We start from the raw sequence: 70,216 nt of genomic DNA on the forward strand, positions 1-70,216 counted from the left end.
AATGCATGGGTAGAAATTTTCTCAAGCCAAAATAACCAATCTTTACCAAGTTGCTTCAGTTGTTGCCCGGCATAAACCTGTAATCAAGCAAAAATTTACCCAATTTTGCTTATGCAAGTAGCTTTTTTTGCAAGAGTCTGGAAGCATGGTGCCTTTTCAGCTCATGCGCAGACCTAGCTCCTACCAATTACAACTTACAGCCAACATTCAACATGAAAATAAACATTCCAGCATGGTCCACGGCAACCTCTTGATGGCTCAGCACTGCTTCTATCTACCATGAATTCTCTCAGGATGTCTGCATCATACAACTCTTTCTTCTGTTACCAAAATTAATAACTAGTACAATATGAGCTGGGGAAAATTGAATTTGAAGCTTTGATGTGATACTCGTACTGATCTGCAGGCCCACACCATGTCATGTATTAATACTCGTAAATGATTGATGTTTTATCAATATACCGATCCACACAAGTTAGAAGATGGTATCATTTTTTTAACTCCATCCATGGACGAAGGAAAGGACTTCGTCTGCAAAATTTTATTCTTTATTAATTTTTCAAGTAAAAATAGTACTCATGGATTTTTTCCCCTCTCAATGTTTTTTTTTTTTTTGGGTTAATTTTGCACAATTATATATTATTCTTCGTTGTTTAACGAGTTGCAAATATGTTTATTGGAATAATTACATTCTCCGAACTGCAGCTGTGAACTCTATGTCACTTTGTGCTGGCTATGCAAAAATCAAACAGAGGCATCGCAACTAGTTTTAGGCTCCAAAACATGGAGAGAAAAATACGTCTCCATTTGAATATGGTAAAAAAGACTCGGAATAGAGCGGGTTTCACTACATCCAGTAGTTTCAGCAAATACGAAAACGATCTGCCACCACGCTACTTGCAAGATAAAACAGCAACATTTAAAATCACTGTTCTTAAGAACACCAGGGGAAGGGACGATACATTAGCATCATGTTATACAGGAGTCAGTCAGTTATAAACAATGATATCAAACCATCGAGATAATAACAGTGGATGTCAATGTGTTATTGATATTTAAATCCAATTAATTCTCAGAGTCTAAAGTACATACAGAGCTTACTGCAGCTCTTACACAAGGAGCTTTTTTACCTTTCACGACAATACACAACAGTATCCCTTCAAAACTCTTTTAGTTTTCCTCCACATTGGCTGAGAATTACAGGAAATGCTTGAGATCTGTAGAGACGGTACATACAGCCAAGATCAATGCTAAAGATACAACAGGGCAACCAATCATGGGCACTCTATTTGAAGGCACCCCTTGTTTGGTTGCATTTAAATAATTTCCCGACTAGCCATGCTCTGTAGCAGGCAAATACAGCATTCCAATGCTCATGCCCACGATTCTTTTGCAAAGGCCAGAGAACCAACTGGGAGAAATCTGTTTATCCTGGCAGTAAGAACAGAACTGAGTGCGTCAATCATCTCCAACAATGGTTGTCCACACCTTTGCACCAGAACACACCAAACCAACCATGGCTTGGAATAAGCAGACCTTCATATGGAGGTTTCATTCCTCAAATGCTTGCATACAAATTTTCTCCAGCAGCAATGGCCAATCCTCCCCAAGTTGCTGAGGATTCAGCTCCATAGCAACTTTGAAATCAAGCAAAGATATCGAGCACTGGTGTCCTTGCTCCTGCATCGCGTCCATGGGCCCACCGGCACTCTGCATGTGTAAGTGATTACTTGCCCACATGCCATTGATAATTTTGCCTTGAATCTGCTGCTTGTGAGCAAGGTGCTTTCTTGGCTCATGTGTGCACCTTGCTCCCACCAACTCAACACAAGACCTGATTAACTGCTTCAAGTACACATCCAGCATATTATTTAACATATTAGCACATTCCATAGAAACGCCTCCAAGGCCCTGTGCTGCTGCAATCTGCTCCATACGTTTTCTCAGTGTCTCTGTATCAGTCAATCCACCACTATCATAATTGCTAACAAAATCACCACTGCTAGCCGATGGAATAACTTTGCGGGCCCCACCGACACTAGCTGGGCAAAACGGAATCCCTAGGGGGGCAAGCAGAGGACTTCTAAAGAAATTTGACCGTGTTGACTGCACCTCTTCCCCATCGTCAATAACAGCTCCTGCAGCCTGATCTTTACTGTGTATCCTTGGCTTCTCTGCAGGTCGCCGAACAGCACTATCCCTTTCATTCTCATGTGCCTCAGCAACAGTCTGAAGATGCTGCCCTGGTCTCTGATAATCGCACGGAGTCAAATCCCCATTTTCGACATTAAGCTTACTATTGCTATCTTCCGGTCCCATGGATTGATGTGAGATACACTCGACCTTCCCATTCAGTCCAAGAGGGCTTGGTCTATCCCTGAGCTTCCGATCACGTATCCCGGACCTACCCTTTCGTGGGGACACTGGAAGAACCCCATTCGACCAAACAGGCACATTTTGATTCTGATTGGAGAGAATGGCCCCACTTTGTTCATGCCCATCTTCCCCACCAGGAGAACTGTTTGCAGCTTGTATCCCCGATTTGTGGGGACCCGCTAAATGAACTGGTGGCGGGGTCTTGGCTTGGCATGCATTCTTAAGGATTGAAATAAGGAGTTGATTGTGCAGTGGAAGATTCTCCCTCCCAAAAGCCCGAATGCAAAAACTTTCAAACTGAATCTTGCCCAATTTGTCACTCAAGAAACTATTTAAGTGATAAAAGTACAGTTTTGACTTATTCACCCCAAGCTTCTTCACTATCTGAGCTTTCAAGTCAACCAAATCGACTCTGGAGCTCTTCTGAGGTTGCATGTCTCGAAACAAAGATTCATACACCGACCGCAGAATCACTAACCCACCAGTAACCCCAGTTTATCCCAACTTACACTTTTTTCCGTTTACAAACGATCCAAAAATTTCCCTCCCACATATCATTCGATGCAAATCCACACTCGGAATCCGACGAATCACTAAAACGCCCGAAAACCCCCAATCCTAACCGATTTCCAAAATCCTTATTTCCAAAAAACCCCGAATTCACCAACCCACAAACGATATAATGCGAACCCAAATCTCATCTTATCGGAACCAAAACCCTAGAGATCAAACCCACTACGGAACTCACTAAATCCCCCCCAGAAACAAGCTCAATTTTTCGGAAACAATGCCTAAATAAAACCCTAAGCTTGAATCACCAAACTTGGGCCCACAGGACCACGCCTTCTCACGCACTGTACGAACCACAAATTGCACCACTGCACCAATCAAAACCCCGCGTTCCTTTCATGAAATTCAAAATCTTTCAAACTTCAGAGTCCCAAATTCCAAGTCGAATAAAAGAGATCGGGGAGTTGGCCGAATGGAGTTTGGGAAACATAGCAGGGAAATCGAATTGAAGAGGAATGAAGCACAATGAAGAGGGAAAACTAGAGCCGAGAGTATGGGAAAGAGGGTTAGAGATTGATTGAGCTCTGACCTTTCAAGGAAGTCGAAGAATTGCAGAGAAATCGAACCTGAGTGACTGGGCTTCGAATCGTCGAAGCTTCGGCTCTCGCTCTCTTTATATATTTCCTCCTCCAATTTTATCTTTTTCCACTTTGGTACATTCTCACTGGTTTTATCTTTGAGCTTTTGCTCTTTGAAGGAGTTCGATCGCTGCTCTCTATCTCTCTCTCTCTCTGTCTCCGCTCTCTTCTTTCTCGGTAGCTCTCTCAAGGTCTCGCCTCGCCTCGCCTTGTGCCTTTTTCTTTTTCTTCTCTCTTTTTTTTTTTTCCCCCTCCCCCCGCTTGCCAACGTGTTAATTAAAACATTATTATTAATGAACCTCGTAATTATAATCTGATATTTTTTTACAAGCAGCAAAGGTAGACCTTGGTACTGATTCTGTTGTTAAAAATTAGTTTAATTCCATCATGCTGCCAATATCTTTGATTGAATTGGCAACATTTTGATTTTTTATTAAGAAAACTAATGATCTAATTCTCTCTTCTTTATTTATAAAAATTTAAAAAAAAATCCATCATGCTATATCTCGACAAAATATTTAAAATTATTATAATCATAATTATATAAACATATATTTATTTTATAACATACTAAGAAAGGCTCAATCTATGTCTGAATTTATACTTCAAAATGATTAATTAATGATATAATTATCGTTTTATTATAAATTTAAAACCATTATAAAAAACAATTTTCTTTAAAAAAATAATATTAATCTCGTATACTGCCTAACTTTATTAGTCAAATGATTTATAACATATATCCTATTCAAATTATTAAAATATCGTAGATGATTTATAATTTCCACTTTTTGGTGTGTATATATATATATATATACATATTTATAGAATGTCATTTAGGAATTGTAACTTCGATTTAAGCCTTCTTCTCCAATTTGTGGTATGTAATTTGCAGCACACATATTATCTGTTGCTGATTCAATGACTCGTTTACTCTTTATAAACATCATACATTCGAGTCTAGTCCAAATTGCCAATGCTGTGCTTGTGGCCGTAGCTTTTATGGGTTGACATTCAGAGATCTATGACCATAATGATTTGTAATCGAAATTGACAATTTTCGTCCCCGAATACCACTAGACTTTATAAATGCCATTAAGCTATCATTTGTTTTTATAGATGAGATGAAATAAGATAAAAATTTAAATTTAAATAAAATATTGCTAGAAAAAAAATTTTTAATATTATTTTTATTTTAAAATTTGAAAAAGTTAAATTGTATATTTTATTTTGTGTGAAAATTTAAAAAAATCGTAATGATTAGATGAGATGAGAATGCTTATTTATTTTATTTTGTGTAAAAATTTAAAAAAATTATAATGATTAGATGAGATGAAATGATATTAATTTATTTGACTGTCAAGAGTTTTATGGAATTGTTTTTACTTTTATAGTTTATTCCACTCTTTTTCCCATGAATAATTATTATTATTATTTTTGTAATCAAACACCAAGGTTATTGGTACGGATGGGCTGACCTCAGTAGGCCTCGCCCCTGGTCTCACCCTTCTATATTTAATATAAAAAATTATAATTTTTAATATTTATATAAATATATTATATATAAATACATACAATTTGTTAAAAATCTAAAGTTGAATTCAAATTAATGAATTGTCTTGACTTCCTAAACTAACCATTATATAGGATGCAAAGGCAATATGATATCCGTACTTAAATAATGTGGGACTTAAGTATGATTATTTTATTATCTTGGTCTCCTATATAAAAAGTTGACCTAAAAGACTTTTATAGTTCATTCCATTTTTTTTCCCATTAATTATTATTATTATTATTATTTTAATCAAACACCGAGATCATTGGTAGGGGTGGGCAGTGGAACCTCGCCCCACCTTGCATAGAACACCCATAGTGGGGCGGGGGCGAGGTGACCCTAGCGGGGCCCGCCCTTGCTCCACTCCCTTCCTTATTTAATATAAAAAATTATAATTTTTAATATTTATATAAATATATTGTATATAAATACATACAATTTATTAAAAATTTGAAAAACTTGAAGTTGAATTAAAGTGAAAGGATTGTCTTAACCTCTTAGGTCAACCATTGTATAAGAGGCCAAGACAATACAATGTCTATACTCAATGCTTAAGTATGAATATTGTATTACCTTAGTCTCTAATATAAAGGTTGGTCTAAGAGGTCAAGACAATATAAAATACAATTTCAATGAGTTTATATTTTTCTTGAATGTATAAATTTCAATTTATAGGAGGCCAATGTGTCATTGGATTGAGCGAGATGCAGGTTGGGGTGTGGTTTCAATCTCACCCCCCAATATCGGAGTGGGGGCGGGGTAGGAAACCCTCCCCCGCATGGTGCAGGGGGCAGTGTGCGAGTAGCACCCCTAGTCGCAATCGTGATATGTCTAGGAGCATGAATATGGTCATAATTCATATAATTTCTCCCACCCAAAATTAAATATTATAAAAAATCCTAACCCCTGAAACACCATGATAAGATACCATGTATACATTTTTAGTACCAAAATATTCATTGGATCAAAGTTAGATTAGGCCGTTGAAGAGTTAAATGTTATTATATCGTAATAAAAAAAAGTACCGAGTAAATACTAGGTATTATACTTTTATTCTTCTTAGATTTCATTTAATTGATCTATATAATATTATTGATAAATATTTAAATTAATTATTTAAAGAAATAAAAATTAACCTAATAATTAAAAAAATAATATCACATTAATACGGTACTATGAGAATGAGATGGGCTAATAGTAGGATCAAGACACTCGAGATATATTTTTCAGTATAGTTAAGTAAACCGAGCTTATATAATGGGCCAGGGTTTCCTTTGTGAACCGAAGGTCCATTTCAAAGTTTTAAATGAGTAAACCGAGCTCATATATATTTGGGCCAGAGCCTCGTTTGTGAACCGAAGGCCCGTTATAAAGTTTTAAATGGCCCGACTTTTCCGGCCCCAAATACCATCATGGCAAGATTTGCAAGCCAGCCCTAATTTTATATTTGGGGCAGAATCCACAGATTGCGGCGTCTCCGGTCTCTCTGTGAAACGCAGAAGAGGGAATGGATAGCGACACTGAAGAGTCGCCTAGGAAGAGACAGAGAAAGAATCCCTTTTCTGGGGATTCATCTTCTCGCAAGGTAGGTTATTTTTCACTATTACTACGTACTATTTGCAACCATAATTGTGCCCCCTATATTTATAGGGGCTTCAAACACCAATTACTAGTGTCAACTATGGTTGTGTATGAACTAGATAATTGGTGTTTTTCACAGCTCCACAAAACCTAACGTCTTTGTTTGAAGAAAAATATTTAATGGTGCTTAGAAGATCGCATATTGATCCTCTAATATATTGCAGTTGATGTAACAATATCTCCTGGAAGAATGTCAAGTTTTACAGAATATGTTGTTTGTGATTGCTTGTCATCTATCATCCTTATGAGAATGTTGTCTTCAACTCTATCTGTTACAATTTTTAATTCTGAGTTCTCTTTTTTCCCGTGATTGGCATTGTGCATTTCCTGTTGTTAGTACTATTCATTGGTGATGAACGTTGGTATCTTTCATCTATTCTCTCTCTCTCTCCCCCCCCCCCCCCCCCCCCCAAGTGAAAAATCTTCTCCGGAAATTATAATCATACCTTATCTTGTAACAGAATCTTATGCAAGAGGAAGATATTCGATTGGAGACAACACGAGCTAGATGTACACAATCTCACTTTTTCTTATTGGTTTCTAAGTTAGTCTATATGTCTGATGCTTATGGTATCAAGAAGAAATTGAGGTTTATTCACACGTGACAGTTTCAAATGTTCTCAAGAGGCATGGAGAATTAACAGAGCGTCTTTCTAGGTAAGGTTTTCTCAGGAATTTTTAAGGCTTCACCTTATACTAGTACATGCATTCTAGCCGTAGTTTTAAGTTGCTAATTGATTGTGATGGAATTATGTAAGGCTATGGCTGCTGAAGCATACATGTTCTCATAATATGATTTAGGAGCTTATATTTTAAAAGTTCTGGTGATCTTACTGATTTTTGTAGGGATTCTGACAAGATGATATTCGAGCGTCTACAAAAGGAATTTGAAGCTGCTCGTGCTTCTCAAACTGAAGGTAGCTTTTAATTTAATGTTTCATATTTCTTTTTGGTTAATGCTTTTGGAAAAGTTGCTTTGGTTGAACGATAATACGCAGGAGCTATCTTTTCTCTATCTTTGGGGCATTTTTTTTCCTTTTATTACATCTAATCATGCCTTGATGTTTTCTATGTGGCGCTACCTGATATGTAGTTTTGTGTCGGTTACTGGTTTGATGGTCCACCTTAGACTTTTTAATTCTTGTGTTTTCTATGGGTCTTACAACACTGGACAAAGAACCAACGGGGACTTGGCAATTGTGCACATTTTTGTTGGCTTTAGTGCTATAACTTTAAAATCTAAATTGTTCTTTATCCCTATTTTTCCCATGAATGTTCTCTGCTCTAACTAAGAATTCATTTTTTTTTTTTTCATTTTGGGTAGAGATTTCCTTAGATGGTGAAGAATGGAATGATGGGCTATTGGCAACAATAAGGGAGCGGGTATGGCTATGTTTTGAATATCTTTAGTTTTTTTATATTATTCTCTGTTATTGATTAATGGTTTGAATATCTTAATCGATTAATTGATATCTAATCTTCTATGTTATGCAGTTCTATGTTTCTGCTGGGCCTAATAAAATTCTTAATACGAGTGATCTGGTTTTATCAGGTTCACATGGAAGCAGACAGAAAGGCAATGCCAGGGGACATAAACATAATGCCAGGTCCACATTTTCAGGAAAAAATTACATATAAAATTGGCAGCAAGGTAATATTCCATTTTACTAGCATAATTATTCCCTGTATGGCTGTATGTAATCTGCTAGGATGGCTTCCAAAATGGGAAGATTCTTTTATCACTTCTAGCATCATATGGTTATGCCATGTGTGTTACCCATTCTGGTTGCTTTCCCACAAAGTGGTTAAGTTTTTATCTTGAAAAGCTTAAGTTTGAAAATGTCACCAATCAAGTTTTGGAACAACATTGAAGATGGCATGAAAATGTAACTGTCTTGTAGCAGATTGTGAGTAGGTTTAAACTTGGGGCATGTGTGTTTGTAGGTGGGGAGGAATATTGTTCTGATTATGCTGGAGAGTTGGAAACAACCCAGGAAAATTCATGAAAAGGAGTGGAATAGCTAAACATTGGCCCAGGAGTTCATAATGTTCAATTATTTTGCCACTTTGCCCCCATTGTTGGGAAAATATCAAAGAAAAAGAAATGCAAATTTGTTGGATTTTGGAAGAAAATGTATTATGGCTTCAAAAGTTGGGAGCACCAAAAAGGTGGGGGTTTATTTAGTCTAATATTAAATATTTGAAAAATGAACTATTTGGGCTAAGTAGTTGCTAGTTGCAGCTTGCTCAACTTTTTTTTCGTCTGTTAATAGAAAATGCCTGAATCCAGATTAGGTATATAGGTGAGACTGATACAGGCTACAAATAGGGTCATTAATTATTGCTCTTGATACCACATTATTCATTTATTAAGTTTGGATTTACAATGTTATGAACTATTGCTGTGTAATTGAGTCATTTATTAAATATCAAGTTGTATTGTCATATGAGCAGGTGATTTGTTGTTTGGAAGGGGCAAGAATCGGCATTCAATATGAGACGTCTTTTGCTGGTACTTTGTAGTGATTTAGTTATATAATCTTTTTACCTATATAAATGGTTTCACCATTATAACATGAATGACAACAATTAATAATTTAAGTGCACGAATGAGGCTGCTGTCAACATGAGTTGAATGTAGGGTAAACCATTTATCAAGAGCTTATTTGATCCCTTGGTTGTGCTTGTTTCATCATAGGGGTCTGTCAGTTTGAATGCAGCAATTGCACAATAAGACACAAAAATTAGTAACAAAAGGAAAAGAAAAAGAAGTTTTTCTTCTACAATATTGGGTTGTTGGAAGTTGTTTCCACCTCATTTGTTCATTGTGAAGAGAAACATGTGCAACTTTTTCTTTCTTTTTTTTCCTTTCTTTTTTTTTTTTTTTTTTTTTTTTGTAAGAAAGAAAAACATGTGCAACTTATACCTATAAAAAAAACCTAGAAAAAAACATTGTGCACTAGTTGTTCCCTTTTCTATAGTAGTCTTTTCCAAGAAATACCATCCATCGAATAGATTGAGAACATAGAATATATGTTACATGTTACGAATGCTATGGTTTATTCATTTTGGGCTAACCATCAGCTTAAGTTCTTGGAAAATCAACTCCTATATTTCCATAATTTTGCAGGTGAAACTTGTGAGCTATACCACTGTGTGCTTGAAAGTAAATCATTTCTTGAAAAGATGACTGTCCTTGAACACACAATTCCATTTTTTCTACCGATACGAGAAGCAGAAAATGATCTTCTCTCTTCCAACGCCATGGTAGGGTCGGTTGCCTGCATTTCCTTTGCTGACTTGATACTCCGCAATACTGTAATTTGTTGTAATTGCTGTTTTCAATTTTTTGTTTTCAGCAATTTATAGATTACGTTGGAGAACTTTTGCAGGCTTATGTGGATAGGCGCGAACAGGTATACTCTTCGTACATGTAAAAAAACATTATAAAAATTATTTTATGGTATTCATATCTTGTGTTGGGCCAGAGCCAATTATTATCCACATACATGTATATAACTTAAGCTGAAAAACTTTTCAAAAATCCTCTCCGTACACTTCTTCGATGGGTTGTCTGTTCCGTTGACTCCTTGCTGGAATCAGTCCCCTTTTAGATTAGGCAAGCATGGGGTTCCTTAAGCATCTTTTATTAGAGACAAAAGTTTTTGTTTTGTCATTGGACGGAGGAAACTTATGTCGAATCACGGAGAGGGGGAGGAAGGTTACTAAGGAGATTATGCTCAATCTTGCTAGTGCTCGGTGGTTGGCAAACACCGTAGAAGATTGTTTATTTTCAGGGGGAATGAAGGTTTTTTATAAGACCTATAGGGATGGAGCCAAAGCTCTCTTTGCTCATAGGCGCTCTAATGCGTATGGGCGATTCTTGGAAGTTACAGATTATGGTGGTGGCACCGGTGGTCGTGGGTTGTTAGAAATCCCAAAAGGGGTAGAAGGCAAGGGATGGAAGTTGCTGGCCATGGAGTTGAAGTCTGCTTTGTCAATGGGGGCTGCCTCTAAGCAGGCTCCTTTTTTGACTCCACGGCTGGATAGAGAGGAAGGCAAGGGTAAGGAGAAGGAGAGGCCATCATTCATAGAGGCGGTCTTGGGTGGTGCGGGTAGCAGAAAGGAAGTGGTTGGAAAAAACAAAAAGGGATGCTTGAGAAGGGAACACTCAGACGAAAATACAAAAGATGACATAAATGTTGTACCTAAAATGGAGAGAGGGTCACTATCATACGCCGGTGCAGTGGAAAGCAGAATGCAAGAGGCTCTGTTTTATTTGAAAGAGGAAGTTATCAGGGTGAAGGAGGATTTGAAAATACTTAGGAAGGAATTGGGAGTTCTGACGTTCAGTTTAGAGAAAGGCTGGGGTATGGGCCAGTGCCTTGGCAAGGGCCTGGGCCAAGGCTTTGGGTCTCAAAAAGGGAAGAAGCCCTTCAGGCCTGTGATAGGAAAGACCAAAGTGGGGATGGGCTGGAAAGGCCCAAATCCGATGAGCTGGAAGGTGAAACATGTTGGGCCCATTTTTGAATTGGGCTCAACCTTTGGGCTCGTTACGAGTGAAATGAGGCCTAAGGCCCCTCTCCCGGGTGTGAGGCCAGAGAGCCCACTCGTGACCGTGCCTGGACCCGAGACCGTGACTGTGCCTACGGACCTGCACCCGATACCCCGGCCGGAGGAGATACTCTCCTCGGCGACAACAACCCACCCACACACCGGCAACGCCTTTGATGCCAACTGGGCTCCGCATACGCATATCTACCCTATGGATCTCGGGGTGCAAATGGTTGGGCTGTCGGCCCTCGTGGTGGCACAGACTTCGCCGCCGGCCTCTTCTGGCCTGCCTCCTGCCTCCCTGACGGAGACAAGGTTCCCGGCGTCGACACAGCCTATCACGTTGGCGTCGCAGATCTACCCCATGGATCACGAGGAGCAAACGGTTGGGCCATAGGCCCTCGCAGTGGCAGACTTTGCCGTCGGTCTCTTCTGGCCTGCCAGAGCAGGCTGTGGATCTGGTTTCAGAGGTCTTTAGTGTTTTCGAACATGCTGGGTATGCGTAGCAAACAGTGAGGGGCGCTGGAGCAGGTGAAATGGATGGATCTTTGATATTGTTAACAGATAACAGGGATGGGGAGGATTATCCTACTCCTCTAAACTCTTTTCATCCCAATGCGTCAGATTGGGTAATCAAGAAAGCGATGGATATTAAGCATTTGGTATGGATTTCTTATGGGGGTTTCGAAGCTGAATTTATGGTTTTACTTACAGCCATGGAGACTGTGAACGCCCAATCCAACTCTGATCAAGCCTTGAGTCAGGCCAAAAAAAAGGAAAGAGAACTCAAAAGCCTATCTTGGGCAATGAAGGAGGATTGGGGCGAGAAGAGCTCCAACCGGGAGTGTTGTAAGGGGAGGGGTAAAATGGTGGTCCCATGAAGCCAAAAATATTATTTTGGAATGTGAGGGGGCTGCATGATCTTAATAAGTGGCTCCAAGTCAGAAATTTACTTCGCCAATGGAAGGGGGATATCATATGTTTACAAGAGACTAAGTTGGAAGTTATTATTAGACAAATCGTTCGCAGCCTATGGAGAGGGCAACATGTTGAGTGGTATTACCTACCATCAAAAGGAGCATCTGGGGGAGTTCTAATTATATTTGACAAAAAGGTGGTGGAAAGGGTGGAGGAGTTTGTGTGATCTTACTGTTGCATGCTCTTTTGTTAATCTAGAAAATGGCCTCAAATGGGCATTTGTTGGTGTTTATGGCCCAAACATTGATTCGAAGAGAAGGTTTTTATGGGAAGAATTGGCGTGAGTTCTTAGTTGGTGGGAGCTTCCAAGTTGCATTGGGTTGGGGGGGGGGGGACTTTAATACATTGCGTTTCCTAGGTGAAAGGTCGGGTGTATCCCGTATCTCTCCAGCCATGAGAGATTTTTCTGATTTCATCGCACAACAGGAGCTTGTGGACATTCCACTATCATGAGGCATGTTTACCTGGTCCAATAGCCGATAATTTCCATCTTGGTCGAGGATTGATAGATTTTTTATAACTCCTAATTGGGAGTCTCACTTCTCGGATGTAGTTCAAAGAAGGTTACCCCGGCTATGCTCTGAACACTTTCCCATCATTTTAGACTGTGGAGGCATCCAAGGGGGCAAAAGGTATTTTAAATTTGAGCATATGTGGCTTGAAACTGACGGTTTTGTAGATAGGGTCCGACTTTGGTGGACTTCTTACAGTTTCTACGGCTCCCTAAGCTTTATTATGGCTAAGAAGTTGAAAGCGCTGAAACAAGATCTTAAGCAATGGAATGAACAAGTTTTTGGCAATGTGTTTCAATAGAGGCGTGCTCTTGTAGAGGAGATACAAAGCCTGGAAGGTGAGGAGGAGACCAGCATTTTGTCTGAACCTGAAAAAGCCCGCAAGAGTCAGGTAATGGCAGAACTTGAAAGAGTTACTTTGATGGAGGAGATTTCATGGAGACAGAAGTCAAGAACGCTTTGGCTTAAGGAGGAGGATAAGTGCACGAAATTTTTTTCATAGGATGGCTAATTCCCACAGGAGGAATAATGCTATTGATACATTGATGGTAGATGGGGCAGTTTCTTTGGATCGATTGGTAATCAACAACCACATTGAATGATATTATCAACAACTCCTATTGGAAGAACACAATTGGCGACCGAAAGTGGATGGTTTGTCTTTTCCTACATTAGACCAGCAGAGTGCAGGGTGGCTAGAGAGGCCATTTGAAGAAGAGGAAGTGTATAGTGTAATCAAAGGTATGACAAGTGACAAGGCTCCTGGTCCGGACGGGTTTACTTTGGGTTTCTTTCAAGCTTGTTGGGAGGTGGTCAAAGAGGATCTCATGCAATTTTTTCATGAATTTCATGTTGACGCTAGATTTGAAAAGAGTATTAATGCCACCTTTCTAGCCCTCATTCCCAAAAAGGTGGGGTCTAGGGATGTGAAAGACTATCGCCCCATTGGTCTTGTGAATGGGGTGTATAAGATTCTCTTCAAAGTGCTAGCAAATAGATTGAGCTCGGTGGTGGAAAAACTAATCTCAAAGCTGCAAAATGCGTTTCTCAAAGGTAAGACAAATTCTAGATTCAGTACTTATTGCAAATGAGGTTTTGAACGGTCGATTGAAGTCTAGAGAACCAAGGTTACTTTGTAAGCTAGACATGGAGAAAGCTTATGACCATGTCAACTGGCAGTTCTTACTTACTTGACAGATGTGGTTTTGGGGGGCAATGGCTGAAATGGATAGAATTTTGCATCTCTTCAGTTCATTTCTCCATCTTGGTAAATGGTTCACCAGTGGGTTTCTTCAACTCTTCTTGTGGCTTGAGGCAGGGAGACCCGCTTTGTCCTCTACTTTTTTATTTGTCATGAAGGCCCTTAGTAAGATGATTGAGGGCCTGGTGGACGGGGGGGTACTTTATGGATTTCCAGTAGGGAATGATGAGCTCAACATTTCGCACCTGTTATTTACCGATGACAGTCTCATCTTTTGTGTTGCACACCTAGGTCAGGTTCAAGCCTTGAGGGCGCTACTTCTTTGTTTTGCTGTCGCGTCAGGGTTGAGCATCAATCTTGCAAAATCGGAAATAGTGCCAGTGGGGGCTGTCCCCGATGTGGAGATTTCAGCTTCTACCTTGGGATTCAAGATATGTTCGCTTCCTATGAAGTATCTTGGCTTACCTTTGGGTGCCTCCTTTAAATTTGTAAGGATTTGGAATAATGTGATCGAAAGGGTGGAGCGCAGATTGGCAGCTTGGAAAAGGCTATACTTGTCGAAAGGCGATAGGCTGACTTTGATTAAAAGCACTCTTTCAAACTTACCCACCTACTTTTTGTCTTTGTTCCCGTTTCCCACAAATGTGGCTAACTGCATTGAGAAGTTACAAAGAGATTTCTTATGGAATGGTTTGGGAGAAGAGTTCAAATTCCACCTGGTTAGCTGGTCGATAATTTGTACCCCAATTTCTAGGGGAGGGTTGGGGATTCGTCACTTGATGAAATTTAATCAAGCTCTTTTGGGTAAGTGGTTGTGGAGGTACCAAAACGAGAGGGAGGCCTTATGGAAGTCGGTTATTGATTTACAGTTTGGGGAAGCTTGGGGAGGATGGTGCTCGAATGAGGTATGAGGCACTCATGGAGTGGGGTTGTGGAAATACATTAGGAGCCTTTGGGGTACCTTTCGAGGACATGAACATTTTGTTGTGGGTGATGGTTCGCGTGTCCCTTTTTGGTTTGATAAATGGTGTGGTAACTATTGTCTACGAGATACTTTCCCCGCCATTGTTGCACTCGCTAAAGAAAAGGAGGCATCGATTGCCGACCTTCTGATTGTTTCAAACAACACCCCTCAATGGAATATTGATTTTATTAGGGCAGCCCAAGATTGGGAGTTGGAGTCTATTATGGAGTTCTTTGTGGCTTTACACTCCGCAAGTATTTCAGGGGGCACCGGAGACAAGATGCAGTGGAATCATTCTAAGAAAGGTATTTTCTCTGTCAGTTCTTTCTACCAAAAGCTTACGAACTCCGGAATGTCTATGTTCCCGTGGAAGAGTATTTGGTAGGCGAAAGCTCATTCAAAAGCAGTTTTTTTTGTTTGGACAACATCTTTGGACAAGATTCTCACTACAGATAACTTGAGGAAATGACGGTTTATTGTCCTAGAGTGGTGTTGTATGTGTAAGAAGCATGGGGAGTCAGTTGATCATCTGCTTTTACATTGCGAGGTGGCCAAGGTTATGTGGGATGATTTTTTCTCAAGAGTTGGTTTGTCTTGGGTTATGCCTGGTAGATTGGTGGATTTCCTTGCAAGTTGGCGAGGACTACACGGCGATTCGCAGGTAGCGGCAATTTAGAGATTGGTACCAATATGCATGTGTTGGTTTATTTGGAGGGAGAGAAATGCTAGAAGTTTCGAAGATCAAGAGAGAACAATGGATGAGCTAAAACTTTTCTTTTTTAAGTCATTGTTCTTATGGGTGGGGGCCATAGTTTGTAACGGACTTAGTGTCCATGATCTTCTTCTTTCTATTGTAACCTCTAAGCTAGGTGATCTTCATGTATACTTCCTGTGTACCTTGGCTTTGCCTTTTTCTATGAATATAATATCTTTGACTACCTATCAAAAAAAAAAAAACTTAAGCTGAAAATAAGTTTTCAGTTAGGATTAAATTTTGAGCACGACATGCTAATGCTGTTGTTCACAAAGATTGTATGATTGAAATTTTGTTTCTTGATATAATTATTTTGTTTTCTTGGTGCTTACGTTGAAACAATTGCATCACATCAATACTCCACATCTTCCCTTTATATACATTCTTCTGCCAGTAGCAAGTTTTATTTCTCAAGCTTACTTTCAAAATCTGATGCTGATGCAGGTTCGGCTTATCAAGGAGTTGTATGGAAATCAAATTAGAGAATTGTATCATAGCCTTCCATACCACATGGTTGAATTTGTACTGGATGATTCTGATTGGTTGGTACATTTTATTCTTGTATCTGTTTCTCACTTAATGTGTTCTACTGTGTATCTTTTCCTTTTCCTTATCGCTTTTGGTTTTTTTTTATTTATTGTACCCAGCTGATATTCCATTTGTACAACTAACATGATTTAACTAATTTCTTTGAAAATGGGTCTTTATGGCATTATGATTCAGTGATCATTACTATGGTTCTGAGAACAGATGGGCTTTTTATTACATCAGATGCCTCCTCACATATCTGATATAAATCTTGTATGCGTCCAAATGAATAAATAAATGACTTCAAGGAAAACCTGCTAACAACTTGTGACTACACTGAATGTTTGTACTTTTGTTGAGCCTTTTGACCGGTCGGTCGCAATCTGGGGCAAGAGTTGGTTGAGAGGGGCGGGCGATGCTACGGCTGGTGATTGTGTGGCTGGTGCTCATGCGTAGGAGCCGCTTGCGCAGTGGAGGCTGGTGTCCGTGCAAGAGCTAGGTGCCCGTGCCGTCTGGGCTCGTGAAGCCGATGCTTGCGGTGGGCGAGCCGTCTTGGTCACGCCGGTGCTCGTGGTTCTGTAGCTTTTATTGTGTTTATTATTGTAGTTTTTTGTTTTTTAGTAATTAATAAAAAAGAAAGGAAAAAACTACTTTACCCACCAATTCTTACCGCTCTATTTCACTGCTTGGGAAATATTTTATTTTATTTTATTTTTACTTAATGATTAAGAAAGTGATTTTAAGTGTATTGGTGTATTTTTTTTTATTTTTTAAAAATATATTAAAAAAATGTGAATAGAAAAATGAAAAAAAAAAAAGTTGCAAAAGCAACTAGCGGTCAAAGTGAGCGGGCTACTCTGGGCGGTAGAGTAGCCCGACTCAAAAAGAAATAAGCTAGTGGACTTGGTGTCCATAGTAGCAATGTCTCGTACTCTTCCTCCCTGGGAGGTCGGAGGGGGCTATTTAGTTCTGTTTTTACAGAGCGCTTTCTTTCTTAGGAGAGAGTTTTTAGAAGTTAAGACAATGTCTGTCACAAAGGAATTTGTGTGCGGGGATGCCCCAGAGCAAATGCGTAATTTGGCTTATAGTCTAGGTTTTTCTCTGTATTGATAAGTCACAGTTGTAACTTCGGTTCATTGAATAAAATGAAGTTTGTTTCCATAAAATTAATTAAAAAAAAAAAAAGAAAAAAAAAAAAGAAAGAAAACTTGTCACTATACTATAAGGAAGTGCATCCTTAGAATATTGTTTGATTTTGTTTATTTTTTGATTTGTTGAATTTGTGGTTTTCTTTGTTGCAGCAAGGTAACAGTAAGTCTTAGATATGCAGATCTTGTCTCTGTACTTCCTACTAGAATCAGAGTGCTTGCTTGGCCATCCAAGAAAGGTAGTATAGATGCAGCGACTATGAACAGGAAGGAAAATGGAGTGCTGGGAAGTCACCAAATTCCTGTTCGCCTATCATATGCAGAGGATGCTGTGCGAACCATGAGCTTACCTGAAGGTATCAACTTTCCAAATTATAAACATTTTTTTTACCTGTATTGGTTTATTTCTGCCAATAGACATGAGGTCTCCCTCGTCCCACTGTCTCGTATAAACTAGATTTGATCTGTAGCACAGTTTCACAGAAAGTTGTTAAGGGGCTGATCTTTCCCCTTATTTAAACATTTGCAAGGCACTTTTGTCGTGGGCTTCTTGCTATTCTCTATGTATATGCTTAACTGCTCTCATGTATATCCTATGAATGCTTATGGTTTTTCTTTTTCATGGTTTTGTTTTCTGCTTTCTAATCCCAGCATTTGCGGAGATTGTGTTAAATCTGCCCCGAGCACTTCAGCAAATGTCACAACAGACTAGCAAATGATTCTTGACTAATGTATTCGGATTTGTACAAAGCTATAGCAGAAGACGTTGGCTGGGGGTAGCTCTAACCTTTGCTTTAGCAAAAACGAGAGAGTACGGTTATCTTCGTTTCTCAGCACCAAATCTAAGCCAATATTAGGATGGATATGGATTAGTAAATTTGTAGATAATTACCACTTTACTCTCATCTCTCAGCAAAATTTTTGCCTTTTTTTTTTTTGGTCACTGTGTAGTGCATATTAGTTTCATTTGAACACCGGGTGGAAATGATCTCAATAGATCAAGTGCATTCATTGTGGTAACATTTTAGTATTGTCCCTGAGATGGTCCCCCCGTTCTTGGCGATACAGTATATTGTATACAGCTATAAGTAGATGGCCCTTTTCCTCATTCTTAATTTTCTTTAATTTTTTTTTAATGTATAAATTTTCCACATCTCGAAGATTCTAGTGGTATCTGAATAATGTTTGCTCACTCTCTCTCTCTCACACACACACACACACACACACACACACACGTATATATATCAGTAGTAAGAAGTATTGAAGAATTTACTTCATTTATCTATCTGTCATGTGATATTCTCATTGAAGTTCAAAGTCTGTCTCTGATCCGCCAAACCTAGGCGGATCAAGCAGTAAAATTAAGCTCTTCCCCAAGACAGAGACATTCGCAAGGCTCTTAACTTAGACAGACACCAAATTCACATCTGCCCTATTATGGCATTTCGTGCTAAATTCAAACAGCTTCTTTTATTTATTAAAAAAAAAAAAAAAAGAGTAGGAGTGGGCTTCTCTTATTCTCTTTACATCCAATATGCATAACTCTGTTCTAGGTTACTCAATGGCTTTTAATTGCTGTTTATTTTCATTTATATATATTTAGGGCAGATTTGGACGATTCCTATAAATTATTGGCTTGGCAGTTGTCGGTGAAACTATTTTATGTATTTAATCCCAACGGTTCGTACATGGAGGATGAATGTCGGTGCAAAAATCTTCCCTGTATAGTATATAGAGTTTAAATGCATTTATTTAAGGCGCGTCTCAGTCGTTCGTTTTCCTCAGTAAAGAGGAAGAGAGATTTTTGCACATGGTGTCTTCTCGTGAGCCATGGTGACTGTTATTGCATGTGTTATTGAAGGATGCTTTTCCACCGAAAGGTTACATTTCTCACAAGCGATGTTTGGTCTATTAAAGCCTATCCTATAGGACTATCCACTGTACAAGGGAAGGTGCTGAATGCTGATGTTCGCTCTTCGGCATCGTTTGGAGTGATAAACCATCTCAATTAATTTCATTTCATAATTAAAATTTTCTTAAATTTTAATATAAAATATAATAAATAATTTAAAATTTTCAAATTCACATAAAAGATGTTGACATTTATCACAAGTTTCAGAGAGAAGATAAAAAAACTCGTTTACAGTAGCATTCCTGTTTGGAAGTTTATTTTCTGGTATATAGGTATGCAAATCACTGAACCCAAGAATGCAGAGAGAGAGAGAGAGAGAGCAAACGACAAATAGCAGTTGGTCTTTTATTCCGTGAGCTTATGCTGTTCAGGAAACGTTCCAGTGATGCAGAGAGAGAGAGAGAGAGAGCAAACGACAAATAGCAGTTGGTCTTTTATTCCGTGAGCTTATGCTGTTCAGGAAACGTTCCAGTGGACGGTGTAGAAAGTGCAGAATGTGGATACCATGTGGCAGCAGATGGCAACCCATTGATCAAGTCGGCCATTAACGATAAAAGAAACGTTGTGCCCGTCGTAGCACCTAATGTTGCAGTTGTAAAGCTTGCAGATAACTACTACTTTCCTCTTGTCCTCATATTGCAAAAGAGTTCTATTTCCTTATTCATGACATTTTCTATTCCTGAGATAAGGATTCCCCATTTCTTCTTTTAGTAGTTTATGGGCAAAAGCAGTCGGCAATTGGAAACCTTTGTCACTGGAACCTCAAAAACTAATGACATGCCAGGCTGTACTTGCCAAACCCTGTTTTCCTGAGCCCATCACCTCTTCTTATTGGTTCGCATATGCATGTCAGACGTGATGTTAGAGAGCAAAACAACAGTTGTTGTAGGTTATGTTTAAAAGGAATGTTAGATCATCTACTATTCACTTTCACACTTCATATTTATAACTTTTTTTTTTTTTTTTTATAGAGAATGAAATATAGAGCGATTAATAAAGAATTTTTCTATATTGTTTGCCCTTTTTCCACTAAGGAATGCGTGCTTTTTGGTTTGGCTGTATCTGATCAAGTCGTTTGGAGTCTGGAACTACTGTTTCTTGAAAGATGAATGCGACGGGCCTCATCCCATTGACTCAGTCGTTGCTTATATAGCAACGCCAATTACTGAGCCAAACCAAACGTTAGTAACATGAATCCAAAAATGCCCAACAAAAGTCTTCACTGTCTTTCCTTTCTACTCCTCCTTACTGTAGCTTATGCTCACCTTCATGTCGACCATTACCGACACTCATGCCCGAATGTTGAAGCAATCGTCCGCTCTGCAGTTAAACATAAATTCCAGGAGACATTTGTGACAGCTCCTGCCACTCTTCGGCTCTTCTTCCACGACTGTTTTGTCCGGGTTTTTGTTCCTTCTCCTAAACTCGATTTTGCTTGTTAATGTTCATCTTTAAGACAAAAAGATGTGTTTTTCAACAGGGTTGTGATGCTTCGATAATTTTGGCTACAAGAAATCACACATCAGAGAAGGATAATGCAGATGATCTTTCACTTGCTGGGGATGGGTTTGACACAGTGATTAAAGCCAAAGCTGCAGTTGATAGTGTGCCCCAGTGTAGGAATAAGGTTTCATGTGCTGATATATTGGCCATGGCCACTAGGGATGTTGTTGCTCTGGTAATTAATAACCATCCCTCTTATAGAAAACATTAATATTTCATTTTTATTCAAGATTCAAATGATTCTAACTGCTAATTATTATAAAGTGCTACACAAAATTATTAAAGAATAATTGCTTTTTCTCTTTCAACTGGTGGGGTATTTCTTTTTCATTGAAGCTTGTAAATGAATTTTGTGCAGACAGGGGGACCAACTTATGATGTAGAATTGGGAAGACTTGATGGCAGGATATCTACCAGAGCTAGTGTCCGGCACCACCTCCCTCATCCTGACTTTAAATTGAACCAACTCCGTTCTTTGTTTACCTCACATGGTCTCTCCAAAACAGATCTAATCGCACTATCAGGTACCATATTTCCTTACTGTTGGGCAAGGAGAGCTTGAAAGATTCTTACTATAGCTGGGGTCCAATCATCACCAGCCAATTTTACTGTCCACAATTCTTCAGCCCAAAAAAAAAAAAAAAAAACAAAGAACTAGAATAAAGCAGGCATAATTTTGAGATACTGCGTTTTTTGTTGTTCTGTACAGACATTGTCAAATCCAAAGAAGTCAAGGGTTCCCCTTTTGAACTCTCCTCTCTTCTATATAGCTCCATTCCTCCATAGTTGGGCTTAAAAATATGAGAAAATTGTGAATTGTGTAACCGTGCGTAATTACTTTGAAAAAAGTGAATAAAATATGAGACTCATATGAAAAAAATTAAATTTTTAATAGTGGACTCAAGTCTTTTTCAAAGCGATTACGCGGCGTTTAGGTACTTCAAAGTTGTATGTAAAATTATTTTAAAAATCTGGTCTATCAAAACTTAAAAAAAAAAAAAAAAAAAAAAAAAAAAGGAAAAAAGAAGCAAACTTTAACTAAATGCGCTATAAAAAATATAGAATAATTGAAGTTATAATGGTATGGTGATTCGGCTTCTGTTTTACAAGATTTTCCAAAGTCAGCAACCACTTGCATGAGTCTGAACCTACTCTTGTGAACTGGAAAACACTAACATTAGAAAATTGATTACTTTTTCAAGTCTTTACAGTTGCCAAACTTACTCAATCTTAATAGCTAAAGAAATGAATTACTGCAGGAGCACATACTATCGGGTTCGCACACTGCAGACTGTTCTTTGATCGGATCCACAACTTCGAAAGCAGCAACAGAATTGATCCAACACTTGATCCGGCATATGGAAAGTATCTACGAGAAGTTTGCCCCAAAAATATAGACCCCAGACTTGTCATTGACATGGACCCAAACACACCTCGAAAATTTGATAACATGTACTACAAGAACCTTCAGCAAGGGATGGGCTTATTCACCTCCGATCAATCTTTGTTTACTGACAAGAGATCGAGAAAAATTGTGAACCTATTTGCTTCCAATAACACAGCTTTTGAAAAAGCTTTTGTTGCTGCCATTACTAAGCTTGGGCGGGTGGGGGTCCGGACTGGAAACCAAGGTGAGATTAGGCACAACTGTGCTATGGTCAACTAGAAGATATCTTTTCTGTGTAAGATTTGTAAGCCAGAAAGCATTTTACACCTCATTTGTAGATTTTATCTGATCATTTTGTAATAATATTAATATTGAAAGCATCAATGGGGGTGTCAGTCGTGTTCATTAAAAGAGCTTCCACAATTGTGTAAGTGCATCTTTCAATTCACTTCTTTATCTTCCTAGTATGTCTGTTGGCCGGAAAGCCTCAAAATCGATGACTAAAAGGGGAAACCAAATACACACCATTTTATATGCAACTTAGAAGCAAGTTTTCTTTTTTATTCTTTTTTGCCTTTATGCCTATAAAACAGTATTAGAACGAGAACAAGTTAATCTGCCTGATTTGTTTCGTCATTTCATGCATGAGAGAGAGAGAGAGTAAATGGTATCATTTGGCTTCAAAAGAGAACAGTGCCTTCTTCTGCACTTGTAATAGATAAAAATTAACAGGCAATATAGTAACTACTGGAATTTTATCAAGAGGATTATCACTCTGACCTAGAAATAAAGTTTTAGGCCATCTCTATCATCATGAATGGCATTATCTGGGAAAACATGACACTAGAGATCTCTCTCTAAGGAAGACTATATGAACTTTTTAAACTGTGTAATGTTGCTGGATTGTATCGATATCTAGTCCTTTCAGCTTCACCACTGACTCAACATGCCCTTCAGGGTATGAAGCTCCCTTAGCCTGCACAATTTAAAACCAAAGGAAATAAATTAAAACCCTCCGCAAATATCATCACTGTGCAGCGGGAAAGAATGAAAATGGCAAAAGTCTCCCCAACATTGGACGCCAGAAAACATGACTTGGAACTTCTGGAAATGGCCGTATAAATGTTCTACTAAGCTTACCTTGCAACCTCAGCTCGTCGCTTGGCTTGCTCTGCAATCTCTGAAAGCTCCCTGTAACTACTCTTATCAGAGAAGACGTTGGATGTTTCAGGTGGTTGAAGACCATGTAGGGTCCTCTGCGCAGTTGCCCACTGTGCTTCTCTCTCTTCTTTGCCATAGTCTTTCTTTGTAGTGAAAGCAGTCTGTTGGGGGAAGGAAGCAGAAAAATCAATCAAATGAAAAGCAAGAGGAATAATACTAGATAGATTATTCTAAAAGAAAAAGACCCATCATTAGAAAAACATAAATGGTACCGAAAGAACAATACCTTGTTCTCCAAAAGATTATCCCAGGCCTTCCCACTTAGAATGTATCGGATTGCAAATTTGAGGCAATCAAGTGGGAAATACGTTACAATACTATAAAGCCAGACTACACCGGCCCAACCCCACCCAGCTCCTTTAATACGTGCAAAACCCCAATCTGCATAGACGGCTATGAAAGTAGCTACCTGCAAATTACAGGATGTGTAGTTATTTTGTTGAACAGAGCTTTAACCATTTCACCAACAAATCCATATATCAAGTCTTCAATGTCTAACGCGCAGAAACACAAAGAATAGCAAGCCTAGGAAGTCTCATTTCTGAAAAAAGACACATTTTATAAAAGGTACGTCCTTTAACTATTCAACACAATTAAATGGTATTAAAAAAAAATGGGAGTGAGCGATCTAACTATTCCTCACCGCAAAGCCAACAGCAACACACTCATTCATCTGTTTAACATTCTCCCTGTGCTCCTCTTTTACACTATAACTACATTATCGTTTAACGTTTCACAAAGAACTATAGCGTTTGACAAGGCAAGCTGAGAGAGCGAGAGAGAGATGCCTGCTCTTGGATTAAATACTTACCAGCTGAGCAAGTACAAAAGCAGTGAGCAAGAGAAGTCCAGGTCGTTCAATGAAGGACCAGCTGCGAGACCTTGTGACGAAAATAAGGGCCTGGCTTATAATACTAACTTGCAGGTACAAAGCCGCCATCATTTCTTTCTCGTTAAGTCTCAGTGATCTCACGCCAAATTTGTCCTGAATAACAAAATAAGAAAGATAAATAAAATGATATCTAAATAACAAAAATAGTGCACAATCACATGGCAGCCAGGATTTTAAAGCATACTATTAAACACTGAACAAATGGGTTAATTTGTTTCAAATACAATTAAAGAAAGTTCTAAATGCAAAAATAACATAAAACATAATTGAAAGTTGATGAATTAGTAAAGTGACCTGAAGAGAGATGTATACAAACTTCCTTAAAAGTATCACGCATCCTTAAAAGACAAAAACAGTGTTCTTAGTTCTTACTCTTTACTTTTTTAAAGCTTCTTAATATTAAACTGTCTTCTCCATTGTTTACTTTTTGTCTGTTGAAAGGGCCCTAAACAATGCAAGAGGAAGTGGAGTTGCCAACCAAAAAAGATTATATATCTTTTGAAAAAGGGAAGAAGGAACACGAATAGAATGCCCAATTATTCTAGGTCATTTACCAACAAAAGGGAATAAAATCAACAGATAGGTGAAGTAGAGCAGTGTCTCTGTTTTGCTTTTTCTTGAAGGAATTTATAAAGTTGGTTTAATAATAAGAGCGACGAAGCATTTATAATTACCGAGAAAAAGTTGGTGTCTTTCATAACCCAAAAGAATATCACTGTCATTAGTGCCAAGTAACCTCCGAGCACAATGCCAGTAGCAAAAATTTCTTTCAGTTTCCAGCTGTCTGGTTGTGGAGATGGCTTCACCCTATCCTTTGATATTGTCATGATCGTACCTAGAGAAATGGTAATGCACAAAATCAGACTCATAATCGTGCAAAGTCAGTCATGGTATATTGTGTGGAGAGACATATTCAGAGTGACTTGAAAATATGACTTACCGTCGTTTAATATGGCAATGATTAGAACCATGAATGGTGCGAAATCGAATTTCCATATCAAAGCAATAAACATGAATCCAAACTGCCAGATCAGAATAATTGACAAATGTGTTAGAATCTATAAAGGACTCGCTAAATAACAGCATTACTTGAATTATCAGTTGACATGTATATAGAATCTGTAATTATTCGTACACTTACCACTATACGAATTGTGATTGAAACTGCATATATCTGCAGAGGAGAGAGAGTACACGTGAGCATAGACACCTCTTAAACATAACTGAAACTTAAGAATGACGATGAAAGGTAACTGACTGTGTAATTCTTCATCCTCTGGAAAATGGCCCTGCTGGTCAGCACAGCACTAATAATGACACTCAAACCAGGTTCAGTGAGTACAATGTCCGAAGCACCTCTAGCTGCATCAGTAGCATCAGCAACAGCAATTCCAATATCTGCCTTCTTTAAAGCAGGGGCATCATTGACACCATCTCCTGTCATTCCACAGATGTGCTTCCTCTCTTGCAGCTTCTTCACAATTTCATATTTGTGTTCTACCAATTTCAAAGGAGAGTTAGAACAAGGAAACATGGCCATCACCTTTAAACTTACATATAAGAAAATTAAAGATATAAAAAGCGCAAACATGCGCCCGCACACACAAATCCACACCTGGAAAAACTCCTGCAAACCCATCAGCCTTCTCGATCAACTCGTCTACGGGAAGGGCTGCTATTGAAGCATCCTTGTTTTGGCCAAGCAATGAAGAAGAGGGGTACATATTTGTTCCCATTCCAAGCCTCCGACCTGTTTCCTTGCCAATGGCAAGCTGATCCCCTGGAAATATCTTAAGCAATGAAAAAACAGTAGAAAATGAAAACAAGCATAAAGAGGACAAGTCTTTCAATGAGATTACCTGTAATCATCTTGACATTCACTCCGAGGTTAAGTGCTCTTCTGATGGTTTCTGCACTGTCATGCCTAGGAGGATCAAAGAGAGGCAACAAACCAACGAACTGCCAAGGTGCTCCTGGACTATCTTTTGTTTTCTCAGGTATTTCCTGCAGACAAAATTAAGGGAATAATGAGATTCTGTATTCAACTAATGTCAGCGTTGGATGTTTCTAAATGCTACATTGCATCAAACCTGTCTTGCAACGGCTAAAGATCGAAGACCACGTTCAGCAAACTTATCAATCACTGCATGAACCCTTTTCCTAACATCTTCCTTGCAGTTGCAAAGGTTTATTATCTGTGTTTTTGGGAGAATACAAACACATGAACAATTATTTTGCAAACAATTTCTTATAACTTGATAACATGGGAAAAAGCAGGTTACCTGCTCAGGAGCACCTTTACTGGCACGGTGCCAATTTCCACTTTCATCGATGTAGGTAAGAGCAGTCCTCTTATCGACAGGGTTGAATGGAAAGAAATGAATCTCTTTGACACCAGCTCGCGCCTGCAGAATTAACAATTATATAAACATGCAGCACAATTCTTTAGAAATTACTGTGTTGATCAAATAAAAACCAAGGGGCTCCAAATCATACCTCCTTCGGATCCGCTAGCATCCCTACAATAGCAGCATCAATGGCATCTTGATTTTCAGTCCTAGAAGCCCTTGCCGCAAGAAGGATAACATGCTCTTTCTCCACGCCCTTAGCAAACACTTCAATCAAATTTCTGTCAACGGTTAACTTATTCAGGGTTAGAGTCCCAGTTTTGTCACTGCAGAGGACATCCATGCCAGCCATTTCTTCAATGGCAGTCATTCTCTTTGTAATAGCACCCTGCTGAGAGAGCCTGTGGGAGCCAATGGCCATGGTGACAGACAAAACAGTAGGCATGGCAATCGGAATTCCCCCGATCAAGAGAACCAGAAGATTATCAATTCCATCCCTATACTCGCGATGTTGTATGGGGTACATGACAATAATCTCAACGGCTATTCCAACAGCGATTGAACAAATGCAGAAATTACCAATTGCAGTGAGAACTTTCTGGAAGTGCCCAACTTGATTGGTGCTATCAACTAAATGCGCAGCTTTACCGAAAAAGGTGTGGACGCCAGTTGCGATCACGACTGCCTCTATTTCACCCTGTTTACAAGTTGAGCCAGAAAATACTTCATCTGAAGGGTTCTTAGTAACAGGAAGGGATTCTCCAGTTAGAGCAGATTGGTCAATTTTTAAAGGATCGCCCTCTAGAAGACGGGCATCAGCAGGAATAATATCTCCCAATTTGATGCTAATAATGTCTCCTGGAACCAAAATGGAAGCATCCTGTTCACTCCACCGACCATCTCTCAGAACCTGCATTATGTCGCCACAAGAAACTGTTATACTAAAAGTGGGAGAGAGAGAGAGAGATAACAGCACAAAGTTAAGCACACAAAGTTTGTAAATGTGTTTTGCACCTTAGTCTTGGGGGCAAGACCAGCCATAAGGGCTGCAGCAGCATTGCCAGCATTGTTTTCTTCGATGAAACTGATTGTCGAGTTGATCACCAATAGGACAACAATACCAACAAAATCCTGCCAATCTGGAGGTCTTCCACCGCCATTTGCCAAGGCTATAGCCATGATTGCAGCAGCTTCCATGACCCAAGATAATGGGTTCCACATAAAACCCAAAAACTTGAGAACTTTGCTTTCCTGTTAGAGAAACATGAAATGATCATTGCATGTCAACAAAAAAGAAGGCAATAATATAGCAAATTGAAGAGGAAACAAGTGTCATCAATCAATGGTTATATATGGACAGGACCTTTTTCTCTTCTAGTTTGTTTGGTCCAAAAACTTGAAGCCTGTTGGCTCCTTCCTCTGACGTTAGACCTTCCCTTGAACATTTCAACTGCTCGAACACTTCCTCAATTGGAATTCTTTCCTGTTAACAGGGGAAAAAAAAAATCTTCAATATTTTTCATGCATGATCTATAAACTAGTAACCAGATAGTATTAATGTCGTAACTACTATGGAATCAATCAAGTGCAACTCGTCATGTTGCAAAGCATGATTGTTTTCAGAGAAATTGAGAAATGGAATTAATCGAAAGGATAGACAGCAAATGTCATCTGATTCTAGACAACGATAACACTAAAATTTAGTGCTTATTGTGAAATTCAAACTTTAGTCAAGGCTCTCAATTAGTTACAACATTCAGAAAATCATACAATTCTGGATCACCAAAATTCCATACTCGGTTAGTATCATGGGGTTGCGGGTCTCCCTTATGAAGATTGACACGTTCTTTTGTTGGAAATCAATTCCAATTTCCTTTACATGAGCAATACCCGTTTGGTTTTCAAAAATTATTTTCATGCCATCATGTAAATTGTTCTCTCTTTGTTTGGAGAAGCCCTTACTCTTCACAACAGTCGGAACATGTTTGAGCCGGAGGGACAGTAGGGTTACCATTCCACACAGGTTTCCAATGGGGAAAGAAATCAATTCTTGCAGTACCGTTTGCTAATATTGGCACAATAATCTCATAAAATGATATTTGCTATAAACAAGTTTAGAAATCTATAAACTTGTTCCTATAAGGATATTTGCTAATTAAGAATTATAAGTTCAACACAATGCCAACAATTTCCATTGGTTTATTGCATTATTAATATGGCATGCATGCAATCTGCTTAAGCACAGTACGCATGTGAATTCGTCCACGGAACAAGTATCGTCACTTTCCTTGACTTCAACTGTTTGTTTGGAATCTTGACCCACAGATTATCAACTTGCATATTGAATTATTAGGTTGATTGGGTTTTTTTTTTTTTTTTTTTTTTTAAAAAAAAGGTTGCTTTGGAATTCGACACTGGTCCCATCTTTACCTAACCCAAAAGCAGTAAAATAAAAGCCCAGAGAAGAATATAATTCTTGATTTAAAAAAATAACAAGAAATATTTAATATATATATATACACGTAAAGGGACAAAAGTACCACGGAAGTACTACAAAACCCAAAAATTAGCACAGTGGAATGAGACAGAGAGCCGGACCAGTACGATATAACAAGACAGAACAGCAATGACAGGATCCTAGCTGTGGTTATAAGGTTCTTTAATGCAAATAAAATCAACTTATTAGTAAAATAATCTGATTGCCATGAAAAAATATATTTATATATAGAGAATATATAATTTTGAGAGAAAAAAAAAATCTCCGGTGATCATACGCGCTTAAGATGGCGGTTGATGACAAAAGTGGAAACAGCCTTTAAGGTTGATTCCCTGTTCAGCCACGTTCTGTGAACGAAGCGTGCGTTGTCAAGCCGCAGATTCCATGTGATTGGGCGCACGGATCATATATTTTCTCCCTTTTTTCCTTATCCGGGTTTTCATTTTTTCCTTCTTTGTGTGATGCAGATTGAACTCCTAAATTAATTATTGGGGCTTGAAAATTATTTAAGAGTAGGAACAGAATCATCAGGACCGTCCAAGCCAACTCTCTGGAGCCACGAGAATGTGGAGCCACGTGTCCTGGACGACCCTGATGCGGTGACTGTACTTTCTGGCTTCAAAAGTCGCCGTCGTTCATGCGTCCCATCGCCGATATCAGTGGACTAAACTCATAGGCAACCCGAAAGGGAAATCTCCGATACTTATCCCGCCGAAACATTAACAGAAAGGATTATCTTCGGTGAACTCGAAATTAAGCTCAACACACACACACACACACACACACAAAGAGGTCGTTTACTTTCACTGGAATGATTTAAAAATGGTAAAAATCATCTTTTGGTCGAAGAGAAAAGGTAGGAAAAAAGTGCGGACATGTTCTTCAGATCTACGCCATCCAAAATAAGCAAAACACATCGAACAAAAATAAAGAAAAATATATATATACACAATCGGGATTGCTCGAAAATATTTTGAGTTCTGAAAAGATATAAATATAGAGTGAAACGAGTAATAATCCGCATGCATGGATTGCTCGAGTTGGTTTTAGTCCTTTAACATATCAGAACGAAAACAAAAGGTAAAATTTTTTGGATCCACTGAAAGAAGTTTTCTCGGGAACCAAACATATTCATACAGAGAGAGAGAGAGGGAGGGAGAGAGAGTACCAGATCAACGGACTCATTTTTAATCTCCTCGAGACTGATGCCCTTGTCGCCAGCCATGTTGGAAAGCAGGCGAAACTATAGCCTGAGGTAACAAGAAACGGAATCGGAACAGAAACCCCTTAAGCGAGAGAAGCAGATCAAATTTATAGTAGAAAATACATGGTGGAAGAACTACAACCACTGCGTCAAAAATGAAAAAGAAAAAAGAAAATTAAATGGTAGAGAGAGAGAGAGAGAGAGAGAGAGAGTAGATGCCGACGGTGTGGTATGATTAGGAAGGACGCAATGAGGCACTTGGGTTCCTGCCTATATTGATTTTATACACAGCCAAGACGACGTTGGGTTGCTGAAGAAGACTTGCGGGGACGATTCTCTACGGGGGGCCCAAATTCCCCACCAATCCGCACTTTATGCTCCGTTCAAGAACTTTGACTTCCCACACGCTCCTTCGTATCCCACGCTCCTGATTGTTTCACACTCTCACTTGTGACCTACTCCTCAGGTAGCTCAGGTCAGGTTTTTAGCCCCTCGTTTTTTTTTTCCCTCTCTTTTGATTTTTGTTTGTTTCAATTATTATTATTTTTTTAAAATATCTTATAATTCTTTTAGATAATAAGATAATATGAGATAATTTTAAATTAAATTTAAAAGTTGAATAAAATATTATTTTTTAATATTATTATTGTTTTAAAATTAAAAAAATTAATTATTTATTATATTTTGTGTATAAATTTAAAAAAATATTAATAATAAAATGAGATGAGTTGAATTTTAACCTAAAATAGAATAGTCTGAGGTGATTACAAATTGAGCAGTAGTTTTAAGGAGATTTGTGTATTTTTCTCCTTTTTGTTAATATTCTTACTAGAAAATCTGATAAATTGGTGTTGCTCGATATTATATGATTCATATTAAATCAAATTTAGAAGCAATTTAAATACGCTAGCAGGCCTGATTCTTATGGGCTTTCCAAGCTCAAATTAGGCTGTATTTCCAAGGTTGCTTAAGATACTTATTTCACAGAAATAAATCAATGCCATTATCGCAAATTACTTTTGGGTGATTTTTTCAGAAGTTTAATTAATCATTTTACTATAATATTTTAGAACATAGTGAACAATTTAAATTCGACCATCAATTCAACCACTTAAAATATGGGCTAGCTGTTTGGTTTTTCCCTTAAAATAAGTCCTTTTTGGTCATATTAAAAAAAAAATATTTTTTACCTATTTTGCTTTTAGAATCATATTTATTATCGGAATTTTCCCCTCAAAAACCCCTTAATTTATCAAAAAACTTTATGATTAAATCAACCTATAAAGAAAATTAAATTGAAGCTGCAAATATTTATAGCATATCTGCATACATTAATTCAGCATGTTAAAACCAATAACCTGCCAAAGTGGGTAGATATCCATGTAGATTCCTCCATTTAAATTCTGAGTAACCAAGCCAACTCTAATGTACACTTTGCTTTCCTTCTTCTAGTACTCAACTCTAATTAACGTAACACGACTAGTACTCTTGTCAAATAGTTGTAATATTCCATCTAAAGATATAAGGAATAATGGGCAAGGATTTCTTTCCCACCATTTCATCATGTATTCTTAATATTATCTTTCCTTCCATTTAATAATCAAGTGTTCTTAATATATATTCTACTTTCCTTTTCATATTAACCAAATAAATTCACAAATTATTAATTAAAAAAGCTTTTACGATTTGGCATATGTTTGATTGGTTTCTTTCTAGGTTGGCCTACTCTCATTTCTATTCCAAATTAGTGGTTCAAACTTTTAAATCTTGTATACTTTATTGATAAAATATCTCTAATTAATTAGATTCATTAATGGTCATTCCATTCAGGTTATTTTATGTCGGTTTTTAATTTTCCTTTAATTATGACAGGTGTATTGACATAAAACATAATAATATTATAGTACAATATATATATATATGAATATTGATGATCGAGTAATGTTAAATATATAGAAAAATTATAATCATTCCGTACATGTTCGACCGTCTGCGTGTCTCTAGAAAAATTGAAAATTGTACGGGTGCTTCAGGGTTCAGAATTTTCAATTGAAGGAGAGATTACAAAGTACGTTCTGTTCGCTTACATGGTACGGTATGTGTAAGTTGACTATAAAGTGAAAGACCCACGAGATTGCGTGGAGGCGTGTTTCTCACGCGCGGCAACTTGCACGCAGGGTGGGCGACACACACAATCCCCACCCTTGTTGAAATCACTGCGTAACCTTCACCTCTTTCACACGCCCCTGCGTTCTCGCCGCAGAACCGGATGACGTGGCATCCTTCAGCACTTAATATTAAAAAAATAACAAAAGGAAGTGAAAACATCCTACGAACTGTACGAGAGAAGTTTAGGTTGTGATTAGATATTGAATTGAGTTGAGATAATAAAATATTATTAGAATATTATTATTATTTTAGAATTTGAAAAAATTAAATTATTTATTATATTTTATATTAAAATTTAAAAAAATTGTAATGATAAATTGAGATAAGTTTAATAACTAAACTAAATTCTTATTCTCCTAATTTTCAAATTAGCTTCTTCTTCCATTTTTCGGCCGTGATAGTTCGTTGAAACTCTAGAAGACCTTACAGCCACAAACCTCCGTAATCTTCTTCTCCTCCTCTCGTTGAGTAGAAGGGTCAATCTCAAACAATTCTATATGAATTTTGAAACTCCAAAAACCAAATTTCCTAAAACCCATCAACTACTATTGACAAATTGGCTACTAAAATTCAAATCTTTCCTTCATAAAAATCAAAGAACAATGAATAAGATAGTCTCAAAACCTAATTTCTTCTTCATCAGAAGCAAAATTTTTCGAACTCGAAACCCATCATAGCCCATCCAAACACAGACCTCCCAAACATCAAAAGTTGCTCATCACGGTCAAATCCAACAAATCCTTTTGGCTTCAAAGTCAAATCCCACCTTTCGTAAAAAGACTGAAAAATCTCAAACAAATACCCACTAAACAAATCAATAAAAAAAAAACTCTCAACAATAAAATAATAAAAAAAGCCTAAAACACGGGAAGGTAAACTCATGCATATTGACAACTAAGAAGAACTCATCATTGAAAACCCCGTTAATCACATAAGAAACCCAATAATTAGGTCCCAAGAATCATAAACCCAAAAATATATTACAAACTAAGGAATACCTAGAGGCATAAATAACCCAATATACACAACGAACAAAATAATAGGGTCTGAGAATAAACACAAGCCGCAAGCTCACCACGAGTGATGATGACAAAATCACTGAGACTTCGAAGGGTATTTGACCATCAGCTTTACCAATCGATGAATAGAGGTACTGTAGAAAGATTGATAGATTTTTTTAACTTTTTTCTTCTCTAATTATGTTTTTTGTTTTGATTTCTCTCTTTTCGCGTACCTTCTCTCTTTTTTTTTTTAATATATATATAATATTAACTGCTGATGTAACAGTCGATTCCGCAGCGCGGTGACGCAGGGGCGATTGTCCCTAGCATTTTTGTTATGTTTAATAGCTACAAACTTCAAAATGTTGACTTGTCCACGTTTAATTGGTTGTGGTAAATTTTCGTTCCCTCATTGTCCCAACTGGACGGCGTCCTTCTCTTTCATTCCCACTCCTGAATAAAATCTATTAGAGTTCATAGACATGTTTCATGAAATTATTTTTGTTCATCAGTTGAGTTAAAATGATATGAGTCAAAATAAAAGTAGAAAATTGAATAAAATATTATTATTATTATTTTTAAATTTAAAAAAATTGAATTATTTATTATATCTTGTATGAAAATTTAAAAAAATTATAATGATTATATGAGATGAGATGAAATGAAATATTTTATTTTATCTAAATCCAACCTAAATAGAATTTTAGGGTATATATATTCAGCATTCCTTTGGAAACGAATAGAATTTATTATTAAACAAATATTTTTTATCTAGATTTTATAGTTGTCTACTTTTTTTTAAGAAAAATGATATTTGAGACTGGGACTTACACGCCCATATGGCTATATAAATTATTTTATTTTATAATTTATGAAAAACTTTTTAGTTGATCGGTAAAGTGCATGTGAAGCATTTTGTACAATGTTTTCAAAGTTATTCATCAGTTTCATCTATATTTGAATTTGTGAAAGTGGAGATGTAAAAATCAAAATTCATGTAGATAAATTGTTTGTAAGAAATAATACTTCTTTTTGTTTTGTAAATTTTTATTTTTTTCCCAAAAACTTAGACAAAGGATTAGATGAGATTTTTTTCTCAACGAGATATATATATATATATATATATATATGTTTAAATGCAGGACAATAAATAAAAACAACATAATGCATTAATATATATATATATATATCTTCGCCCTGAAAGTATCATGTGCTTGCAATTATAATAATATTCAGTCCATTGCATCTTTTGTACGTCTTGAGTTGGATTAGTCTTTACACGATGACATTTACATCCCCTTTTAATGCGTCTTCCTTTGATGAAATTGGGATCTACCCATATAATTTAACATTAATAAAATCTTTAATTAGTTTCTGTCATTATGTTTTCATGATTTGATTTAATAGCATCATTTGCAAATCTTCACACGATGTCGGTCGTGTGCTTTGTTTTTCGTCAGTCTTAATGATAAGATGTTGATCAGGATGAGGATGTAATTAATAGTCAAAGTTTGATAGCTAGGAATATGAAAGATTGAATTGAACCATAAGTGTTTTTAAGAATCTCTTTCAAATTAATTAATAACTAAGTTTAGAAATTAACTTTGTTTTATGTGGTTTGCTATGTATAATTAATAAATTACTTATCATAAAATTCATTACAATTTTAAAAGACCTAAAACATCAATCATTTCTTAACATAGTCGATCTAGAAAGGTTTTCACATCAAGGATGTGTTGGGTATGTAAAAAATGAAAGTTATAAATAGATTTTATTTATTTTTTGTTGAATAATTGATTAATGAAAACATTTGGGGGATCATGTAATTAGATATGATAAAATTCGAGAAGAATAATTGTATAGCTTCTTAATTAAACCCCCACTCTATTAATATATAGATATAATTTTAAGTGAAAAATCAATGCATATATCCCATTTACAGCTACTCTTTTTGACTTGATTAAAGGTTTTCATTTCATACCTCCATTCAAAGCCTTTTGTTGGAGAGTGGGTGATGACACTTATAGGCAGGTGTAACACGAGGCATATATAACAGTTTAGAACTTCAAAAAATAACAAAAATACTAATCATTACAACTTTCTTAAATTTTTAAATAAAAAATAAAAAATAATTCAACTTTTTCAAATCTCTAAATAAAAATAGTATTAAAAAATTATATTTTAATAATATTTTAATTTTATAATATTTTGTATTCAACTGTTTCTCTCTCTCTTTTCAAAATTCCAGAAAACATTAACTCAAACTATGTTATTACTATTCACAAAATATTCATCTTATCTCACTTTACAAGCTTGTCTTTACAATACCTGTACTGTTGGCGGTGCCAATTTAGGAGATTGTTAACTCAATTAGCTAGCTAGGCAGCCATTTGAGACCTTACATAGACGTAGACCATAAAGAAATATTTATGATCGATGGATGTCTAAGTTATAACAACTAGAGTGGAATAAAAGTCCTTGCATTTGATATATATAATCACAAGAACAAATGAAAGAGGAACTCCTAAATTCAAAAGTACTGTTGGCCGTGCATCACCTTGCTGCAGACATAAAATAATTATATAAAAATAAATCTATAAAATAATATAATTTTATGTGATTTTTTAGATTAAATAAATAAATTAAAAAAGGAGACTAGTCCTACCTTTTCAATTTCACGAGGCAGTGCATATTAATCTCCCTGCCCTTGGAAAATTAGAATGTAGCCTTTCAACTGATTGCTGAGCGTTTTCCTGTCGTTTGTGGTGTGACTGGTGTCCCATTTTCAAGGGCACTAAAATAAATTATTTATATTTAAAATTGGAAGAAAAAGAAAAGGAAAAAGACAGAATTAGAAGATAATAATAAAAGACTAATTTATTGAACCTAATTAAGTATATATGGAGGGTCCCATATGAAATATGAAAGTCAGTCCTCCCATCATTAAAATCGGCCATAAAGAAAACTCATAATGTCATGATGATTATCGTATAGAAAATGAGTTGTCTAATATAGGCCGTTGGATTAGCATCCTGAAAATGATCAGAAAGTAATTGCGTCCTAATTTGGTTGGAGTACTTTTAAATAATCTGAGACCAGTTGTGACCTAAAAGATAAGGCTTCACCACGAGATCAGAAGGGAATCAGTACGCATTCATTACGGTTGGGGATAGTAACACATTTGATCACGACATTATAGATAGTCCCGAACATGAAAAGGTTTAAAGTCAAAGTTGTACAACGGAAGCGTTAATAAAATTGATATATATATATATATATATATATATATATTTTTGGCCAGCAACCTCCAGGTGGCATAACCCGGCCTTCTAAATGGAGATCAGTTTAAAATCTCCTCTCCCAACTCAAAAAAAAAAAAAAAAATTATCATTGATGTCAATATATCATGTGGATTTGAAAATAAAATAATTTTATAAAATAATAATGACAGTTTAAAGAAATGGTTACAAATTTTCCTAATCTTCTTTTGAAAACCTCTCTGATTTATCAAACCAATTAATCAATGTATGGCATTTTAATAGATTTTATTTAAAAAATTATTTGAAATATATTAAAATAGAAATAATTCTATAAAAAAGACATGTCAATGGGGGGTGATGATACTTTTTTATTTGCATGGCTTTGGAACTTGAACTTTGTTAAAATGGCAGTGGAGTGAGGACTCATGATCTCATATTGCGGTCCTCAACAGGAAGACTTGGAAAGACTTGTACTCATCATCTTCAAAAGCTTAATGCATGCGGCAGCAATTTAGATGATAACGTTATGGTTGAGCTATTATTCACTTTCATATTTCATATTTTTATTTTTTTTTATAGAATTTAGAGGTATTTTTTATAGGATGAGATGTATGATAGTGAATAGTGACTTATGATAATAACTTTTTAAATTCTAAACAATTATGAATAGAGCAAAAGCAAGTAATGGTTACAGTAAATAAAACTATCATTGATTTACATAAAGAGAATATTATTTAATATTATTGTAATAAATATTATTATTCCCCACTCATCGATCAGTACGGGCCCTCCATATTATATATACCTATCATGAAATTTATGACTAGGGAATTAAGGATATGGTTCATTATTTTGGTTAATCCACGAGTAATGTCTCCAGACTACTCCAAATGACACGTCGATCCACTAGACCAAAACAGATCATCGAGTTGATCAGAAAAACGAAAAGAACGAAAGGTAGAGAGAACAGATGCAGGGAAGAATATATAGTTAGGCAGCTAAAAAACGAATGCGTGGCCTCCATTTTCATGGGCACCGCTGCTTTTAGTTTTCGTCTCAGTTAGTGTGTGTATCTAATCAAGAAGAAGAAGATTCGATTCCTAGTAGTAGTAGCTGTGTATTAGGCTTGGGTTGTCTACAGGCTGACAATTGAAAGAGACACATCAAGAAAATTAAACAAGAGGTGATTTTAATACTTAAGAGTAATCTTATAAAGAGTAATAATATATACACAACACATTATATAATATATTATATAATAATATTATAAATGATATTATTTTTATAAAATATTTTATAAAAATATCCTTAATTTAAAATATAATTATATAAAATATTATAAAAAATTGTATATAAATCATTTTCCTTCTGTAAAAATTGCATATGATGTTTCCACGACAATTCCATAATACATAGCCAGGAACTTTTGTATATAAACAGCGAAAAGCACCCACTTGCATGCTTATAATCTTTGAGTTGACGTGGAGTAGACAATCCACTTTGGCACTTTGTAAGTGGGTACAGCATATTACTGATCTTTATGATTATTCCCGTCACTTCCTCCACTCCCAGCAATCCCTCTGCCCTAACCCCTTTTCCAAATATATATGTCATTATGAAAGACAAAAAAAAAGACAAAAAAAAAAAAACTTTACTGTCTAAGTTGTAGTGCATGAGGAGCTTTTAAATTCAAGAAAATTATCTATTTGTAGATAGTTATTTCTTGATAAAATAACTATTTTATTTTCTGGTCAAAATAAGTTTATTATCGCCACATATGGTCATTTTCATCGTATATAACTTGTCTACATACTTTTTTTTTTTTTTTTTTGTAGTGATTTTCCATAAAGGAACCGGCCAGAGACCTTCAATTAGTGTATGAAAATGAAAGAGTACTACTGCTGATCTCCATATCCAAATAGGGGCCACAGATTTATGTTTGGTCCTGACCTTGTAATAGGATCGGGATCCATGAATTAAATGATGTGCAACCTTGAGTCTTTTATTTGAAGAGTCTTGAGTCTTTTATTTGAAGAGTCTTCAATTTATAGGAAAGTGACCATATTAAAGTGTATATGGTTATAAGCTCTGGACTCAGTTTCAAGGTGACATGGAACCTGGTGCTTGATGAGTAAAAACTGGATACAAAAACTCACATCTTTATGCAAGCAAAATCTGCACTTTGCGTGTGAATTTGAGAGATCAAAGCTAGAATTCTTCAGAGATATGTATGCAGTCACGGGAAAGCTTCCGGCATTGCTAATTAGGGATGCCAAATGTGTTAACGGGTTGTGTTTTTATCGTGTCAATGCATGTATATTATACTATATGGATCAATCCGAACACGACCCATTAAACTTATCGTGTCAAAATCTCAAATCCTAACACAACCCATTAACATAACTTATCATGTTGTGTCAACCCATTTTGATCCGTTAGTGAATATTACGAAATAGGCTAACACGACACGACCTAACCCGTTTTAACCCATTTATGTAAATGGGTTGAACATAGTCGAAATTAATCCGTTTGAACTGATTAACTTTAACATAATTTTATATAAATGTTAAAATCACAATGTCTATAAAAAAATATAAAACTAACTACAAGTCCAAAATTACGATCCAAACAATAAAAATTCAAAATTAAAATTTCAACAATTTTACTTGTAGGTATAAAAATATAATTGTAACTTTAACTTTCTTAACGGGTCATAACGAGTCAAAATGGGTTAATCCGTTATCAACCAATTAAGTAACCGTGTCTTAACAGGTCAACCTGTTTTGACCCGAACCTATTAAGACTAAACTCAAATCCGTTATTATCGTATCGTGTTCGTGTTGTGTTCATAGATTGTGTCATATATTGTCACTCCTATACTGCTAATGATCAAAATACATTTGGATCAAAAGGAGACTATTAGTAATACGAAGGGTCATGAATTAATTGTAGTCAAGAATGCAAAGAAGCGGTCATAGCACGCCAAGTTCATGAGTTGAGTATTCTACGAGTCTGATCAAAGTCCCTAAAAGCCGGAGCATAGGCTCTAGAAATGCTTTTGGAGTAGCGTATTCTAACGATCGAGTATTATGCGTCAACCACACACACACACACACACAGAGTAGTAACTACTGGTGAAGGGTTATTACTTATTCCATGTGAAATTGTCTCAATTACTTAGAAAGTGACGTAGAAAATAGCCCAAACGAAAGACAAGGAGCCAGCATTACCATTAATCTTTTGAACACCTTCATCTCTTTTCTTTGTTATCTCACGAGAGAGGTTGGCTGGGTAGAGTCGTGGAGGGCATGATTACTGAGAAAGTCCACTCCTCTAAAAAATACCCACTAGAGAGAGAGAGAGAGAGAGAGAGAGAGAGGTAAGAAGATTTTAGTTAGGCTTTTTCCTCTTGGCCCTTTTCTAGGCTGTGGAATATTAATAATGATGGTGAAGACCGGGAGATGAGTCGTCCTCCAAGAGGGATGAATGGCCTTCAAATCTTTGGCCTATTTTATTCTCCATCAGCTCTTGACATATGAAATGTGGTTGTTTCCTAATTGATCACTGCAGTACTACTCTGTTCTGTGGCATCTCAAACTCAAAAGTGATTTTCGTCTCAAAGCCAATGTATGAAAGAATAAAAACTAACGACTTTTTGCTTTCTTCGCATGTGGATGGCAACAACCCCCAAATGCCTTCCTTTCCCCTCTTTACTCCGTTCATTTATTTCTTCCAATCTTATTGGCTGTTGGCGACATTTTCTCCTTTAATATATGGGCCATCCCTTTTTCCCTCATCAAATTTTTTCTAGGAATCTAGTTTTCCAAGAAACCATCGATTTCGCCAATGCCTATGGCCTGATGGCACAAGACTCACATCTCCAAAATGGAGATAATGGGTTCAACTCCCCCTCTTCCAATTGTATTAATAAAAAAAAAAAAACTATCGATCTGGAATTTGTCCACTTTTTTTTTTTTTTTTTCTTTCTTTCAATGAAAAATATTGGTTGCATAGACTTTCTTGGGTCACGGGTTCCACAGGGTATGGTATAACAATGTGCATTGAAGAACAGTATTAGTTAGATGAACTCCAACCCAAGGGACAGTCCAACTCTGAAATGACCTTCATCTTTTTCTTAATTTTACAATACTCGTGTACATCCCTTCGGAATTTCTTCATTTGGTTGATGATAACAGTCACAATCCTAATACAACTAAAAGGGCAAGGCCAACAACCCATGCCCTGCCCAACCCAGCCCAAGTTAGAAATCCCGACAATGATGAACCATATGCAGTTTGTCCATAAATAATTATATTTAAAAAAATTATTCCCAACATGAAACTCCAGCATTGGAGACGGGCCACGTCTTTTTAAAATCATAATCAGCGACTCTTTAAACAGTTATATGATTTTGTAACCATATGCAGGTAACCCACTACTTTCATCTCTGTGATTTTACTTACAAAATCATAAAACGGTTTAATGAGTCGCTGATTATGATTACGTTGTCAAGGAGTACCAAAATGTTGTATAAATATTTTTAACATGAGGTGCAAATAATTTACATTACATCAGCACAAAAAGTAATACAACTTGCAGAACTTCACGTCTTTTTAAAACTTAAGCTGGTCTCTAGAAAAATCAAGCATCAGGAAGGAAATGCATTCATCTTTTGCCTCACTTGCAGTATCCTAGATCAGGTTTCAATCATTGGCTCAGGGCCAGATGGCTGCTCTGTTCGAGATCTGTTGGATTGCCTCACGGAGTTGAAAAGGATATCTTTGATAACCTGAGTTGAGGATAAAGATGCAATTTGTTAAGAACACGTGATAAACCGTGCATCAAACAACTGCAAACTGTTTAACTTTGTGCACAAAAGAACAGTCACCTGTGACATTAGACCATGAACTTGTTCCACAGTTATCTTTGCACTATCACGAGTAATCTTAGCAAGTTGAGATTCTTCCTGCAATTAATACAGGAATTAGATTCAATATTATATATAGAGATAGAGCAACACCGAGGTAGAGAGAGAGAGGGGTGTCGCAGGGGAGGGTGACACTGAGGTGATTGATGATCGCCAGCTTACAAAGCTGATAAAGATATGTAATGTTAAGTAATATCTGCAGCTCTAACACAATTATATTCTAAGAGGAACATATAGGTCTGCATCAAGGAGGACGTATACCTATCTTGAAATAGCTTCAGGTCTGTTTCTTTAAACTTTACATATTTGGTTCTTGTTTGTCTCATATCTCAATGGAAAAAATTCATTATCCTTAAACCTATTTAATTTTTAACACCAAAAGGCAACGAAAGAAACAGTCTCCCCCTCCCCCCCCAAACAAACAAAAAAAAAAACAAACAAACAAACAACAAAGCTCGCTGTAGACTCATTTTGCACCCAACTAACTTCAAACTTCAAATATATCAGTCACATACATCATTGGAATTGAAATAGAACACCTCCACCATTGAAAAAAAAATGCATGCCCTAGTTCAAAATTTTTCTTGTGGTTAATTTTTCTTGTGGCAGCTTGGTTTGGATAGTGAGAATACCTGAGAAGTGTTGAGAATGTTTGTAAATAATAGTGAAAAAGTAATGAAAAAGTAATAATAAAATATTGAATAGTAGTAAAAAGTAGGTGAAAAGTAATGAATAGTAGAAAAGTAGGTGAAAAGTAATAATAAAGTAAAGAATAGTAGTGAGAGTACTTGAGATACTCTCACTTGCCAAACACACTTAAAAGTATCCTAAAATGCTCCATTATTCTAGGCTAAGCCCATATTTGAATGCCATTCAGCGTCTCATGACTATGGAAACAGAATGGATGCACATTTCTTAGTAAACAAAAATACATAAAATATTTAAGGCAAAATAAGTAAATTGACCTCTTTCTTCCTCGGAGGGGGTGCTATTAGTGGTCCAAAGCGGGAGTGAGATAGTTGGTTCTCTGCCTGCTCTAGCTTTTCAGCTGCACGGTGCAGACAACTCAATTTAATTTTTTTAATCTTCACAATTCCATGACAAGTAATTTGAAATAAAAAAGAAGCAACCTGTATGGCACAAGAAGTAAGGAATTACCCAGATCTGAGATTTGTCCTGCAACGTAGTCTCCATTGCCCAATAAAGGTGAAGATGAAAGAGTGTTCACCCAATACTTGTTCCATAGCAGATCCAAGAGGTGGCAATCAAGAGAAGACTTAAAATAAGTGATATCCAAAGCATAATACTGCAAAAACACATTCAAATGGAGTTAATAAAATTGGTGGAGAGCATGTTTCTGCAATTTCTGCAAAGATCAAAAGACAATGAGACGTTAACCTGTTTACAATGTACACCAAAGTCTTCAATCTTATTCAGTGGGATGGTCTGATACTCAGAGACAGGCTCATCTGGAGGCTTATATCCTTCTGGGTATGTCCTGAATGCTCCAATCTCAACTTTTCCAGCAGAAACAGTCCTTGTCGGATCTATAACAACTGCCAGAAAAGGCTCCTGATATTGCTGGTTTAGCATTTGTGTTGAAACATCAATTCCCGAAAGCCAGCATCCATAGCCAGGATGAGAATGGTACCACCCAACCGCATTCTCCAATCGCCCTGCCTGCAGCATCAACATATACAGTAAGCGAACTAAATCCCTGAAATAGTACAAATACTACATGGGTCGTGATAAAGACTTTTTCAGAGATACACTGCTTAGATTAATGTTTCGAGTGTGAACAATTTAGAGATAAAACATTCAGTCAATACAGGTATAAACCATGTAATGGTAGTAAATCAGAACAAAACAAAATCCAGATATAATGTAGAGAAACAGTCATTGACTTGGAAGTCAGCACAAAAATTAAGTTTCCACGTGCAAAGTAGTCGTCACTCGATCAGGTTTTTCAAATCCTTTTATGGCACATAACTGCACACGCACGCCCAAACTGCTTCTCCTATAGCTACTCATCAACCCAACAAAAGGCCTAATTAATTTAAAAAACAACGTAAAAATTAAAAATTTACAGAGGATGCTAAGGTTTCTCATTAATCAGCCAAATTATTGAAAATGCAGCATTATTAAATTCACGAAAACGATCCCTAGAATTATTGTCAGAACAGCTAGGGTTTCTGGTGCATCCGAAAAAAAGGAAAGAAGAAAAGAAATAAAGAAAAAAAGACCTGCTTGTTTGTCTGGGAATACTCGACCATATACTCGTAGGCATCTGCCTGCGCATTAACCCTAGTCTCGGTGCCTTCGACGGGCAAGGCAAAGGCGTCCATAACAATAATGGCGTCGCCGTCGGTCTTTCCCTGCATGAGCCCCATGACCTCGATGGTCCCACCGGAGCGAGCGTGGACCACCATCTTCAGCAGCGCCAGGGCAGAGATCTTCACGCGCTTGAAGTAGTGGGGGTCGTTCGCCCACGGCTTCTCCTGCTGGAACTTGGCCTGGGCGACATCGTCGTAGTAGAAAATTGCATCGGAGGCCGGGTCCGGGTTGGTCGTCGGAGTGTCCATTGGGATAATGTTGTTTTCGAGCTCCCAGGTCTTTTGCGCCATGCCTATTAGGGAAGAAGAAGCAGAAGAGGAGGAAGGGAAGGGTTCCATGGAGATTTTGCTGTGCTCTCTACTACGAATCTGATTGATACGAACAAGAGCGTGCGTGCGAGTGAGTGTTTATTGCGTGCAACACGAAAACACAGCATTTTATATGGGCTTACAAAAGTGGGCTCAGGCTCTTTCTCAAAGGCCCGATATGGTCATTACACACGATGGTTATCGAGCCTATTGATGTAGACCCATGTATTCTTATTTATGGGCCATTCTCAAAACTTTAATCTCCAACCCCGGGCCCGAATGAAACCAATCAACTTGTGAAAAAACAAAAGGGTAGTGATAAGGTTATTATCTTATTACTATCCATCTATTATGCAAGATTATTTCAAGTTTTTTCTATTTTTTTTTATTTTTATTTTATTTTAAGTATTTTTTTAACTTCTTTAATCACTAAGAAAAAATTTAAAAAATATATAAATTTACTAATACACATTTTCTTAATCATTAAGTAAAAAAAAATTTAAAAAAAAATCAAATATAAAAAGAGTAGCAGATGGGTAGTAGTAGAGTGGTAATCTAATCATTATTCAAAACGAAATTATCCATATGAGATTTACTATGCATCAGCCATTATTCACTCTCACACTTCATACTTATAATTTTTTTATAAAGTGTGGGGATGTTTTTCATAGAGGATAAATGTATTTTTTATAAGATGTGAGGTGTGAGATGGTGAATAGTAATTGATGAGAATAATTTTTCTATCCACATGTGCATCTGGAAAACTAAAATCCGTAAATCTTATTTAAAGTTAGTTAAGGTATTTTTATTTTTTATTTTAACTGCAGCTTTTCAAAAGTTTTTAATTTGTTTTTCTTTTAAATAGACTTTAAGCATTTTTTAAGCGCATAAACTTTTTTAATAAATTTATTAAACATGTAATTTTTTATTTTTTAAACTTTCAAACTCAAACTCAAAGAGTTTAAAATCCAAGGAGGCTCTTCATCTTCAATCTTCATCAAGGAGGCTCTTTATTTTTTAACTGCAGCTTTTCAAAAGTTTTTAATTTTTTAATTTTTTTTTCAGTCACTAGAGCGCGGAAGATAAGCTCCATCCCAAAAGAAAACGAGATTTAAATTCAATAGGATATGGTATAATGACAATCAGCTCGTAACGCTTTCTGCATAACAAAGCAACAGGCGAAGCCATGAAAAAAAGGGTACTCCAATTTGCTATAATATAGCTCGGGAGCTGGGGCTACCCTTAAGCATAATTGTTTTTTTTTTTTTTTTACATGTATTTTTTAATATTTAAAAAAAAATAAAAAAAATAACAATATTATTAAAAAAATACAAAAAAATAAAAAACTAAAAAATAAAATAAAAAAGTTACAACAGTAGAATGGAACAGTAAGAGTAGCATTTTCTAATATATATATATATATGTTTGACATGAAAAATCAGACTGGAAGATTAAACAACGTATCATCAAATATGTGCTTGTTCTTAAAGGGGATTGGAAATTACAAAAAACTCAAATTCTGACATATCCTCTTAGGAATCTGTGTTCGAAATAGATCTTATATTTGAGATAGAACCGAGGATGTCAGAACAAGGTGTAGACCTCTCTTCTTGTGATGAATCTTGTCCCTGTAAAAGAGCGACAAAACTACATTTAACGATCGATTTTCATTGATTGAAATGAAATGTGACGCCTTTTATTCCCAAAAATGTTCCATCAAAATTTCAAAACAAAGTCGTCACAAGAAAATTTTGCATACCAACCCTTTCAAAGATTACAAAGAACCCTGTTTGTTGCTGGGAAGTAAAGAACACAATCAAAGTGTTTTTTAAGTATATTTCAAGAAAATTATCCTTCCAGATTTCTTTCTTCAAGTAATTATAATCTCAAATTCTGAAAATGATCTGTTGTATCCTATGCTATTTCCAATATTACCCCCATCTCCAGTTTTTCTGCTTTTAATGCTTCTAGTTGTATGACAAAAAAAAAAAAAAAAAAGCAGAAAAAAATAACGAAATCAAAGCCAAGATAGATAGTTCTAGTAGTAAAATGCCTATCATCTAGAAATATATATATAATTTTGTACAAAAGCATACCTCCATTCCTGGACGCTTATGCACAGCCTTCCCACCCAGAAAGTAGCAGATTGCAAAATTGAGGTGGTCAATTGCCAGAAATGTTACAGCATTATAAAGCCAGATTACACCCGCCCAACCCCATCCAATTCCTCTCATCCGTGCAAAATCCCAGTTTGCATAGACAGCCACGAGAGTTGCTATCTGTCAAGTGTCAAACAGAAAGTGAAACCATTCGCCTATAAACGTAAGGCCCTGTTTAGTTGATGGACACAACTAGATCAACTCAGTTCAGTCTAATTTTAAACTGAATTTAACATCCAAACATCCAACTCTCAAATTACTAAACTCATCTCAACTTAAAATCTCTTTGCACGTGGGACTCACAACCTTTTTCAATTCAACACTTCTTTACACATGGGATCTACAACTTTTTTCAATTTCTCATAAATGTATCTAAACTTCTCTTAACATCCATGGATGTTGAATTGAGTTGAGTTGAGTTGAGATGATAAAATATTTTTAGAATATTATTTTTTAATATTATTTTTATTTTGAGATTTAAAAAGTTGAATTGTTTATTATATTTTGTATTGAAATTTGAAAAAGTTGTGATGATGAGTTGAGATGGGTTTAGGAACCAAACGAAGCAAACTCAACTTAGGTGAACCCCACAAAACTCACTCCACCATCTTAACTCACTACTATTCATAAAAAACTCAACTCAGCTCAATATCCAAATGCAGCCTAAAGCAGCAACATACCAAATGAAATGATAGCCTAACCCAGTGTCTTCAATCCCACAAAAATAAATTAGTGAATTGAAACCATATAATAGATGGAAGGTGAATCTAGTTGACTCCAAATATTGGTAATGTGGCATAATCATGGATTCATCGTGAATCCATCCGCTTTGTTCTTGGCATTTCTACTTCAAAATTGACTAATCAAATCACCATGAAAGTATAATACCACCCAAAAATCTTGCTGTTTAATGATAGGCTGGCAAGCCTTGGACAAAATTTTCTAGGACAAGCCTAAACAGTGACACATTATTCATAAGACTGCAGAGCTATGTTTTCATCAAAATGTTGAATCAGGTAATTTACCAAAGATAAAATGTTGAAATTTTGTGAAATCTCAAATTCTGGAAAAAAATTGTGAGCATTCCTCACCACAACCCGAAGCCCTGCAGCCATTTTGTCTGTTTTGAATTCTGTCTGAACTCTTCTTTTAGTCTCTAACTACATTCTGATTCAATCTTTAAAGCTGAACTATCATGTTTAACAAGGAAAGTTTCATTCAGAACTAAAAAATAAAGAGCGAGGTGCCTCTTCTTAGATGAAATCCTACCAGCTGATCAAGGGCAAAAGCAGTGACCGAGAGAGGTCCAGGTCGTCCAATGAATATCCAGCTGCAAGGCCTTGGGATGAAAATAAGGGCCTGGTTTATAATACTGACTTGCAGGTACAAGGCTGCCATCATTTCAGAATCGAATTGATTCAATGGCTTCACACCAAACCTTTCCTGCATTACAAAAAAATGTTAAGATAGAAAATATCTAAATAAATGGTACCCCAAACCAGTGACAGAGCCACGATTGGTTTTAGGAGGGGGTTGAAAACTTAAAAATTATTTAATTAGATTTCCCACTGAGTTTAAGTGCATCCTCAACACAAAACTAATATAAGAAAGAAGGGTAAGTAGATTTACATAAATAGAATTCTAGGGACACTTTCAACTTCAATGAATTGTGGTATTGTTTGTTGATTGATATGAGTAATTTCTCCAACTTTTCTTAAGTTCCATCTCGTTCTACCACTGCCCAAACTACTATCATGATTGATTAACAAGAGAAACAAGCATATATAATTACCGTGAAAAAATAAGTCTCATACATAGCCCAAAAGAATGTCACTGTTGTTAGCACCAAGCAACCTCCAAGCATGATTCCAGTAACAAAAATTTCTCTCAGCTTCAAGCGGTCTGGGTGTGGAGATGCCATCACCCGGTCCTGTGATATTGTTGTGATTGTACCTAGAGTATGGTAATGCAAAAAACCAGAATCACGGTCATGATATGTTAGTCATGGTAAAATATAAGAAGAGAGAGATTCACAAGGACATAAAATTATGTCTCACCATCATTTAGGATGGCCATAATTAGAACTATGAAAGGTGCAAAGTCAAATTTCCACATGAGAGCAATAAGCATGAAGGCAAACTGCCAGATTGAGAAAAATTAAAAGAGAGATATCATAACCCAATGGAACCTCTAAATTCAGCATAAACATCTCCAACTTAAATTATCAGTATACTTACCACCTTATGAATAGTGGTTGAAACTGCATAAATCTGCAAGAGAGTAAACAAGACAAGACAGAGCTTAGACACCTCTTGATATAACTGAATGTTAACCCTCAGCAATCAAAGAATGTGAATGTTTGCTAACAGTGTAACTCTTCATCCTTTGGAGAATAATCCTGCTGGTCAGCACAGCACTTATAATAACACTCAAACCAGGTTCAGTGAGAAGAATGTCCGAAGCACTTTTAGCAGCATCACTAGCTTCAACAACAGAAATTCCAATATCTGCTTTCTTTAAAGCAAGGGCATCATTGACACCATCTCCTGTCATTCCACAAATGTGTTTCCTCTCTTGCAACTTCTTCACAATTTCATATTTGTGTTCTACCAATTTCAAAAGAGAGTTAACAAAGAAGACATACCCTTGAATCTCAAGGATTACATTGTTCATTAATATACATCATTCATTACTTTGTCAAGGTCATAAGAATTTGATGTTGGAAAAACAGTGATGTTCATGAAGAAGACGAGGAATTTAGGTTGCAGCATGCAACAAGGGATGCCTATAAATTAATTTGAAAAGAATTATAAGTGGATTATATGATAAGAATAATATAGTATTATAATATAAACACGTGCGCGTGCGCGCATATACCTGAAGAAACTTCAGCAAATCCATCAGCCTTCTCAATCAACTCATCTAGGGGGAGGGCTGCAATCGAAGCATCATTTACTTGGCCAAATAGTAAAGAAAAGGGGTACATGTTTGCTCCCATTCCAAGCCTCCGACCTGTTTCCTTGGCAATGGCTAACTGGTTCCCTGTAAATTGAGACAAAATTTTATAAATCTTAAGCAAATGAAAGAAAAGAAAAACTTCAAAAAAAATCATGCAAGGATTAAGGGAACTGGTGCTTGAATGAGATTTACCCGTGATCATTTTGATATTCAAACCAAGGTTAAGCGCTCTTTTGATGGTGTCTGCACTCTCAGGCCTGGGGGGATCAAACAGAGGCAGCAAACCAACAAACTGCCACGGTTCCCCAAGGCTATCTTTTGTTCTATCTGGTATTTCCTACAGACAAATCGTGAAGGCAACAAGCAAATTAGGTATTGAACCAACTCAGCATCAGATGTACATAAATGCTTCACTTGTAACCTGTCTTGCAACAGCAAAAGATTGAAGTCCACTTTCAGCGTACTTATCAATCAATGCACGAACCCTTTTCCTAACATCCACCTCAGAGTTGCAAAGGGCTAATATCTGTTTTAAAGAGATTAAGCACATTAATTACTAAATAGTATAAAATTGCTTGCTCCATGGGACAAAATATGAAAGACAAGGTTACCTGCTCAGGAGCACCTTTACTAGCACGATGCCAGTTTCCATTTTCATCCATGTAGGTCAGTTCAGTCCTCTTATTTACAGGGTTGAATGGAAGGAAATGAACCTCTCTGATACCAGCTCTTGCCTACCCAATTATAAATAGCATAATGGTGCAGTATGATTATCTTAGGTAAATCAAAATAATCAATAATAATGTGGGAAAGAACTCCATAATCGTACCTCATTTGGATTTGCAAGCATTCCTACCATAGCGGCATCAACGGAATCTTGATTTTCAGTCCTAGAAGCCCTTGCTGCCAGAAGGATAACATGCTCTTTCTCCACACCCTCTGCAAACACTTCAATCAAATTTCTATCAACGATCAACTTATTGAGACTTAGAGTCCCAGTTTTGTCACTGCAGAGAACATCCATGCCTGCCATTTCCTCAATGGCAGTCATTCTCTTTGTGATAGCACCCTGCTGAGAGAGCCTGCGGGAACCAACAGCCATCGTGATAGAAAAAACAGTAGGCATGGTAATCGGAATTCCCCCGATCAGGAGAACCAGCAGATTTTCAAGTCCAGCCCTATAAGTGCGATGATGTATTGGGTAGAAGACTATAATCTCAATGATAATCCCGATAGCAACCAAACAAATACAGAAATTACCAATTGTAGAGATAGTCTTCTGGAAGTTCCCAGCTTGATTGGTGGTGTCCACCAAATGGGCAGCTCTACCGAAAGAGGTGTGGACTCCTGTGGCAATCACGACTGCTTCTATTTCACCCTCTGCACATGTTGAGCCAGAAAATACTTCATCTGAGGCGTTCTTGGTGATAGCAAGGGATTCTCCAGTTAGAGCAGATTCATCAATTTTTAGTGGATCTCCTTCAAGAAGACGAACGTCAGCGGCGATGACATCTCCTTGTTTAATGCTGATAATGTCTCCTGGCACCAAGATTGCAGCGTCTTGTTCGCTCCATCCACCATCTCTCAGAACCTGCATTTTGTCACCTCAAGTCTCAAGTGAGTAGAAGAAAAGGTTCAAATAAAATAAAAATGTTAGAGAAGGAGAATAATAGCATCACCAACTTTCACGCCTACGAGGTTTGTAAAAATGTGTTTTTCACCTTAGTCTTGAGAGCAAGACCAGCCAAATGTCGTGCAGTTGCAGCTGCATCGTTTTCTCCATTAAATCTGATTGTGGAGTTGATCAGCAACAGTAAAACGATACCGACAGAAACCTCCCAATCCGGGGCCTTTCTGCCACCATTTGCCAACAAAATAGCCACGACGGCAGCAGCTTCCATGACCCAAGATAAGGGTTCCCACATGAAACCCAAAATCTTGAGAATTTTGCTTCCCTGATAGCAAAACAGGAAACCATTAATATTGCATGCCAGAACAAAAGAAAATTACAAGACAGCAAAAATGCGGGCGGAGGTTAAAAGGTTTAATTTGCAGTGGCCGACCTTCTTTTTTTCTATTTTGTTTGGCCCAAAAACTTGAATCCTGTAGGCTCCTTCCTCTGACGTTAGACCTTCCCTTGTGCATTTCAACTGCCCAAACACTTCCTCTAATGGAATCCGTTTCTGTTAACCAACATATATTCAGCGTTAAATATTGTTCATGATAAATGGATGATCTCCTTTTGATCACCCTCGTCAATTAGAGGCTTCGTTGTCGAGTGTCATCAAATATTATTTATTACTTTGTTTTGAGCTTCTCATTTGTTACAATTTATATGGCAGAAAATTCTAAACATAACTCTCATACTCTGTATACTTAATTAAAAATATATCATTTTACTTTTTTATCCACATAATGAAAATGATTCCAGACTTGTTTATAAGTAAAACAAGATAAAAATATAAAATGACATATTTTTAAATGAGTGTGCAGGATGTGAGACTTATGGCTAGCACGGCTCTTATATCGTATAAAACTTGTTTTCTGATTTTTCCAACAACAACATATCATTTAATTAGAAAAATACTTTTTCCATACAGAAATATAACTTTACAACATGACGTATCAAATGAAGCCACATCAACTTATGAATATACTTTTATAAAATATCTTTACGACTGTAACACTGATCACCACGGTCTATTGCGTCAATTGACACAAAAGATTAGTATTCATGCATCTATTGTCTTTTCTTATAACTGTAATCGATATACACATAATTAATATACACGTGACAAATTTGTAAGAAGTATAACTCTATTTATTATTTTGGAGATGAAACAAGTTAATTCATAACAGAATCAATAATTATTTAATTGTTGTAAATATTGAGGTAGAAAAATGTGAATCAACCTTAAGTTTTCCTGCAATATTATTATTGACGTGAAAATCAAATACTGTAACTTAAGTGAAGTGATATAAATATTCATATCATATGCTTATACCCTTTTTATCTGTCTGGACGAAATGTCTGCCCAAATCAACTGAAAGATTCTATAAAAAAGCTCACAATAACGCTCTAGCTAGCTTGCTAAATCTTAAAAGAATTTACGTCGGTTGGAAAAATCATTTTATATTTCTTAAATAAATGGAAAATAGATCTCGTTTATTCACTTTTTTATTGATCATCAGATATATATCCTTAATATTTTTTTTTCTAAATATAAATCCCAAAGCTTATACAATTTAGAATAAGGAGTTCTATTTTACGTAAAAAACAAAAAAAAAAAAAAAAAAAAAAAAAAAAAAAAAAAAAAAAAAACAAACAAACAAACTCCTTCAATCTACTTCGTAAAATATACTAGTACTGAACGTTTGTAGAATGTTAAACATGATCTGATGATCATGATCTGGCTAACCGGTGAAAAATTTTGGGTTTTTTGTGTTCTAAACTCTACGTACATAGATAGCATTCTATTAATTTCCACGATCATCATGTGCAAATGCTCTTACAACAAGGTGGTGGCATTGAAGTCGACCATGCAGTCGCGGTTTTTGTTTTGGGGGGAGTACTTTTTGATAGAATCGGGATTCATTCATCAACATGAAGTACAGCTAGCTAGCATGAGTACTAGATCTGCATGTAGAATCAAATTTCTTGGTTTTATACATAGTTGGCATAACATGATGATCGATGCACTAATACTGATCACTTGCATGATATGCAGAGCTGATTGACAGTTGACTAACGTACGTACACATGCAATGGTACGTAGCGCTTCAGACTTCTTTTGGCACCTGTTTTTCATGTTTTTGCTTTTTCTTTTTTGGAGGGATAAGATATATCCACAAAAGGTTTTCCTTTCCCAAAATTTCTCGGGAACCAAACAGATACAATGTAGAGAGAGAGAGAGAGAGAGAGAGAGAGAGAGTATTACCAGATCAACAGATTGATCATTTATTACATCCTCAAGATTGATGGTCATATCCCCACGCATGTTGGATGCTAGGCGATGGACGAGCTCAGGGCTATAAGAAAACCATTGACGATCAGAAACACCTTGAGAAAGATCAGAGCTGAAACCGAAATTCATTTATATTAGAAAGTCATGGTGGTAGAACTGCAGCACTACATGCTGCTGAGAAATAGCCAAAAAAATAAAAATAAAAATAAAAATTGACGCGTAAAAATTGTAGTGTATATATATATATATATATATATATATATATATATATAATATATGAAAGTCATAGTCTCTTCATCGTTGTGAGGGACGGTAGGATTAGAAATAGTCCCTGTTTTCCTTCACTATTTGCGCCTTACAAGAAGACAATTATATAACGATGTTCTAGTGGTGCCACTGGGACCCTATCCACATCACGCAGGATTTTATTATTTACAACGTTAATTACAATCACACCACTTATAAAAAAAATCGAAATCAAAATACAATATATATATATATATAATATATGAAAGTCATAGTCTCTTCATCGTTGTGAGGGACGGTAGGATTAGAAATAGTCCCTGTTTTCCTTCACTATTTGCGCCTTACAAGAAGACAATTATATAACGATGTTCTAGTGGTGCCACTGGGACCCTATCCACATCACGCAGGATTTTATTATTTACAACGTTAATTACAATCACACCACTTATAAAAAAAATCGAAATCAAAATACAATATATATATATATATAATATATGAAAGTCATAGTCTCTTCATCGTTGTGAGGGACGGTAGGATTAGAAATAGTCCCTGTTTTCCTTCACTATTTGCGCCTTACAAGAAGACAATTATATAACGATGTTCTAGTGGTGCCACTGGGACCCTATCCACATCACGCAGGATTTTATTATTTACAACGTTAATTACAATCACACCACTTATAAAAAAAATCGAAATCAAAATACAATATATATAAATATATATATATATATCTTCGTAGAAAACATTCATACTTATTACTTTCACATCAATAATGTTTTAGACATATCCATAAGTAGACAACACTTCGGTGAGACTCGTGTAAGAAAACCCTATGCATGATTGATCCCAAGAATAGCACAACAATGCCAAATTTTAAACTCACAATATGGGTGCGGACGGACGTACGTATTAGATGGGATTTCATGACTTGCGGAAATGAACATCCAAGCCGTCTTTTTCCTCCTAGCTCTACTGTAGGATACAAAAGGAAGAGTCATAGGGAGTCATGACAAAACCATGTAACCATATTATCTCAAACGAATATGTTTGTCCTACTCTCATAATAATATTCTCCATTTAGTTGTTGGACTCTACTGTAATCAACTCAGTTTAATATAATTTTAAACCGAGTCTAATATCTAAATACTCAACTCTAAAATCATTAAGCCCATCTTAACTCAAAGCCTCTTTACACGTGAAACCTAACTTATTTTAAGTGAGCTCCACAAAACTTATTCTACTATCTCAACTCATTACTATTCATAAAGAACTCAACTTAACTCAACATCTAAACGCAATAATGTTCTATTTATATAATATGAGGGTCGATGGTCATGTTGTAAGGCTGGATTATATGTTACACACGGTTAACCCAACGACAGGAAAGAGTGAGAAATTCATGGTCGGGCTGATAAGCTAGGCAATAATAAAATCGGAGTGAAAATTTCAGTACATGAAAATTGTTTAAACAAAGGCCTTCGATACATTTTGCAAGTACATCACAATAGGGTATAATTATCATTTTCGAGTCAGCTGCAGATCAATGCATGCATTATGTCCACCAACAAGCGAATAATCGCATTTCAAGCAAGCATTACCATCTAATGTTTCATACACCCAATTATTTCCAAATTTTGGAAGCCTGGCTACATGAGACAAAAATCTCAAAAAGGTGAAACACAAAAAAAAAAAAAAAAAACAAAAAAAAGAAAAAAGAGGAAAAAAAAGAAGCAAAAAACAAAGAGAAGACCCTGCCTAGTTGACATGAACTCATTATCAATTTAATAACTTACACATGCCCTACCGTGGCATTATCCTTAACTTCCTAGACTAGTTTACAGTGAGTTATACAACAAGCTATAGCCCAAAAGAAGAATCTGGCATCATTGGTTTCTACCCCTTCCCCTACCCCTGCCCTTCCTATTGTATCTGTTGGTTTGCTTTCCCCGTTGCTTCTCAACAATGTTGCTAGCCTTGCCTGCCACAGTATCTTTTGAATTTGGCTGAGACAGGTCCTCATGCGACAACTCTTCATACTGCATACTAGAACTGTCTAAGGAGTCATCTGCTACGCTATCGTTCTCATTTACATTTGGAACATCACAAGAGGCTATGCCATCATTGTAATTTACGTTCGGGACCTCAATGAAAGCCTCGCTCAAAAGCTCACAGGTTTCTTCCATAGGAGCACTAGTGGCTATCTTACCATGACTGGTACTGATGTGATTGTTTTCCTTGTCATGGGGCACAGGATTTTGTTCTGCATCTCGTCCTGCAGATAAGCTGAAAGAGAAGAGACCCATCCCAATAAAAATAATTCTAAATAATGTCCCATTGAAAAGAACGGGCAGCCAACCTTCCTACCTAGATCCTGAAGAAAGGAAACCATTAGCAGCAAATCCACCTCCTGTTCCAGCCATCTCTTTTGATGAAAAGCATTTTCTGTCGGGTACTGCTGAATCTGAAATTGCATTCAGAAGTAGGATGAGCACGAAAAGATTCAGAATTAACATCAAGGAGCATATATCCATATCTACATGTTTTTACTTTTAAATAATAACAATAATTACAAACAACAACTAAGCAAACAGTATCAAATTGAACTTTCCCAACCCCCTTCAAAATGTGAGAAATAAGGCAGGCAGCTAAAACAAACACCCAAAATATATTGTCCAGTCAGATTAAACAAAAAGACTCTTAACATTTATAAATGATAAATATATCCAAAATATCTAGGGGCATAGCCTCAGTTCGGTGTGCATAAAACAACGAAAATACTAGTTAACTGACTAGTTAAGCAAAGACGTAGCACCAATTAATTAGTCAGAGAAGAGGCAGATTAGATTCAAACCTTTCATTCTATAAATTAGAGCAGAATATATACAAACAAGATCGGCTTATAGGCTATGAACCCAAAGGTTGAGGCAAAGAGACTCAAATTGGGTGAAAAAATCAGGTAAACCCCAAGTTACAGAAAAGTAAGCCTTTTAATAACATTTCAGGGGAAGTTTCCAGAAAACTTAGCAAATACAATAAATCTAATTCCTATCAAGCAATTTTTGGTAAAGGAAAATTCACCAAGTAGCCAAATCTGGTAAGATTTGTAAGCTAAACAATTAAAATGGTGAAACTAATATTAAAGAAATTAAGAGACCACAAAAGTTGATGGTGCAGAGACTGATATTCATTCAAAAAGTTAAAATTCATTCAATATTTGTTTCTGGCAAAAAGTTGCAATCCAACAAACAAAAAGATACTTGTATAACCAAATTAAAAAGCATCACACTAATACTATTCATTTCAGAAAATTCACCAAAAAAAAAAAATCACACTAGCAAAAAAGGACAGCTATAGAGTCAATATTAAATAGCACAATATTAAGCACAAGCACGGCAGAATGTCAACATATAATATAAAGACAACTAATTTATTTTTATTCTGCCTTTCCCTTAGAATGTCAACATACAATGTAAAGACAAATTCTATTCTGTTTTTCATACTACCTTCCTGAGAAACTGTCAACATATTGTCAATTTTTCAATATTCAATAAGTAACATATGGACAATTTTTATTCTACAGGGCAACTGATGGGTCTAGAACTTTCACCTTGTGTGGTTCCTCCCACTGTGGAGTTATGCTGCTCGTTTGTCAGAATATCATCCTTCAGACCATCAACATTTCCAGGACCAGCATCACTATGGTACATGTAGCAACCCAAAGTTACAAAACCAATACAACATCATTCTAGGTTTTACTTTGATTTAGTGGCATCCTTCATAAGGAGGCCATATTTATTTGGAGACAGATAGAATGACAAAGTATTGGGGCACTTCTTTTTTTTTTATAAGTAATAAGAGTATTGGGGCACTTCTAGGCCAGGTACATAATGGGTTCAACAAGTTTAATATTTATTTTGTTGCCCTTGTCAATAGTCAAACAGGCACATAAAAGTTGTAACCATGAAAAATGAAGTAAGAAAACTTTCTTAAAGAGGACACAGTTTCCTCACTAGAGAAGACAGATCATGTTACAAGAGTATAGGAGGAGATTGAAGAATTTTAGACTCTTCAGACATGTTCATTCGTAGTATTAAATCCACTTGATGTAACATAGATTTTGCCCAAGGGGTAAAATACACGTGCTAATAAGCAATTTAAGATTGCAGCACATAGGCGTTTGCACCCACCCCCCCCCCCCCCAACTCGCTCTCTCTCTCTCTCTCTCTCTCTCTCTCTCTCTCTCCCCCCCTCTCCATGGCACTAAGTACCCTAAACCAAAAATATATACAACCATAAAAGCTTACATATGAAACAAAATGAAACTAATAATGTATACAAAAAATTATGAAGCTGCATGAGTAATAATCACCAATAAAAACACCAACTAACCAGGGTGTTTGAGTCTCCATATCTGCTGAAGATTGGACTCTTTTTCCATCACTTAATATCCCTTCCGTGCCATCCTGTGAGCCTATATCAAATGATTTTTAACAGTTAAAAGAAAAATTCCTTTCTGGATAGAAAGAGAAGTAAAACACAATGGATGTTTGGTAATATTTGATGGATTGCATCAAGGTAACAAATACAAAAAGGGCATATTAAGCTTGTAAAATTATCTGTAGCTGAAGAAAAGAGTTCGTGTGTTTGAATAGTTGATTTACATAGTTGGCACACTTCTGATTACTACAAGCTTTTGGGTCGAAAGTTTTAATGTGTCGATGCCAGGTTGTTCTATAAGGTCTTTGGTCCAAATCTGGCCGGCCCCCATTTAGTAGATCTCAGTTTTCACTTCAGTGTTTGTTTCTGCTCGGCACATGAAAGGTCTGCATGCAGTTCAGTGTTATTGGCGGGTCGGCGCGTGAGAAGGGATTTGGTGACCGAATCCTAGTAACCTAAGCTTTTGGATTGAAAGCTTTAACAAAATAAAATGTTTTTCATAATACATAGCAAATGGTCATAACTTGCAATGACATTTGTGTATCCTTATATACACTACAAATTTTTTTTTTTTTTTTTATAAGTAAAAATATTATATATATCAATAGGAGTAACCAAGTATACTGAAAGTATACAAGAAAACACCTTGCCCATCTTAGAAAGCCCCAAATGACACAAAAAGCCCGTGAAAAACAACCCAAAATACACCAAGCCTGACCCAACCCCTTGTTTCCCGTAGAACTAAAACTTTACCCAAAAACCCAACCCCAACCACTTGTTTCCTGTCTTCACAATGCCCTCCCTTTAGACTTCCCTCTAGGAGCTACCACCCTTAGCGTCATAGTTTACACTACAAAACACTTCTTTCTCTTATGAAAGCAGCCACCCACCAAGATGGAGTCATGCATACTTGATAACTCCGTGAAAAGATCCTTTGTACCATCCATATCATATCCAGAAATTTTTATTGCTGGATGTCCCCTTGACAGCTTGAATAGCAGGGTCACTGAAAAAACTTAGTCAAAGACAGCCTCTATAGATGGCTGTTCTAAGGTTCACAACCATGTCAATCTCCCACAAGGATATATCTATTTGGAATAAGCCATCAAGTAGTTCTAATTCATTTCTCCACAAGAACTGCAAAGCCCACTTAAGGGAATAGAACCAAACAACCATGTCCTCCCAATACAATTGAAATCCACATTCTTCACAACATTTCCGATTGTTTCTTTCCAAGTTCAATTAGATAGGTACTAGCTTTGACGGATCTTAAAAGGGGAGAAGAATCCATCTTCTCCAGACCATTCCACCATCAATCAAAGAATCAGCTTTCTGATTTCCGTTGAGATCTATAATAGTTATCAGCCATATGAGTCTATAGAGAGAGCTTATTCAGTACATAACAATATGACAAGCACATTGTTACTACTCCACTCACTAAATTAGAATTTTTCTTTAGTCCGCTTCCTCCACCATACCATCTTATGGCTGCTTATACCAATAGGCTTTCAAAAGCCAGCAGATAGCCTTTTTTCAATTTCCCCGGATATCAAAAGGTAGTTTTTGGCATTTTGCCTATAGAATCATTCAATAATTAAAAAAAAAAAAATGATATAAAAAACAATATGAAAACCCTGTAGCCTACATTGGTTCACCTGATTCTTGATCCCCTCACTTCCGGATGGACTCGCAATGCTATTAACAAACTACAGGATGCTGTGTAAAATCTATTTCAATTTCTAATGAAATGTAATTTTAACCTGTAGTCTATAAAAATTAACTTAAATATCAAAGGAAGCACAAAGTACACTACTCTTAAACAGCAGAGAAACAGATAATTAACAGAAGTACTAGCAACGCATCATTATGTTGCTATGAGGTAAAACATAATTGAAAGTGAATGATGATTATAAAGACCACCTCCTTTTTCCGAAAAGATCTGAGTGGCTTCCAAATCCTTCACAACAAAATGGTAAACTGTGTCAGAAACTCTATAACTAGAACGATAGAAAAACGATTATGGCATTCAGTATCAGCTAATACATAAAATATGAACTCCTATTCCACTACTTGAAGTACCTGATTTTTTTCGGAAGCAATAATAGCTGGATTATGTGACAAAACTTCCTTTTGCAGCACATCTTGTGTCACTGAAACTGAAGAAGCATAAAATAAAGTTCTATATTCTGAAATTTAGATAGTTTTGACAATTAGGCAATCTGTTTTGCTACTAATGAGAATAGATTTCTGAAATAACTCAACAAATTTCCCTCCACCCAGTAATTAAAACCATACCTGGGAAGCCATTAGATGCTTCTCCTATGGCCAAGTTCAAAGAAGCATCTATTGGTTGTGTTGATTTGTGCCTTTTATCTCCATCACCATGTTCTAGTTTTTCAGTCGCTAGAGAATTCAGGCTACTTTTACGTTCTAAAGCAAATTGAGACCAGTCAATTTTAGAGGATGGCAGAGTCCTTAGCATCTCCTCTGTTGCCTTTGATCGTACTCTTCGTATTTCCTCCTGAATATTCCATGAGCCAGTGCCAGGAGATTCCCTTTTCAGCTGCATTCAATTTTCAGCACATTAACCATAATAAATTGAGTAAGCAGAATGCAGGGAAGAAAATACATCTATATATCTTTTTTGTTCCTTTCGTCCTTTTTCTTTTTCAGCTTTTTAATTCCACAAAACACAATAAGTGGAAGTGTTTGTGGAATAATAGAAAAAAATATTCCTCATCATCAAAATGTATTGACATAGTTTTGTAAATATATTTGAAGAACTTGCTTTTAGCACTGATTCTAAAGTACAAGGACGATTACAAGATAAAGAAAGACATAATGTGCTTCCCTTCTGACTGTAGATGCTTTACAAGTTGAAGAATTATAGGAAAAATTCAAACTTAAGGAATGAATCCTAGACAATCTCGAAGAAGAAGATTTTACAAGTAGACCATTTGGATAACACATAACCATATGAAAAAAACCAACAAGTCCATTCTCTCGAAGGCATTCCAGTGCGAATAGATGCAAGTCACTGAAGTCGCTAAAATACAGGGAGTATGAAGGGAAATGGCACCTTTGATGTTGACGCAGAATTCCCACCAATTGAATATGGTGTTTCTTCCTTGTAAAGCCGTATCCCCATTGGAGATAGGGACTTAAATTCAATATGGTTTGCAGAAGGAGAGGCCCATGGAGGAAGTCCTCGCATGTACGATCTGGCCATATCCACTGGTGAACCCACTTCAACTTCGGTAACCTGGATCATTCAAAATCAGTTTTGTGATGCAAACAATAGGGCATTACACTTCCAAAAACAACCCTTTATTATTGCAATAATTGTACTCCAGTGTCTTCTCCATAGAAAAAGAAAAAAATATTTATCCTGAATATGTTAAATATCATGAAAAATTTACAGATCCAATGATTTTGTATGTAGACTTCTGGACGGAACAGCAATTATACTCGATATATTTTCGTTTAAACAGTAAGCACAGAAATAGACATTTATCTTCATCTGTTATACTATACTTACATTAATGAGAGCTTACTTTACAAGAAAAAGAATGACAAGACTTAATGATAAATAGGCACGTGCATATTCAATGGGACAGGTAGGTGGAAAGAGTTATAAGCAACAAGCCACCGGCACCAAATGGAAAGAGTTAAAAGCAAGAGTTTGGATGCTATAACTACAAGGACAGAAGTTACTTAGATAAGTAGGGTTACTCAACAACTTAAAAGGAACTAACATTCACAAGCCAGTGAAGATAATTTATGGTTTAATTGACTTTTTTACCAGAAAGCACCAAGGAAGTAAGTGGTGAAGAGTTGGTGAAAACCACAAGTACAATTCACATAAGGTATATATAAAATATAGATTAATAGAAAGGAGCAACTCTTGAATCTGCAATAGTAAAGGGTGACAACAGAAATTCACAAGATGGCAGCTAGTCCCTTCAAAACTTGCAAAAAGATGTGCACAGAGACTGGAATTACAATTGCATATTCCTAATCAAGGCATCAAGATTGAACACAATAGAGCAGCAATATGCATATGTATGCATGTAGCACCCAAAAACACATGCACTTTTGCACATAACAAGCAAACCCCCCCCCCCCCCCCCCCCCAAACAAACCCAAAACTAAAAGACTGTATGAAAGAATAACTAACTGGTGGCAACAAAACAGAATTCAAAGTGCCAGTTCCATGACCCAAATCTTTTGGATCTGTCAACTTCTTCTCCTCCAACCATTTCTTTGCCTCCATAACAGCTGTGCTGCAGAGATCAGGCATGTCTATATCTGCAATATAACTAACACCATCAGCCACACGTGGGCATTTCAACAAATTATTTTATGGTTTTAAGCAATACCACTATCAATTGTTTTGTTGAGCATCGTACCTGGTCTCCCATCCTCTGCATCTGTGGAAGTGAGACAATCCACAACTCTTGATTTAATGATCATAGTTAACCGATCAAATTCTTCCCTGGTCAGAGGTAAGAAGCCAAAGCTCAAAGTCAAATAAGTAGGAAAGATTACAAAAATGAATAATCTGCAGAAATGTTACATTTCAATACCCACTGCAAATAATTAGTCCTACTATTTTATACACTTAGCCATGGTTTAGGATAATGGATGTGTATGCTTTTCAACAACTAGTGTTCCCTCAATATATAATGCTTTTAATTACACTGTAGGTATTGAATTTTTAGCATCTTTGTCTCCTTCCAGATAGGTATCTCTTGTGTAAACTCCATGTACTTGGGTTGCGCCTTTGCACTTACCAATAAAGATTTCTCACTCATCAACAAAAAAATTACGCCTTTCATAATAAACAGGAGAAGTTAAAAAAATGTGTGGATCTTGCTATTTATTTATTTTTTATAAGTAAGAATCTTTATTGAATAGAAAGAAACTAGGCAATGCCCAAGTACACAGGAAGTATACAAAGTGTGATACCCCAAATGATATTGATAAGGGTAGGTGGTGTATGGGATCCCACATTGCTTGGGAAGGAGAAGTTATTGCTCTTTATAAGGTTCCAATGGGGCTACAATTGTATCATTGACTAGTCATTTTGGAGTATAGGGCATGTGGTTTGGGCCTTCTATTGGGGCGTTACAAATGGTATCAGAGCCTATCCCAACCAGAAATGTGGAACTTGAGCCATGCCACCTATAATGGACAAGCCCGACGAGGACATCTGGAATTTAAGGGAGGTAAATTGTGATACCCCATATGATATGGATAAGAGTAGGTGGTGTATGAGATCTCACATTGCTTGGGAATGAGAAGTTATTGCTCTTTATAAGGTTCCAATGGAGCTCCAATTGTATCATTGACTAGTCTTTTTGAAGTATAAGCCATGTGGTTTGGGTCTTCTATTAGGGCGTTACACAAAGTGAGACACCTAATTACATTCTAGTGAGATGAAAAGAAGATAGAAACTCATGAACATTCTCACCCTTCAGCACAATAGCAGAAAACCACTTAAAAAGATAAAATACAAATAAATTCCAGATTTCCCCCACTGCGCACTCCTTTTTGTTGAAACACCTATCATTCATTTCTGACCATAAACATCACATTAAGCACAAAGGTATCATTCGCCACACTGCTGCCAGTTGAGTATTATTTTGCCTTTTGTTCCAGCATGCTAGTAGTTCCACCACACTCTTAGGCAATACCCAACTCAGCCTGGCTCTATTAAGGATACCAGCCCATAACTCCCCATTTATTTTTCTAGCATCTCAATTACTTGTTGATGGGGATATCTTTTGAAAATCCCCCGTTTATAAGAGTTCCCTCCCATAATCTTAGGAGTTAGGTTAGTGCACTGAAGTTCAAGTGAATGGACAGTTTACAATGGTAGGGGAGTGTCATATGTATTTGAAGGGGTCAGAAGATCTACTGTTAAGATTGGATAAACAGTTAAGTCCATCTATACACATTTTTTGCAACAACTTTTTGGGTCCATAAAACAAGGATATACTTCAAACTTCTACATGTGTTAGAGAACCTACAAATTACAAAACAAAGAGTACATGCTTTAGAAAAAATAAACCAAAAATCTTTTAGGGAAACCCTTTTATATTAGTCCTGTATGCTTCAGGTCACTCCTTCAGATTAGAAAACCATAGATCAATCAATTGAAAGCTATTGAGGTGGGCAACAACCCAGTATAATATTTGAGCTAGAACTTATGGACCTTCCTCTTATGGGAGGTGATTATACGTGGTCTAATAAACAAGCTTGGTCAAGACTGGACAGATTCCTCATATCTCCCTCATGAGAAACACAATTTTCAGATTTATGTCAGAAAAGACTTCCTCGGGTATTTTCTAATCACTTTCCCATAATGTTAGACTGTGGAGGAATTCCAGGGGGGAGAAGACCTTTTAAATTTGAGAATATGTGGTTAAAGACAGAGGGCTTTGTGGAATTGGTTAGGCAATGGTGGAATTCATATCAACTAGAGGGCACTCCAAGCAAGATATTGGCTGGAAAACTGAAAGCTTTGAAAGTGGATTTAAAGACACGGAATGAACAGTCTTTTGGAAATGTAATATTACAAAAAAAAAAAAAATCTCCTACAAGAATTACAAAGCTTGGAGGGTGTTGAAGATGAGAATGAACGCAAAGGCCAAGTAGTATCCGAGTTAGAAAGGTTGATGTTAATAGAGGAGATCTCGTGGAGGCAAAAGTCAAGAGCATTGTGGCTCGAGGAGGGGGATAGATGTACAAAGTTCTTTCATCGAGTTGCAAACTCAAACAGGAGATTTAATGCCTTAGAGTCCATGACTATAGATGGAGGTATATCCTCAAATCAAGTTGTAATTAAAGATCACATTGATGTACATTTCGAACGATTGTTGACGGAACCATATGAATGGAGGCCAAAAGGTGGATGGTCTAGTTTTTGAGGCCATTGATCAAAACAGCATGATTTGGTTGAAGAGACCATTTGAAGAGGAAGAGGTACAACTAGTCGTCAGAAAAATGAACAAGTACAAAGCGCCGGGTCCAAACAGATTTACTATGGCATTTTTTCAGATGTGTTGGGAGGAGATGTGATGCAGGTTTTTCAAGAATTTTTCTCATTTGAAAAATTCAAGAAAAGTTTAAAAGCTACTTTTATTGCACTTGTACCAAAAAAGGTGGGTGCCATAGAGGTGCAAGATTTCAGGCCTATTAGTCTTGTGGGTAGCGTATACAAAGATAATAGCCAAGGTACTTGCTAACAGGATGAGCACAGTAATGGATAAGATCATTTCTAAGTCTCAAAATGCCTTTTTCAGAGGTAGACAAATATTGGATTCAGTTCTTATAGCCACTGAGTGTCTGGACAGCAGGCGTAAGTCGGGGGTACTGGGTATTTTAAGTAAGCTGGACATGGAGAAGGCCTATGATCACGTCAGCTGCGATTTTCTGTTTTATTTGTTAGGTCGATGTGGATTTGGGGAAAGATGGAAGGGGTGGATGATGCATTGTGTGTTGACGGCTCGTTTCTCGATTTTGGTAAATGGTGATCCGGTAGGTTTCTTTAATAGTTCGCTGGGACTACGACAAGGCGATCCACTTTCACCACTCTTATTTGTCCTCGTGATGGAGGCACTTAGTAGAATGGTGTCGGTGGCTGTAGAGGAGGGGTTTTTTTTCAGGATTTTCAGCAGGGGCTTCTAACCATGGCTCCATCATTGTTTCTCATCTTTTGTTTGCAGATGATACGTTGTTGTTTTGTGAGGATAATGCAGGACATATTCAATCTTTAAAGGCTATCTTACTCTGTTTTGAAGCGGTATCCGGGTTAAACATCAATCTTGCTAAAACGGAGATGGTTGGGTGGGTGCGATGAGAAATCTTAGTGGGTTGGCCAGCTTATTGGAATGTGTGGTCTCCTCGTTGCCGTTGAAGTATCTTGGTCTCCCGTTGGGTGCAACTTTTAAAGCAAAGACAATTTGGGAGGATGTGTTAGACAAATTAGAGCGTAGGCTAGCCGGGTGGAAAAGGTTATACTTATCAAAAGGGGGGAAGATCACACTTATCAGGAGCACGCTATCTAACCTTCCGACATATTTCTTGTCTTTATTTCCCCTCGCATCCAGAATTGAGAAACTTCAACATGACTTTTTATGGAGTGGACTAGGGGATGAATTTAAATTTCACTTAGTTGGATGAGATAAAGTGTGTACTCCCTTGAGCGCTGGTGGGTTGGGGGTTCATAATGTTAGATTCTTTAATAAGGCTCTATTAAGAAAATGGTTGTGGCGTTATAATCATGAAAGGGAAGCCTTATGGAAAGGGGTAATTGATGCAAAGTTTGGGTGTGCAAAGGGGGGTTGGTGTTCTAATGAGGGGAGGGGGGCTTATGGTGTTGGGTTGTGGAAGCACATAAGGCAAGGATGGGGACCTTCTCGAGTAACACTAGGTTGTGTTTGGGGGAGGGTAGTAGAATTAATTTTTGGAATGATGTGTGGGTGGGAGATATGGCTCTTAAAAATGTTTATCCTAACATTTTTAGAATTGCACGAGAAAAGGAAGCTATGGTGGCTTATGTGACGGTAGTTAGACATGGTTCACAGGAGTGGAACATTAATCTCACTAGGGAGGCACAAGATTGGGAAGTGAGTGATTTGGTAGATTTTTTCAGCTTACTATATAACATCACTGTTGCGGTTCCAGCTGAAGACACGATAGAATGGAGGCCTTCCAAAAAAGCGAAATTTTCGGTACACACTTTCTAAGACATTCTTACAGCTTAAGATAGGCCCTATTTTCCTTGGAAGAACATATGGGGGAGTAAAGCACCTCCCAAGGCTGCGTTCTTCGTTTGGACAGCAGCTTTAGGGAAGATACTAACAATGGACAACCTAAGAAGGGTGGACTCATAATTACGGACTGGTGTTGTATGTGCAGAAATAGTGAAGAAACGGTAGATCATTTATGCTTTTTTTTTTTATATATAGGTAAACGATAGTATTAATAAGAATAGGCAAAACCCAAATACACAAGAAGTTATACTTGAGGTAAGACCTATCTAAGTTGCTATAAAAGAAACAAGAAAATCATGTACATTTAGGCCATTAAAATCTACAGCTATAGCCCAAAGAAGTAAGGTGCAGAAAAATAAAGCACGAAGCTCCTCTAAGGTCTGCTCCTTATCTTCGAAAGTCCGCTCATTACGCTCTTGCCAAATACACTAGATAATGCAACTAGGAACCATCTTCTACACCGCTTTGATTTGTGGCACTCCCCCCGGTATCACCCAACTAGCCAATAATTCCACCACTGTAGCAAACATCACCCAGTTTAACCCTATACGACTGAACACTTCACTCCACACAGCTCTAGCTGTCTCACAATGTAGCAAAAGATGATTCACTATCTCCCCAGCTTTCTTGCACATACAACACCAATCAGAAATAATTACCCTACGCTTTCGTAGATTGTCGGTAGTCAAAATCTTACCCAGAACCGTTGTCCAAGTGAAGAAAAGTGCCTTGGGAGGTGTCTTATTCCTCCACAGTTTTCTCCAAGGGAAATGAGAATTTGGAAGTAAGGTAAGGGACTTATAGAAGGAACGCACCGAGAAGATACCCTTACCTGCTGGTGTCCACCACAGCTTGTCACCACACCTTCCATTCATCTTAGTAGTATACACTAAACTGAAAAAAGCCTCGAAACTATCTAGTGCCCAATCTTGGGCTGCTCTATTAAATAAAATATTACATTGGATTTGGTCCCCTGAACGCACCATGAGACTTGCCACCGAAGCTTCTTGGTCACGTGCCACTCGGAAACCCAGAGGGAACAAGTCCATGAGTGCCTCTTCCCCACAATCCCTCCAAAATTTTACACAAGTACCCTCCCCCACCATAAATTTAGTATATCGAGAAAACACCCCCCACCCCCGTCTTATGTATTTCCAAACTCCCACTCCATAAGACCCATTCCTTTCACTAGAACACCAACCCCCCCATACCCTGCCATATTTGCAATCAACCACAAATTTCCAGAGAGCTTCCGGTTCCATATTGTACCTCCATAGCCATTTCCCAAGAAGTGCTCTGTTAAATGTTCTCAAATTCTTAACTTCCAACCCACCTAAGGAAATTGGTCTGCACACCTTATCCCAACTGACTAGATGGAACTTGAATTCACCTCCCAATCCACTCCATAGAAAATCACGATATAGTTTTTCAATCCTCGCCGCCACACAAGCTGGGATTGGAAATAAAGACAGAAAATATGTTGGTAGGTTAGAAAGAGTGCTCTTGATAAGGGTCACCCAGCCTCCTTTCGACAAATACAGTCTCTTCCACCCTGCAACCTTCGTTCTATTTTCTCAATAACTGTATCCCAAATAGTTGAAGCCCGTGATTTAGCCCCCAACGGTAGCCCTAAATATGTCATAGGCAAAGAAGCAACCTTACACCCAAGTGTGTTAGCCAATTGCCGAGAATTACTGACGTTCCAAACTGCCACTAACTCTGATTTATCAAAGTTCACTCTCAGCCCTGACGTTGCTTCAAAACAGAAGAGAAGCGCCTTCAAAACCCGAAGTTGGACTTGCTCCGCTTCGCAGAAGATTAGAGTGTCATCTGCAAATAATAGATGTGAAACCGAGATCAAGCCCCTATTCGGATCACCCACTGAGAATCTGGACAAAAGCCCATGACTGACCACCGCCGATAACATCCTTCTCAAAGCCTCCATGATGATAACAAATAAAAGAGGGGACAGGGGATCTCCTTGTCTTAGACCTCATGAGCTGTTGAAAAAGCCCTCTGGGTTGCCATTGATTAAAACTGAAAATTTTGCCATTGAAATGCACCATTTGATCCACCTACACCATTTCTCCCCAAAGCCACATCTCTTCAATAAATACAAGAGAAAGTCCCAGTTACATGATCATATGCCTTCTCCATATCTAGTTTACAGATAATCCCTACAATACCAGGTTTTAATCTACTATCCAAACATTCAATTGGCAATTAGGACAGAATCTAGAATTTGACGACCCCTTACAAAAGCATTCTATGGCTTTGAGATTAACTTACCAATGGAAGCCCCTAACCTATTTGCAAGCACCTTGGAGATGATTTTGTATATCCCATTTATGAGGCTAATGGGCCTAAAGTCCTTTACTTCCGATGCACCAGTCTTCTTCGGGATCAAAACAAGAAATGTAGCATTCAGACTTTTCTTGAACTTTCCTGCCATAAATAATTCCTGGAACACATTCATAATATCTTCTTTCACAACCTCCCAAGAAGTTTAGAAGAAACCCAGAGAGAATCCGTTCGGACCTGGTGCTTTATCTTTCGCCATTCCTCTGACCACTTCATACACCTCCCCTTCCTCAAAAGATCTTTCCAACCACGACGCCGTCTGTGGCTCAATAGAATCAAAACCAAGTCCATCTAATTTTGGCCTCCACCCCTCGCCTTCCCTACATAGATTTTCATAAAAAGCCACCACGTGTTCCTAGATCTCTGAAGCCTCCGTGCTTTCACTATCATTGATTTTAAGCATTTCAATGGTATTATTTCTCCTATGAGAGTTAGCCACTCTATGGAAAAATTTTGCGCTTCGATCACCTTCTTTCAACCAAAGTGCCCTTGACTTCTAACGCCACAATATTGCCTCCAAGGATAATACTCTTTCCAACTCTGAGAAAAGTGTTGTCTTACGAGAGACTTCCTCAGCGGTGAGAGCTCTATCTTCAGTGTTCCTCTTTTACTCCTACATTGTGATTTTGCAAGGGACACATGGACTTAATTTTTCAGCAGATTGGGAGTAGCATGGGTCATGCCGAGATCAGTGGTGGAACTATTAGCTAGCTGGAGAGGGATCATAGGGACACCACAGATTGTAGCTGTGTAGAAGATGGCTCTTATTTGTATTTTATGGTGTATTTGGAGTGAAATGAATGATAGATTCTTTGAGGATCATGAATGCTCCTCGGAGGAGTTTAGGAGTTTTTTTTGGAAGACTTTATTTATGTGGGCCATTGCTTTAGAGTTAAATGGTCTCAACTTCCATGATTTCCTTGTAATAATTTCTAGTTCTTAATTTGGTGTACTTATATGTTTACCTCCGGTGTACTTAGATTATGCC

General features: G+C 37.0%; 6 protein-coding genes and 1 pseudogene across 10 annotated transcripts in view; 2 read left to right on the top strand and 5 right to left on the bottom strand.

Moving 5' to 3' along the window:
• Window positions 1–1,033: 1,033 nt before the first annotated feature.
• Window positions 1,034–3,772, bottom strand: LOC121261243. The gene has a single exon (XM_041163505.1). It carries the CDS (start codon window positions 2,809–2,811, stop codon window positions 1,552–1,554), a length of 1,260 nt encoding a protein of 419 aa, XP_041019439.1. The 5' UTR covers window positions 2,812–3,772; the 3' UTR covers window positions 1,034–1,551.
• Window positions 3,773–6,514: 2,742 nt separating this feature from the next.
• Window positions 6,515–18,519, top strand: LOC121261244. Its single transcript, XM_041163506.1, has 12 exons — window positions 6,515–6,664; window positions 7,182–7,230; window positions 7,329–7,377; window positions 7,567–7,637; window positions 8,045–8,103; window positions 8,273–8,371; window positions 9,175–9,232; window positions 9,851–9,987; window positions 10,080–10,136; window positions 16,128–16,225; window positions 17,513–17,715; window positions 18,011–18,519. Exons 1-12 carry the CDS (start codon window positions 6,587–6,589, stop codon window positions 18,076–18,078), a joined length of 1,026 nt encoding a protein of 341 aa, XP_041019440.1. The 5' UTR covers window positions 6,515–6,586; the 3' UTR covers window positions 18,079–18,519.
• A 1,770-nt stretch (window positions 18,520–20,289) lies between these two features.
• Window positions 20,290–22,545, top strand: LOC121261249 (peroxidase 16-like). Its single transcript, XM_041163513.1, has 4 exons — window positions 20,290–20,674; window positions 20,752–20,949; window positions 21,133–21,298; window positions 22,034–22,545. Exons 1-4 carry the CDS (start codon window positions 20,462–20,464, stop codon window positions 22,438–22,440), a joined length of 984 nt encoding a protein of 327 aa, XP_041019447.1. The 5' UTR covers window positions 20,290–20,461; the 3' UTR covers window positions 22,441–22,545.
• Window positions 22,546–22,834: 289 nt separating this feature from the next.
• On the bottom strand, window positions 22,835–30,582 carry LOC121261245 (annotated as a pseudogene). The gene is made up of 16 exons (XR_005939856.1): window positions 30,288–30,582; window positions 27,986–28,105; window positions 27,637–27,873; window positions 26,771–27,532; window positions 26,557–26,679; window positions 26,365–26,469; window positions 26,134–26,278; window positions 25,890–26,054; window positions 25,533–25,771; window positions 25,416–25,448; window positions 25,215–25,296; window positions 24,949–25,109; window positions 24,194–24,367; window positions 23,609–23,791; window positions 23,302–23,483; window positions 22,835–23,137 (listed from the first exon to the last, which is right to left on the bottom strand). The product of XR_005939856.1 is annotated as a plasma membrane ATPase 4-like (transcript).
• Window positions 30,583–41,226: 10,644 nt separating this feature from the next.
• LOC121261248 (COP9 signalosome complex subunit 5a-like) lies at window positions 41,227–44,402 on the bottom strand. Its single transcript, XM_041163512.1, has 6 exons — window positions 43,924–44,402; window positions 43,079–43,360; window positions 42,839–42,986; window positions 42,646–42,728; window positions 41,642–41,719; window positions 41,227–41,542 (listed from the first exon to the last, which is right to left on the bottom strand). Exons 1-6 carry the CDS (start codon window positions 44,350–44,352, stop codon window positions 41,450–41,452), a joined length of 1,113 nt encoding a protein of 370 aa, XP_041019446.1. The 5' UTR covers window positions 44,353–44,402; the 3' UTR covers window positions 41,227–41,449.
• Window positions 44,403–45,713: 1,311 nt separating this feature from the next.
• On the bottom strand, window positions 45,714–51,625 carry LOC121261246 (plasma membrane ATPase-like). Of its 2 annotated transcripts, XM_041163507.1 has the most exons (14): window positions 51,503–51,625; window positions 51,161–51,394; window positions 50,269–51,030; window positions 50,051–50,173; window positions 49,861–49,965; window positions 49,632–49,776; window positions 49,359–49,523; window positions 48,849–49,087; window positions 48,719–48,751; window positions 48,539–48,620; window positions 48,274–48,434; window positions 47,751–47,924; window positions 46,419–46,601; window positions 45,714–45,950 (listed from the first exon to the last, which is right to left on the bottom strand). In XM_041163507.1, exons 2-14 carry the CDS (start codon window positions 51,362–51,364, stop codon window positions 45,855–45,857), a joined length of 2,472 nt encoding a protein of 823 aa, XP_041019441.1. In that variant the 5' UTR covers window positions 51,365–51,394; window positions 51,503–51,625; the 3' UTR covers window positions 45,714–45,854. The 2 variants fall into 2 exon arrangements, 1 of the variants encoding a protein (XP_041019441.1); XR_005939857.1 differs by lacking the exons at window positions 45,714–45,950; window positions 51,503–51,625 and having other exon boundaries at window positions 46,431–46,601; window positions 47,751–47,872; window positions 51,161–51,477.
• A 3,580-nt stretch (window positions 51,626–55,205) lies between these two features.
• LOC121261247 (protein KAKU4) overlaps window positions 55,206–70,216 on the bottom strand; it is an 18,617-nt gene continuing 3,606 nt past the window's right edge. The window contains exons 4-13 of one of the 3 annotated variants that reach the window (XM_041163509.1): window positions 62,467–62,582; window positions 62,265–62,395; window positions 61,167–61,349; window positions 60,383–60,650; window positions 60,167–60,237; window positions 60,008–60,044; window positions 58,040–58,121; window positions 57,258–57,346; window positions 56,015–56,111; window positions 55,206–55,933 (exon numbers count right to left, since the gene is read on the bottom strand). In XM_041163509.1, coding sequence (XP_041019443.1) covers window positions 55,534–55,933; window positions 56,015–56,111; window positions 57,258–57,346; window positions 58,040–58,121; window positions 60,008–60,044; window positions 60,167–60,237; window positions 60,383–60,650; window positions 61,167–61,349; window positions 62,265–62,395; window positions 62,467–62,582 — 1,474 coding nt within the window. In that variant the 3' untranslated portion in view covers window positions 55,206–55,533. Of the gene's footprint in view, window positions 55,934–56,014; window positions 56,112–57,257; window positions 57,347–58,039; window positions 58,122–60,007; window positions 60,045–60,166; window positions 60,244–60,382; window positions 60,651–61,166; window positions 61,350–62,264; window positions 62,396–62,466; window positions 62,583–70,216 lie in introns of all 3 variants that reach the window. The other 2 variants (XM_041163508.1, XM_041163511.1) reach the window with 2 other exon arrangements.

The sequence above is a fragment of the Juglans microcarpa x Juglans regia genome, chromosome 4D, assembly GCF_004785595.1.
Source record: "Juglans microcarpa x Juglans regia isolate MS1-56 chromosome 4D, Jm3101_v1.0, whole genome shotgun sequence".
In the NCBI taxonomy this organism is placed as follows: domain Eukaryota; kingdom Viridiplantae; phylum Streptophyta; class Magnoliopsida; order Fagales; family Juglandaceae; genus Juglans; species Juglans microcarpa x Juglans regia.

Excerpts from the sequence above, each read along its gene's own strand:
- LOC121261243 (XM_041163505.1), bottom strand. The coding sequence starts at position 2,811 with ATGCAACCTCAGAAGAGCTCCAGAGTCGATTTGGTTGACTTGAAAGCT.
- LOC121261244 (XM_041163506.1), top strand. The coding sequence starts at position 6,587 with ATGGATAGCGACACTGAAGAGTCGCCTAGGAAGAGACAGAGAAAGAAT. Across the intron at positions 6,665-7,181 it reads GGGATTCATCTTCTCGCAAG|AATCTTATGCAAGAGGAAGA; the intron begins GTAGGTTATTTT and ends ATCTTGTAACAG. Across the intron at positions 17,716-18,010 it reads AACCATGAGCTTACCTGAAG|CATTTGCGGAGATTGTGTTA; the intron begins GTATCAACTTTC and ends TTCTAATCCCAG.
- LOC121261249 (XM_041163513.1), top strand. The coding sequence starts at position 20,462 with ATGAATCCAAAAATGCCCAACAAAAGTCTTCACTGTCTTTCCTTTCTA. Across the intron at positions 20,675-20,751 it reads TCCACGACTGTTTTGTCCGG|GGTTGTGATGCTTCGATAAT; the intron begins GTTTTTGTTCCT and ends GTTTTTCAACAG. Across the intron at positions 20,950-21,132 it reads CTAGGGATGTTGTTGCTCTG|ACAGGGGGACCAACTTATGA; the intron begins GTAATTAATAAC and ends AATTTTGTGCAG.
- LOC121261248 (XM_041163512.1), bottom strand. The coding sequence starts at position 44,352 with ATGGAACCCTTCCCTTCCTCCTCTTCTGCTTCTTCTTCCCTAATAGGC. Across the intron at positions 42,987-43,078 it reads TTGGTGTACATTGTAAACAG|TATTATGCTTTGGATATCAC; the intron begins GTTAACGTCTCA and ends GTGTTTTTGCAG. Across the intron at positions 42,729-42,838 it reads AGGACAAATCTCAGATCTGG|CTGAAAAGCTAGAGCAGGCA; the intron begins GTAATTCCTTAC and ends TGCACCGTGCAG.
- LOC121261246 (XM_041163507.1), bottom strand. The coding sequence starts at position 51,364 with ATGTGGGAACCCTTATCTTGGGTCATGGAAGCTGCTGCCGTCGTGGCT. Across the intron at positions 49,524-49,631 it reads GAATATCAAAATGATCACGG|GGAACCAGTTAGCCATTGCC; the intron begins GTAAATCTCATT and ends CTCAATTTACAG. Across the intron at positions 48,621-48,718 it reads CAACCACTATTCATAAGGTG|TTTGCCTTCATGCTTATTGC; the intron begins GTAAGTATACTG and ends TCAATCTGGCAG.